Genomic DNA, 72,089 nt, shown 5'->3' with positions numbered 1-72,089 from the left:
TATTTGAGTTCATGTTGAGCTCATAGAACTTATCCAAAGCATTATTCTCACAGACTCATGCTGCTTTTCAAGCATCTTTGTTTATACTGGGACCTGATTCGTGCTATTCTAAGACCAACAGGATAACTAATTCCGCCATTCAGATGAACACAACCATAGTTCCGTCAGGTCTTGAAACCACTTTTCTCATTGAGAACTTTCTTTTGCCATCTTGTGGTTCACAGGGCTTTGTTTCCACGGTGATATCTAAAGCCTGGTTCAAACCGCAGGCAAATCTTATCGTTAAGACCATCTGTCCAGAGTTATTTGTAAGTGATCAGATAGGACTTGTCCCTGTTTAGACTGGCAGCCCAGATCTGACACAATGTTAGCCTATTGGTACTGTAGCTGTGGTAACAATGCCAGAGGTATGGGTACACTGTGACACATGTTTACCTTTGGATGATTTTCAAAAATCAGATTAAATGTGTTTGTTTTTGGTTTTTTTCCCATGACCGACTACATGAAAGCAATCTGATCCAAACAGATCCCAATCTGGATATACCAAAAATTTCTTTTGGGCTGGCAGTTTGAACAAGGCCTAAAAGCTCCTGTTTTTATTCCCTACTTCACTACCACCCAGAGACAGAACGCCCACTCCCACTTTATGGTCTTTGGAGGTCTAATTCTTGCACATGCAGGATAATTTTTTTTTTTTCGTTTTTTTTTCCCCAAAGCTTCTTCCCTTCACCTTCTATTTCGGGTTGTTTTTAACACTTGTGTTTTTAATTGTTTTGTTTTTAGATTTTGGGCCATTTGTCCTGAGAGTTTGATACATTTGATGAGATGTGAAAGTGTTCTCCAGAGTCAGGGAGTGGTCCCGGAGACTTGATCCTTGGTCCCATTAAAAATGTTGCTTTGGCACTTGCTTTGGCCAAACCATTGCCGATTAACACAATAGGTTCGGTTTTACATGTTATGTCACTGTTTCAAGTAGTGTGCTGGTGTGGAAGGGATTGATATCATCGGCTAAGGAGGCGGAAAGCCTTAATGATGTACGGAATAAAACGTAATATCCAACTGTGATAAAAGCATGTCTTGTGCTAGCCAAGATGACTAAAATCTGGCTTTATGAAAGAATTTCTTTTCTGCATGATGACGTGCCCTGGGTTTTAAAAAGTGCTGCTTGCAGAGTTCAATTGTTGATACCAAAGGACAAAGACAAAAATATAGCAAAAAGATGCCAAGAATATTGAAAACCTGCATACACAACAGTGAAACAGTATAACCAATTACACACAGTTTAATCATAAAAGCCGCAAAACAAGCCATAAATCATGACTCGAGCACAGTGTAACCATTGGCTTGCTTGCTGCATTTAAGATGATTTGTAAAAAGTGTTATTAAAACCAACTTCTATGGGGTTCTTTGTGTACTTTAGGTTTTAACCAGGGGTCTTTAAAAATGTCCAGATAAAAGTAGTTACCAATCAACCCGTGTTAAACAAGCTGTCTGAAGCTTTGTTTCTCCTTCCTAATCTTGGCACAGTATAAACATGAAACCGCAGGGCAATTTTGCAGTCTGATGCCCTGTGGGCTCAAGGCCCATGACCTAGAATTGCATTCAACTGCAACACTACAAGACTATGGCTGTGTGTTTTCCTCCTTCACAATCAGAACTTATTTTTTTAACCATATATCATGAAGTCTCTTGTGCACTTAACCGTTTTTACGTCATATACAATGCCCACAAAATTTTTACTTAAGTGTCAGGCAATCATTTTCAGAATCTTCAGCCAAGAGCAAATCTGAGGACTTGAGAGGGGGTGCAGTGGCTCAATTGTAGATTGCGTAAGCCAGAAATCTTAGCTGAGATGTTTAAATTTGCGTGTGATTTTTTTTTTTTAGACAGTATATATTTACTCAGGCTGTCAGACTGAAGGAGATGGATGCTCTGTAATTGCTGTGTTTAACGGAGAGGGGGAGTCGTGCTAATACCCATTCAGCAGCCTAAACGTAAACTTCCCAGGACTGATTTCCATACGAATGAAAGCAGGCCAGAGGTGGAGTTACATGCTCTCTTTCACTCTCAGTCTTGCTCGTTCCTCATCGTTTGCTTCTGTGTGTGTGTCTGTGTAGGAACCAGAGTATGGGTCACGTCAGCTGTCACACATGCACTGGAATCTCACTCAGTGAGATTAATTTGATGGGCAAATACGTCGGTGGCATGAGGGTCAAATGCCTCCAGATCCTGTAACCTCCCAGGCAAGCTTTTTTGACACATTTGATAAAGTGGTGATCTGCATATCAGAACTGCTTGATTTAAATTATGTTAAATTGTTCTTGATGTAAAGTGCCAGAACTTTGTTGTTGACCATCTATGTTCTAAATTACACTAAACTATCTGCTGGTTAACACATAACATTATGCATTCTAAGACTGCAGATCACAACTCCCTTACTCACTCATTTGTCTGTATCCTGGCTACAGGGTCTTGGGGGGCGTCTGGAGCCTATCCCAGGAGACTTGGGGCACGAGGTGTGCCAAACCACTCACTTGCTCATTCACAGAGTATGGGCAATTTGGGAACGCCAATTAGGTTAGTCTGCATGCCTTTGAACTGTAGGAATGAAACCAGAGTACCTGGAGAAAACACACCAAAAACAGAGCGGACATGTAAACTCCACGCCAACTGAACCCGAGATGTCTATCAAACATAGACCCTGGTGGTGCAAGTTGACAGTGCTGATAAAAAGGTAAACTACACCACCCTGCCATGGCCGATCTCAAATTAACACTGTAATTATGTCTGATGGCTATTTAGAACAATAAAGTTAAAAAAAATATATTTAGTGTACAGCTGATACATACAGTAATACATTTTTTTATCACTTCTGACCATTCCTCATTATGCATCTAAGGGCCCAGTAGCAGCAGTGCTGGGGTTTAAAGTGTTACATCCTCACAAAATTGGGTGATTTTATTTTTTTTTACAACTTAGCTGGAGAGCACTTGAAACTGGTAAGGACATGGGATTGTTTCTTTTGGTGTGGAACTGCCTAGCTTTTTGGACATGTTCAAAGTCTGGTGAGGATGTAGTTGAAGTAAGATGTGATGGAAATTAGTGATGTAATAGATGTATTAAGACCCTGACAGGGGTCTGACAAGTGGCTAGGAAGTACTATGAACTTGAGAAATGCATATTTTTCCCTATTTTGACCCTGTTCCAACTGCGTTCTTTGATATTTTTAGGACTGTGGGAACTTCATGGTCTTCTTCTCAGTGCCCTAATAGATCATTTTTAAAAATTTAAATCCTGATTTATATTCTTCATCTGGTGGATTCCCAGCGCATGCCAGAGAATGATGAGAACAAAGCAGAAGAATTATTTGATAATTTGAAATTCCATTGCAGGGTGCCCGGCGGACACACTTTCCCAATTAGGTCAATTTATGTATCGTCACAGATCCACCCAACGTCATGTCTCAGAGCACACAAAGCAAAACCACATGAACATGAAGAGATCATACGAGGCATTTTCACACTAGGTGTGATTGATTTGTACTGTACCCAGGAATTAAATTATTATTTTTCTCCATAGTGGCTGACTGGCTTCCACGTGTGTGTGTGTGTAAGAAAGTCGTCCTACAAGCCCCGCCCCTAATAACCCGCCCCCTCTGTTATTCCTGCTGTTATACCCCTATCTCACCTATGCGATTTGACTATGAGAGGTCAGATGCGCGGAAAGATGGAAATCTAATCACAGTGCCAAAACTCGTGATGAACCGTACTTACGGCCACAGCGCGAAACCGCATAGGTGAGATAGGGCTATTAGCAGTTAACAGATTATGGGCCAAACTTTGCTGAGTAACGATAGTGGTATAATTCATAAAGGTCTTGACTGAAACAACATGCATGAGAAATCACAAAGGAGTTTTCATTTTCTGCAATGGAAAAGTACTCGAACTAGTTACTTTTATCAGAAAGTAACGCTGTAATGTAACTGATTACTTTTTAATGACAGTAATTTTGTAATGTAATTAGTTACTTTAAAAAGTAACGTCCCTCAACACTGAATGGGACCTTGAGGAAAGTGAGCCTAGAACAATTATGTTCTCACTGATCAAAATGAACCAGACTTTGGAAAGTGTGCTGAAACTCAGAGACCGCAAGCCAGATCCAGTCCAGATCAAATCATGGATCTGTAGCACTGAGGTGACAATGCTACCTGCACCTCCCACTATCATTCTTATAGCATGAGAACAATCGGACACAGTGTCTCAGGAGGTTGATTCAAGATCCACTGATTCCATGCAAAAATCTCTCCCTTTTTGTAGTGTGTTTGAGCAATCCTGGACAATACTGATATTTTTTTATTATTACTGATATTTTTGGTCAAAGGAACTTTTATTATGATTTTTTTATTGATGCTTAGCTATTAAATAATATTACTTATTAAAATTAAAATATTAAAATTATATATTAAAATAAATGTTCTTGCTTAAGCAATCATAAACAATACTTACTAGCCAGGCTTTTCCATAAACACAAACACACACACACACACACACACACACACACACACACACACACACACACACACACACTGTTTGGTGCTGTTTGCACATTTTTCTTCTGAGTGCTTAATTGTGTCTGACTGTTAGTGCTGAAACAAAGAAGTGCTAAAAGTGTGTTATCTCAAGCTCAACATGTTTCCACCTCTAAACGCTGTAAAAGTGGTATGTGACCTGCCGGCTGTGGCGCTACAGACTGTGAGAAAACGCTTCTAACACTCACACAGATGGGTTCTCGCCTATATCAAACCGAAGAGGAATGTTGTGTCTCTGGTTCCCATACTGGCTCAATTTTCAGACAACTGAAGACTATGTAATAACACGTGTCATACACGCAAACACAAGAGGATGAAAAGAAACACTGGACTGCAAGCTGGATCGTATGCAGGGATTCATTTTATATCAATGGACTTGTAAGACAAATGGAACTGGGATAAAACTGTATACTTCTTTAGTAACTTGTTTTTGAACAACCTGTTTCCTTAAAGATTATGAAAATGGTTAAATTTTTAATTTTAAATGAATTACTCTAATTCCACTTTTCTTCAGGTGATGCAGACAGCTGTTTTCCGAGGACTTGTGTCTTCAGTTGCTGGATAGTTCAGGACTGGAGTTTCCTACAGGTTACCCGAGCCTCCAATAATGAACTGGACTCAATTTTAACTTAAACACATCTCCTGTTATACCAAACTTCCAGTCTCATACAGTATGATGCAGATCAATCCCTGCTATCCGTTCACCCAAATGAGGATGAGTCCCTGTTGAGTCTGGTTCCTTTCAAGGTTTCTTCCTATTACCATCTCAGGCGTTTTTCCTCGCCACTGTCGCCCTCATCCCCGGCTTAGTTATCAGGGACAATCTTATTATTTTGATTCTTACACATTCACATTTCATACAAACTTCAATAATTCTTGCGACAATGTCAATTGTTAAAAGCGCTATACAAATTGAATGTAATTAATTAAAGAATTAGAAAAGAAAGAAAGTCTAAAAGAATATATAGAAAAATATGAAATGGGAATTATTCACAAGCATGTGATATTTTTAGAATAAATAAATCAAAATTTTGGATTATGCTATAATAATCATTAAACAAAGTCACAACATTTATATATGAGAGGAATTATGAAAAGAAGAAAAAAAATTACACAATCCCTCTAAACTGTCACAGCTCCCCTTTATAGAAATTCTGTTATAAATCAGATCTCATGCATATATACAGTGTGCAAAAAACAACAGTTTTTTTTTCACCCTTTCTAATATACTGTATTTCCATGTAAGTCCATGGAAAGTCATAAACTTCACCACCATATACTATATACAGGTATACAGTATATTTATTCTTTTGACCAGGGTCAAATTGTGAATGCTAGAAGGCTGGGTATTTATCAAAAGGATGCATTAAGTGGATAAGGTGGGCAAACAAAAACATTGTGATACTATGGGAAATGTTCTGCTGGGTTACCTTACTGTAGGTCCTGCAATTGACACACACCACTTTTTTGGTTATTTTGAGACATACCACTTACTTAAACATTGTCACAGACCAAGTTACACCCCTTCATGGTATTTCCTAATGGCAGTGGCCTTTTTTGGCAGGATAATGCATGCTGACATTTTTGCATGGGTTAGGAATGGTTTGAGGAACATAAAAAAATAGTTCAAGGTGAGGTAAAAACAGCTTTAAAATTCTCCATATCTCAATCTGAGGAATGTGCTGGAAACAAGAGGTCGGATCCATGGAGGCCCCACCTAACAACATAGAATCTGCTACTGATGACACCACAGCACACCTTCAGAGGGCTTGAGGAGTCCATGTTTTAATTGGATCTTTATTGGTGGGACAAGTAGGACCTATTCAATATTGAGCAGGTGGATTTAATGGCACATTTCCAGAAAGTTTACTTCATCAGTTTGCAACCTAGACATCCCATCGATGAGCCTCCTTTACTCTTTCTGAGGTAAATAAAATGCTACTTATTTCACCTTTTAGGGGCCATTGTTTGCTTAGGCACTCCAAATCCATTCTTGTCATTTGTTTCCCAGTTCTGGCACGAGCAATCACCCCCCATGTGGGAACAATCTGAACACAGAGAGAGAGAGAGAGAGAGGAGCAGCACTTAGGTCATCAGGCCATGAGGAACCCTTATAAATTCCTACAGGGGGGACACTTCTTTCGAGACTCAACTGCTTAGGTTTAATGACACATGGAGCAGTTAGTTTTGTTTATTTCCAGTTTTGTCCAAGTGTGACGTAGCAAAGGCATCAGCTGTAGACCATGGGATTTAAATACTTGAAATTCATCCACTACTTGTCATTTTGTTTTGAAATGTTACTTCTATACTACAAATACTAATGCAGGTTGAGTGCAGTAAGTAGAGTCCACCCAACAAAGAATGATTGTGTTGTGTGCATTTACGTCTAATGTACGTAGAAAACAACGGGTACACACTTTCTAGTACCATATACATTTAGTATTAAGTATAAAGCAAAATTTTGAGGTTTGGTGTTCCGGAGCACTATGTGTCTACCTCATGCCAAAAGGAAAGGATATTAGTCATGACCTCAGAGGAACAACTGTTGCTGATGATCAATCTGGAAAGAGGTTATAAGGCGTTCTCCAAACAGTGAGAAGATTTGTTTACAAATGGAGATCCTTCAAGATAAAGTAAAACATCAGCCAAAGGAATTGGGAAAATTGTAGTCATTTAGGCCATGATAAACTATATAGCAGAATATTCCTGGGACAACACAACAAAGATCCCAAGCACAGCAACAAATCAACAACTATAAAAGGCACAGAAAGAAAAAAAAAGGTGTTGGATTGGTCAAGTCCAAGTTCAAATCTTAACCCCACTGAAAAGCTGTCGTGAGATCTTAAGAGAGCTCTCAAACATTAATTAACAGAAGTAATGTTATTAAGAAGAGTGGGTCAATATTTCTCCAAAATAATTTGAGCCTTTGAACTTTCTTCAAGTTATTGTAGTTAAGAAATGTTGTTCTGCATGTTAATAAATTACAGAGTGTACTCCAAGTTCAGCAAGTGATGATGTCAAATCAGCATGGCTGCCCAAGGCATCAGCAGTAAATATGGCAGCGCTTCTCGGATTTAAATGATTTATACTGTACATAGGGTTAGCTTTAGATTACTAATGTTTTGTTGAGGAAAATTGCACCATTTATCGCAGTTGCGAAAAGACAATAGAGCAGTCAGCTTTTTTTGTGTCGTTACTGCAAATGCAAAAAAAAAAAAACATTTTTTTATGTGATTCCACGGTCAGGATTTTTAGTAGCTCGTATTTTGAGAGAGTGTTGAGTTTATTCACACACCTGCAAAATGTTTCTCAGCACTGTAAATTGGTTTTAAAAGTAGTTTCATGCAACTATACTAACATTTAACTCCTGAGGTTAAAAAAAAAAAGTAAAAACTCTACTGGCCCCTTTTTGACTTTGAACTTTTAACCTGAGCTGCTTAGTGTAGTTACGGGGGCTGTTGCTTTTAGCTACAGCAACCTACAGTACAAAGGAGGCAGAATGTGAAAGTGCTCAAAGTTGTGCAGTCGGGTGTTGAGGGTTCAATAAGTGGCTCTTTGTCAGGTCTGGCATTAACACTGAGCTGCCACTGATATTAGATTTCATGCTGTAATACAGGTCAGTGATATTATTATTATTATTATTATTATTATTATTATTATTATGCATTAAAATTTGTTTTTCTAGCAATCAGTATTGGTTAAATTATCCAATAAATTGGAATTAGTCTGGTAGAAATTAATAATAAAAAAATAAAATAACATAAAATAACATAAAATTATATAAATAAATAAATGGTTGGGTAATTATGGACATTTATTTTTGCTTTAAATATTTAAAAATATTGATGAGTTGATTTAAATTAATTAATCAGTGGAAAATTAATTTCTTGAAATTGAGGTTTATCACATTAAATTGTATACATAAATTGAAAGGGAACAGCCGAAAAACATAGAAGAAGAGAAAACAAAGAAAATAGAGAATGGGATGCTATATAACAGTTATGTAAAGGATGGTAAATGATTTTATAATTTTCTGTAACTTTTATTATATTTTTTAAATAATTAGTTTAAAGCACATTCCTCAGAGTTGTTGTTGTTGTTGTTGTTTTACAAATATTTATTATATTTAATTTAGCTGATTTAAACTTGATCATGAATCTTAACATTTTATACCCTTTTCTTTTGGGTGTTACTTTCATTTATTTAGAAAAAGAAATAATATTAAATTAAACCCAGATGTATGATGTATAGCCCAAGAGTGCATTTGATTTGAAAGTTGCAGCTGAAAAGCATAATCTAGCACAAGGGCCTTTTCCACCATTAATTCAAACTAGATTGCTCTACTAACTGGAAAGTCACGTGTTATGAGGATGAATGTTATTTTAATTGTGAAATCTTTTTAGTGCCCTTTTGAGAGATGACTGTGTGTAGCAGATGAAAGAGCAGGTGAATTGCCCAATTGCTCTCCTGTCCAATTAAATGATTAATCTGAATCAAAAGAGGTTGGCACTTCATGGCTGGACTCGTATTCATGCCAGTTGCCGCATTAATCACAAAACCAAAAGATTGAGGCAGCTGTAAGAGAATAAGTGTGTTAGAAAAATCCCTCAGCTGCATTCCTCAGAATAACGAGAGCCGAGCTCTGAGTGCTGAGAGCTGTCCTGTTGGGAAACAACGCTCCAAACCAATTATTCAGCCACTAATCTGAAAGCACCACTCTACACCAGGCACACACACACACACGCACACCTGCCATCAGTGTGCACAGTAAGACATGTTCTGGGGAACTGTGCAAGTGGGTATTTATGTGAAGTTGATGTATTTTACTCTAGTGTACTTAATGAGTAAGTGGACTCTCCCTCATTCCTGTACTACTTGCTAGAGCATGCTAAATTTTCCCAAATAGGAATTCTTCACAGTTCTTGGTTGCTCAAATGTGTAAAATCATTTGCCTAAAATCAACTATAAATTACCTACACATAACCTATGAAATGGGGCGATTATACTTACATTTATGATGTTACTACTCTGCTACAAGCCATGCCATAATAAACGTGTATTGTAAATTTTTAGACTTGCTTATGATTTCTTATCAGTTAAAAGTGAATAAGTACCCATCAATGACTGGTAAACAGTTTGTAAAATAGTTAAAAGGTTAAAGCTAAAAATCTAGCCTTATCATCTGCTAGTTCAACTCCCCATGATGCTGTACCCTCTCTGAGCCGAGGGCCTAGAGAGAGCGGATTGGCTGAGCTTTCTGCACGGGGTGGGATGGGAGATACTTGGCGCTCTTGCATCAATCACGGCTCCACAGCCAATCATGGGTGTCTGTGAGCTCACACAAGTGTAAACTCACAGTAAGTACTTCAAGTGTGTTACACCACTCCCAATAGTGCATGGGCTAGCAGTTCAAAAAGATGCAGTCGGCTGGCATCACATGGTTCAGAGGAAAAGAGGAAAAACTTGATAGTCTTTGGCCCTCCCGGACTGGTAATAGTAGTCTAAATGTGGGAGCCCCCTGGTAATGAATCGGATACGACTAATTGGATAAAACTAATTGTCTTCTTGTATGGTAGACCTCTCTGCCTAACTTATTAAAACAAAAAAGTAACATTTTGTAACGTTGAGTATCCTGCACCTTGATTATGCTAAGTAAACCATTCATAACATTGCTTTTATTTAACATTTCGATTTCACTTACTTCAGTACGCTGTCAAAATTTGCAGTTTGTATTCTGGCACATAATTGCTTATACTGTAACATTCCTTCTATTAAATATTTTAATGTATTTTTTGGTGCAGGTTTAGCTTCAGACAAATACATCAAGTAATGCCAAAGTTTTGCCCAGTTCTGCCCCATTTTTTTTTTGTGTGTGATGCTGTGCAGCTCTGGATGGACAGACAAACAGACAGACAGAAATTTTTCTGAGACTTAATTTGAGTCCTATGTATTAAACATAAAGATTTCAATGAAAGGCCGAGTTCTGACCCATGAACAGACAAAACCTTTCTTTTTAACCTTTGCACTCTGGACCCGGTTGACTCATCCTGATGCCCTGCTTCTGGTTGGAGACCTCGCCGCATTGATGCCCCGTGTGGTGACTGGGGAAGATTCCACTTTAATATGAAGATGGGCCTCGCCCTCTGACTTGTGACAGTTGCTCGATAGTTCAGGACTGAAATTTCCTACAGTCTAACTGTGCCTCCAGTAACGAACCAGACTTCATTTTAATTAAACACATCTCCTTTTATATTGAACGTCTAGCCTCCTAACATGGTCTCCCAGCCTCCAAACAATGTATGACTGCCGATCAATCCCTGCTATCCGCTATCACCCAAATGGGTTCCTTGTCTGGTTCCTCTCAAGGTTTCTTCCTATTGCCGTCTCAGGGAGTTTTTCCTTGCCACTGTTAAAATGCTTTGTGCCAAGGGTAATTGTTAAAAGCACTATACAAATAAAATTTAATTTTGTTTATATAAAATAAAGTGCACTATTTAGTAGTTAATTGTGCAGGGTGGGATTAGGCCATGGTATTTATATCTTTTTTTTATCTTTAGATTAAAAAAAAGTTGTGTGGTGTGTGTTTTTTTTTTTTGGGGGGGGGGTCTTCTTGACAAAGGACCTTCTATTTTTGAAGATTCTGTATCACACTTGCTGGGGAAAACATTTATGAGCACAAAAAAGCCTCCTAAGTTGATGGATCTTTCACCTTCAATATATTATAACATCAGTAATTTACTTAGATGGTTGGATGTAAATATTACCTCATCCTTTAAACAAAGTGGGTGTTTCATGCATTTTTTTTTACATCCCTTAACTTTTTTTTTTTTATATTGTGGCTAACTTTTTGCTACTTTTTGTGCGACTCACTGACCATTCATGTTCCCAATGTCCGATCGCTGATTGTCATTGTTTCCAGCTGCTAGTCACTGATTATTACTCTTTCCACTGGCAATCGTTGATCTCTACTGTTCCCAACAACCGACCACTGATCATCTCTGCTCTGAATGGCTATCACTGATCACTACTCTTACAAAAGGAATTTGCTTTAAAATATAAAAATGATTAAAGTATGAATATATTTAAATAGGATTTTAAAAAGCAAGAGAAAAAAAAACATGAATTTCTGTTCTGTCATGGTAAAATATAACAGAATATAATGTAGGAATTTAATGTAATAAAATGGCAGAATGGTGGCTTAGTGGTTAGCACTGAAGCCCTGGATAGCCAGGGTCTGGGTTCGATTTCCACATTGGGTCTTTTTGTGCATGGAGTTTGCATGTTCTCCCTGTGCTTGTTGGGTTTTCTCCAAATAGACCAGACTTGCATCAGAAAAGACTAGACTCTTATTGTGTGCTTCTCTATTCTGCGAAGAAGTGCCCTATTTACTGAAGACATGTCTCCAGAACCTCACAGTTTCAGGCAATCTTAAGCTATGCAAATCACCATGGCATTCCTATTAATATGCAAATAAGTATGTGACGTCATTGTTTCTGGCCACTTTTTAAAGCTTGCATTAATTGAAAGTCAGCAGGAGTGTTTTATTCCTATCAGACACGTTCACTGTAGAAGCTCTGAACAACACGCATACACAAACACACACACCTAAATACAACTATCTCTCTCTCTCTTTCTGTGTGTGTGTGTGTGTGTGTGTGTGTGTGTATAATTTGTATATAAACATCAAGTTGCATATAACTGTGTATATCTATATCACATAATATAATACACCCGTATTCTATCTATCTATCTATCTATCTATCTATCTATCTATCTATCTATCTATCTATCTATCGTGATAGTGTAGTTTATAAATAAGTCTATAAAAGTCGTTGGGTGGTCGCGCGCACAGGAGGCGGGTTGGGAGGGGGGCGCGTGCCTCGGCTCCTATTTCTCTCCGTGAAACGTCGCGCGGTGCATCATTCGCGGGAAAGCAGGAGAGAAGAGCGGACAGGGAGAGACGGAGAGAAAGAAAAAAAAGACACACACCAGGCGAGAACACCGCGGATCAGATAAAAGGAAAAAAAAAACAATATATAAAAACCAAACCCGGCGCGTTTAAACCTGATGCCATGAGAGTCGGACCCGGGGCTTCGTCTTAAAGCCGAGTGCGCAAGGAGAAACCGGGCAACGCTTTAACAACATTTAACGCAACATCATCACCATCACTACTACTACCATCATCATCCGCATCATCATCATCATCACCCAAATATGTCCTCAATGTCTGTGTGAAAAGAGATACTTTTAAAAGGGATTACTTTCATGCGCGTCTTCTCTGGACTCTGAACTCCTGAACATCAAAGAAACCAGAGACGGAGAGAGAAAGAGTGATAGAGAGACGGACAGGGGCTTCAGATCGGATCGCATCGGATCAGATCGGATATTTTTGAGAGGGAGATTGACCTCTTTAAGATGCACTTTCTTGGAATATCAGTGTGGTTTGCATTTTTTTCGGCGCTGCTCTACGCGAACCTCGCTTTCCCATCAAGCCATGAGTACTATGATTACGAGCAGGAGGAGGGAGATGATGGCATGGTAAGCACGGAAATTAAATAAAGCATGATGTCGTACTTATAAGAAAAGCAAAACAAATAAACAAAAACATTACACGTGCAGAAGTAGTAGAATCCGGGCTTTACGATCTTTTCCTCGTATCGCAGTAATGTCATTGTGCTGTCTAGTGGGTGTTTGATAAAAAAAAAAAAAAAAAAAAGGTCTGAGCAAGAATAGTGTTCTTCAGATCCTTAAACTTTCAGCACACCAGGAGGGTGGGATTAGTGTGAGAACATGCAGTGGTGCAAGAAATCATGGATGAGAGATTACAGGGCGAGTGAATGAAGCAGAGGAATGGAGGAGTGGTGGAGTCTGGGGCAGGTGTTACTGGGTCACCAAGTGTGTGTGTGTGTGTGAGAGAGAGAGACAGAAGCAGATTATACAAAATGACAGATAATCTCAAACACGTGGCCATTTGACCATAAAAACCCATCTATTAACTTTTAAATTCAGATGTGGTGCTAATATTATTAAATGCATACAAAAAAAACTAATTCTAACATAAAAAATGAATATATATTATATAAATTAAGTAGAAGTAACGAGTGTGTTCATTTCTGTAAAACGTCTGTAAGCTTGTAATGACCATGATATCTCCTAAAAGATGAAAATTATTATAAACCAACTTATCCTAGCTCCAGGTGTCACAAGAAGGGGCAAGTTCGCACCTTTAAGTCCACATGCTTGCTAAAATTCCCTACAACTTCTTGTGCTTGCACCTTTTGGGCATTTTATTGTATAATCCTTCACCTGGAACTGCATATACTGTACAGCATACCTTTAACAATTATGTCGCATATACTCAGTAAATTAAGCATATTTGGATTAAAGTTATGCTGCTTGCTCATTTCTATTAGGAATGTCTATTAAATAGTGAACTGGAAAAAAAAAAACAAAAAAAGGACATTTAACTTAAACATAAAAAGTCAGAGATATTGCAATTTCTAAAAAATATATTTCATTTATACTAAATGTACACAGAGTTGAGAGATAAATCAGGCTAATGATTTCTGAAGAAAAAATTACATTGTCAAATTGAATTACAAGTACGTGAGTAAAGGAAACAATCATGGATTAAATAAACAATAACACACTTTTGCGACAGTACATATAGTTTCATTTTGCTCTTAATGTTAAAGACAACAGTGCTTTTGGTGTGAAGTGTGTAAATGTTGCCATATGCCTGTTTAAAAAAAAAAAAAAAAAAAAAATTTTTTCATGTTTAAATATATAATCTTGACAACCTCTTGAATCCCTTCCCATATGTCCGTAAGTAATGTGGGCTTCCAGGGTAATCATGATTGCCCAAAATTGGACCCTGTTCTCTTTTGTTTTCTTAACTGTCTTTAAAGTCTCTGGAGTGGCCGAAAATTCAAAGCTTATTAAGAATCATTTAGCTGGAATCCAAGAAGTATGGGGGTCGAAACAGAAACAAAAATAAGAGATTGCTATTTGCTAATGGTTTATTTGAAATCCATACGAGGCATGTTTGTCTTGTGCTTGTGCCACGGAGGTGAGAAATCGGTCTATAATTGCACATGTGGCTGTGAACAGCCGAGGGAATGATCAGCAACCTTGTTAGGTCTCACTAGGCATCACTCGTCAGTGATTTTTCCAGATTTCTCGCTCATGGAATAATCTGAATGTGAATATCGCCCGCTATGCTGATGAAAAGCTGCTTCTCAGTTATCAACACTGTACCTTTTGGGTTTACACAGAATTATGGATGTATCAGGGGCAGCTGGTTGAAAAGGTTAGCAAGGGATTTGGTTTTCAAATTTCTTTGTTATTATAATTATTACGTTATATCCTACAAAATACCCCAAAGGTTATATTGTGGTTCAGTGGGATGCATTGCTCCATCTTCTCACAGCTCCTGGGTTTGATGTTGAGCTCAGATTACAGAATGTATGGAGTTTTACATGTTCTCAGCATCTTTGTAAGCGTTTCCTCCTGGTTCTGCTGTGTTTTTTCTTCTTCATTTTTTCCCCACCATGGGAGGTGAATCGTCTAAATTGCACCTAGATGTAAACTAATGTGTGAACATATGGATATAAAGTTCTGACAAGGATTGGTGTTACATGCATATCCATGCTGTGGTTCTTCATGTCTACTGTTCCTGGAATAGACTCTGGATAAACTACTATCCTGACCAGAAGATAAATGAAAAATAACCCACAATCAGGACTCTGGTGTCTCATCAGGTTCCTCCACACTTTCTCTGCTTAATTTGGATTAAGACAAAGGTTCTAAGTTATGCAGAACAAATCAGCCCCACAAAGGTTTGTTCATAATAAAAGACCACTGTGGAGCCGTTTGTCCAAATTGCAGCTTCTCCAATACTACTATGGTTTCAGCTGGGCAGGGGTGCCAGTAAGAATAATAACCCCATATTATCACACTGTAGCCACAACCTCCTTAGACCATTTATCTTCTTTTTGACAAGAAGAATGGTTCCTTGGGTTGTTTGGGTTCCATTTAAGCTACCTCTGGACCCAAGACATCAACATTTACCCCAGCTTTTTGGTTATTTGTGCAGATGAGAATATATACACCTATTAGTTTTAGAAACAACACAGCCAACTTGCTGTCATGTGTCTCATATTTTATTCTATGACTGTCTTGTCTTGTTTGCGGAGAATCTTCTGTTCCAGGACTTTTTGACAATGATAGGTTCAGCTGTTTTTAATTTAGTAAAACTAAGCTTGAGATGGTTTACCACATTTCTGTGCCTTGTTCCAGGGTAGTCTCTGTCGATCCCTTTGTCCAAACTTTTTTGATGGACCCCCGGTAGCCATTTAAATCAAGATTCAAACAAACCAGAGCTGTTCTCTATTGCTTGGAATTTTAAGGTTAACCTCGAAAGTTTAGACCTAGCATTTCAGGTTTTTGATCTCTTGCTACAACAACATGGGAAATATGAAAACTATGCTGTACTACTTCTTTTCGGTGAATAAATTGCTAATAAAATATAAAGCATCTCCAGTGGAAAATATAATACACTAATAAGGAAAGGACCAGCAACTTGAAAATGCAGATTTGCTTTTGTTAGTGGTTACTTTTGCTTCACACTGATTAAGTGAATATATAAAGATGTGAATTTTAACCTCATGGGCTTGTGAGCCAATGGGAAACAAGGCAAAAACAAGTGACTGAGAACAAGAACGAGAACTCTTGCTTGGCATACATCAGAGAAAAAATAACCACATTCTCCTTAGCCATCTTGTCCTTTTGTTTCTCTCTGGAGTTTCTTATTAGCAGTGTAAGCATCTCTGTGAAAATATTCATTTTTTCTTGTATAGCCACTTCAATTCTATGAGAATTCAAATTGTCCAGACAAGGAGACCTCGTTATCTCAAAATAACTTGCATATTAAAAACAGGTCTTGGGGCTCCCCCTCTTTTCCACTGTGTCTGTGTTTGCAGACTGAGAGATGCCTGTGTCTATGCACCACCCAGGTAGAGCTGCAGATTTCACACAGGTGGAAGGGATTATATTCTTATCTGCGTTCTGATATCCAGCCGTCCAGAGCTGTATCAGAGCCATCGTTCTGCACTTTCACGTCACTGAGCATGAGGCCTTAAGCTCCTCTGGGACTCCAAGCTTCTGCTGTCCTTCAGTGCTTCAGGATTGGGCAACAATGTTGTATTTGCAATGGCATTGCATGTATGAGCAATTTTGTATGTGTAACAGTTGTGAAATGTCTTCTCCTGGAGGCGACAAGAATTGCAGCCAGACTGGCGGACTGGCAGAGAATATATATATATACATACATACATTTCTTTTTTTCTCCTATTTGTTCATGATCCAGATAAGGTCCAAGGATGTAATTAATTATCTATTTCTCTGATGAAATTTAGCTGTTAAAGTTTAACATAGTGTTTTGCCTTGCATAAGCCAAGTAGTGCATGAAGTTTAGATTGGTAAAGATTGGAGCGAGGTTTAGAGTTCGTGCTTGGTGCTTTAATCACAGCTTCATACAGAACAGATTCAGATTACTTATACTCATGACTAATGACTAATCTTTCGTATTACTGTAGTGAATGTGTATATAAATGTTCCAATCTGTCTTTCTTTAAAGTCTTGCTACTTTCACTTATCCTCATGAAATCACAAAATTCTGACTGACTAATTTGCCCAAACTTTTTTCATCATTGCTGACAATGTTGACTTGACCCCCATTTGTTTTTCTTCATCGATTTTTAATAAACGGCATAAATCAGTTAACGCTTAATGTACGAGGTACACTTTTACAAGGTCATTGTTGCCTTCAAGTCAAACCGGGTGTCTTATGATGACATTTGTAGTAATTGTAGACGTGAAAGTGACATTTACAGAAAACCCATTAAAGCCCATTGCAGTTATTCCGGTGAACATTCAGCGAGTGGAACACCTAATTGAAAATTAACGAATAAGTTGTCATTAACTTACGGAAGAGACGCATCTGTCTGTGGGAACTGTACACACAATCATTTAGTAACACCACTTGCACATTGCAGGAATTCGGCTGAAAGTTATTGCCACATTCCCTGTACACTCCTGACCTCTCTCCAAGCCATTTCCATATATTTCGGTTCCTGGGAGGCTAGCGATTCAGATGTAAAGCAGGCGGTCCGGTCATGGCTCCGGCATCCTGAGAAAACTTTTTTCTGTTATACTGCAAAATTAAAAGTCCTGGTTTGACTTGAATGTACTTGCTTGTATATCCGCCATATGAAATACTACAGCCTTGCTAAACATCTTAATATTTCCTCTCCAACCATGTTGCTTGCCTGTAAAATGAGAGCAATAAAAAGAGCAAATTGAATTATATTTGCACTCGTTAACTGTAAAAGACTTGTTTTTCTTGTTTCCTCTCTCGCACCATCTGGAGAGTTTAAATTCCCAGCTCTGAAGTCTGACTTTGTCACAGTCTAGTGTGTAATCCTAGCAGAAGCAAGTTGGCGAGAGTCCAGCTCTATTATCCGGCTCTATTGCTGGGTTTCCTTGGCAGAACCGAAAAGGGAAAGAAAAGCCTCTTGCTTAAGTTAAGGTGTCGTGCAGGACTGAGCTTTTTTTTTTTTTTCCTTTTCTCCCCACAGGAATATCATGTTTTAAAGGTTAAGAAACCTGGAGGTTTTTAGATTGCGGCAGAAACATCCATAATGTACTCTTGGATGACTGCTTGAAGAAAGAAATCAATATGTCAAATTATTATACACGTCCTATTAATGTACCTAATGTTTTTATTTTGGCACTTAGCCATCTTGGCATCTTTTTTTTAATTTTTTTATTTTGCCTTGTGGGTCTTGCTGTATTTCATTGCAGTATTTCTTGGCTATACTCTTTATGGACTTAATCCCTCTGTCAGCTCTGGACAATATCCGTGTTATAAACTTGTGTTTAGTTTTGCAGCAATTCCAGTTCCCACCAGTGATATTATGGGATGTCTATCACATGAATTAAAATACTGTAACTAATGTAGCTGCATACCTACTGTAAATACGCTAATAAAAGAACACATTAGACTAATAGAGAAGCAACACACAGTTTAAGCAATCCAATTTTAAGTCCACCTTACAGCAAACTCTGCGCCAAACTCTGTATGTGTACAACTCCAAAGATGTAATAATCTGGTCTTTCTGTACATTCAGGTCGTCGGCTGACTTTATTTCAATGCCATATAACGTTGCTGATTCTAGACCGGAGCAACTGAAGCAACTCCAGATCATAAGACTGCCTCCAGAGGCCTGTACAGTGGCCACTACACATGATGGTTGCATCACTGATGAGTCTCATTAACTAGTGGTTTTCCTCTGACCACACAGCTGTTTAGTCCCAATCATATGTGTTCTCATCACATGATACTGTATGTGTGAAAACACTGTTACTTTCAATATTATTGAACATGGCACTTAAAGTGATCTCACATTACACTCATTTATTTTGACCAAATTCAAATCTTATTTATCATGTACACAACCATAGAAAGTATAATATGCAGTACTGCTTGTTCGACTGTTTGTGAACTAAAAGAGAAAGATAGAATAGAATATAAAGCTAGAAAAAAACTTTACTGCAATAAAAGAAAAATTGTTCTTAGAAAAATGTCAAATTTAGACATTTGGGATGCAATTTTCAAATTTACAAATTGACAGATTCATAAATTTGCAATAAAATGTGTGTGTGGGGGTATTTATTTTTATTTTTAGGGTGGCTGAAAAGTAACTTGGTAATATTGAATGCCTATAAAACTAAAGAAAAAAACAGGATTTTATACGTCAATAGTACTGCACACGCACCCTAAACAAAGATGGCCGACCACTTGACTGTTTAGGAGCAAGGTATTACCGCAGCATGCTATAAAGTATGGAATTCCATCATTCTTGTGCTGAGATGGTGGCATACAGTGAAAGAAAGAAAGAAATGCAAGACTACAACCAAAAATACTAGAAAAGCTGATGAGCACAGTCTCTGTGAATGATGCAAGAAGTCATCACCAGTGCCTAGGTTGAAATTTAAAGACTTTCATTTATTTTCCTATTTAATAAAGTACATGTACAATTTGTTTCAATAAATTTATTAAAAATATGGACTTTGTTACGAACTTTTAATGCCCTTTCACCCACCCTGTGTGTTTATATATATATATATATATATATATGTATATATATGTATATATATATATATATGTATATATATGTATGATATGACATATATACGTAAATTCACTATCCTTTCCAAGTTTTATTACTGTGTTGGGCAGTTCTTAAGCCCATTCCTGTCTTTTAAGCAACATCCTTAGTCTTTGCTTAATGCAAAATGAAATAAAATTAAATTCTCTGCCAGGCAGTGCATAAAGTGTTATTGCAACCGCACTACTGTATGAGTTATACCGCTATGCATTATATAAAGCCTTCTGGCTAATCCAGACTTCAGCAGTCAATCTTTATGGAAGCTCCTATAGAACTTACTTTCTTATTTTTCAATTAGTCTAAACCAAGATTATAACAATTGCTTTACATCCACAATACTATTAATTGACATTCAAGCCAGTTTCACATTCCGATATGTTCAAAATTTTACGGAAGTCCACGTTTTGTGCTGCACATGTCCTGCTTTTATATCTCTATAATGAAGGCCTGCACCTCATTATGTGCGTGCAGCTCATTAACACGGCGCTTTACTCGTAGCTGTGCAGTGCTGTGAGCTGTTACAACTTTACAGCCGTCAAAAATGAATGCAATATTTAGCAAAAGGAAGTGAAGCCTGTAGAGGAAATACAAGCCACATGCTTAGGTATGGTCCATGACACAGTCTCCATTCACGTCAAGCCCTAGAGCTGTACTGCTTTTTTATATTAAAATCATGTTTAATGTTTTATTTATGCAGTGAAGCAGAATCCAGAGCAAAACTAATTTGGCAAAAATGTAGCTGGTCAGAAAAGTTGGTTTCTGTTTGTTGTCTGTAGTTATACTTTTTTTGTAGCTAATAAAAATGGACTTGTATCTCGCATGATAATCTGTTCCATAGAACCCACCATGAAGTTCCACAGAAAGAGGAACAAAAAAGACTCATTACTTCCTGTATCAGATTAAACGACATTGCAGTGATTCTTCCCAAATCTAACAATTAAAACAAGTCAAACAAGTTTCACGTAAAAAAAAAAAAGGAAAATTAAAACATGCTGCAGATCCAAAATACCCAATGCAAGACATTCCTTTAACGTAAATGTATAAACTTATTTTATCTGGACATTATTTAACAGGTGGATAATGGTTAGGAACAATAAGTGTGCTTGATAAACCATGGGGAAAAGGATCTATAAATATGGATATCTTTATTATTTAGGTTGCTAAGTATTTATAATTAAATTTTAATGTGTAAGAAATTTTGGGGGGCCATTCATTTTTAATTCATTTTTAATTAGTTTACACCACAGTGCTGTTAAATGCACCATCTTGATTGTTCAGAAGGTCTTGATATTTTTATATAGCAGCCGCTTTGACAGTAATGCTGCTACAAATGACAAGGTCATATTAATGTTCGCTTTTTTAATACTTTCCCAGCAGGAACCCTTGGTTGGCAAAATGTAATGATGTTAATTTGGCAACACTATGAATTTTGAAACAACTGGTATTGTCTTGTTTTTGAAAGTTAAAAATAATTTAATGAAATAACATTTGTACATCGTTGAAAAAATGATGAAGGGAAAACGTGGAACAAATGGCCATAAGGCCTTGTTCACACAGGCGTTAAAATCGAGCGTTTTTCTTGCGTTCGTAGCATCCGGTGAGCGCGGATCAAGCGGCGAGTGTTTTCTACACATGGGAGTCAATGGGAGTGTTCACGTGGGCTTTGGTGACGTGCGTTTGTCCAGCTGCGCGTTTATACGGCATTAAAAAAACGTTGCATGCAGCTTTTTCTTGGCGTTCAAAACCCAACGAACGCAGGGAAACCGCTTCTAGTGCGTTTTCTTCGCGTTTATTTTACGCTTCGGAGGACCGGATATATCCCATGATCCTACATGCTATACATAGAAAAATGCGGAAAAAGGCAAAATAAAAAAAATAATTGTTGAAAAACTTACGCGGAAATTTCTTCATATACCACAAAAAAAAAACTTCCTTTGATCTGACGTTGTGCAGTCAGAGAGTGAACCCAGTAGCGGCGGGCTTTTATATCCAGTTCCCGACACACTGCCCCCACAGGTTAACACACAAACTACAATTTGGGCTGCAGGCTGACGTTAGACAGAGACAAACGAACGCCAGTGTAGAAGTCAATCAAGCGCCGCTACAAAACGCAACATCAACGTCTAGTACGTTTAGCGCATGTTAGTTTATCCAAAAACTTAACGCCTGTGTGAACAAGGCCTAACACACTGTTGCATAAAATAGTCTTAATACCAGGACTGATGAACTTCAATCTTCTTTGAGAGCACTGCATGCTTACCACTGGAGCACTAAGGAATATACTACTGTAGTAAACAAACTTACATAACATCGAGAGGCACAAATAATACAGAACAACAGCATTTTATTTAAATATTACTTTCAATGGCAGCCCAAAATAGTAGAAAAAAAGAAACTTTATGTCTGAGATCTATCCTGTAAAAACTGTAAAATGCAACTCCATATAACAGTAAAGTATTAACATTACAACACTAAGAGATGCTTGACATGTGAGATGCAAGCGCTGTGTCCGGGAAGCTGTCAAGTCCGTCCTGATCGCCGATCAGGGCTTCTCAACCCTTTTAGAAACTTATGGGACCGTGGATGTGTAAGCCTGTTAGAAACGTTATGTGACCTTAAAACCATTTAGTTGTTTAGAGGTTGTATTCAAAACTTTGTGTTCGGGTCGTTCATTTAATGTAATCTTAAAGTCATTTCATCTACACTTTCTAACTCCATGATGGTTCCTGATTTTTATTTCTTTCTACATTGTAAAGGGATGCTGAAGGCGCCCAAAAAGTGCATTAATCTCCTTTGAACAGTTGATATTGAGATGTTTCTGCTACTTCTGCTCTGTAAAGACTTCATACCGCCTCTAATCTGAGGTGCTGTTAATTGGTCATTTTTTAGGCTGATAACTCTAAATGAACTCCTTGTCTGCGGCAGAGGTAGGTTTGTGTCTCGCCCTCCTGGGATGGCCTTCATGAGAGCCAGTTTCATTATGGTGCTTGACGGATTTTGCAAATGCACTTGACAATACTGTTCTCGCAAGAACTATTACAGAAAGCCTGACCTCTGTGTCTTAAAATAACAACTAACTGTTGTTTTTCTTGTTGTTACGTAATTACCTAATCCCATATGTGTTATTTTATAGTTTTGAAATCCTCAGTATGGCTGTAGAATGTATAAAATAAATCACTAAACAAAAACAAAGAAATTTGCAAGTGACCCCAAACTTTTGAACAGTAGTCTAAGTCATTCTAACTTTCAAAAACAACATTGCTTCGCTGGTGAACATTATCTCAGAATCGTTACAACTTATCCAATGTTAGGGATAATCGTTCTCCTAGGTTTAAATAGCTAATTTGCAGGGTGTAAAAATTTGTAATTTATATTTGTAAGGTATATTAAAGAAGAATATATAAATAAAAAATTTATTTATGGAAGGAGTCCCCAGTGTCAGTGCTTTGTAACGGTTTTCTTCTTCTAAACAGGAGAGTTAGTGCACTATAACATGACAAGCTGCATTTTTTTTTTTTGTCTTTTTAACTTTAAAGCAAAAAAAAAGGGAAGGTGGTAAGGAGGACGAGACCTTATAACTATGATTACGTAAATGAGAACTGGAACTAACTGATTTTATGGACGTTCTATAAAATCAAATGTGAAATGCTTTTTAGGAAAAATGTACATCATTTAAATTTTAACTAGATTATGTACATTTTTTTATCACCATATCTAGCTAACTAGCTGATTTATGAAGCCTGAGATATTTGAAATTTTTTTTCTGGTCTTTGAGTTTACAAGACCCTCAGTGTTGGTGGCCTTCACAAGATCCATTACACACTTTCTAATCTCTTCCAAGGGAGGCTACACTCAGGGTCAGCACTCGATTTAAAACGTCCGTGTCTCTGAACTCTGACCTTTCGGCAACAGCGTGTTCATGGTCATGTTTTCAGCTGGAGTTCGACGAAGTGCAGAGCTGCTTGTCTTTACAGATTGCTTTAACACGTTGCACACCGAGGAGCCATGACTCCCACAGTAAAACCGCATTGCTTCCTGTGTCTGATAAAACCACATCGCAAGCTTCCTCTCTGATACGGTTTCTTCACAGCATGCTGTCTTTGGCAGTTGCAACATCAAATTTACTGTACACACTCATGACAAAAATATGGATGCTTAATATCAGGATACTTAACAGGTTTACAACAAACTATTTGTGAAATTTAGCTTTTTGCTGAAACTGAATTGTGTTCTGTGTTTAAGTTACATCCAAAGTATATTTTCACATGTTCGGAGTAAGACCCTTTATTAAATTTTACTTTATTTGATTTTTTTCATAGTTTTAAAAAAATGACAGAATTGTAGATGCAAACAATATCAAAGCAACATATGTACATCTAATCAGTGGTGGCCCTATGGTCCTATTTCACTACATACTGTATAGTCAAATATGGTTATTTTTTTGGTTTCATGTCCACCATTTGTTCCCCCTTTTCTGTACCCCTGTTCTTTAAAGGGGGGGCCGATCCACTTTTTACTTCTTTTTTAATGCATTCCATTCTTGTATTTACCAGAACTTAAAGAAAGCATTTTTCTTTTCCCTTTCCCTGTTGCAACCTTATATAATAAGAACATTGGGAGAAGGAGTGAAATAAAGTGAGTTTGAGGTATGAAAAAATGCATTATCTGATGGGTAATTTTTAGCTTGAGCAATAACACCACACACACACACATTTTGAGGGAGCTCTGAGACATATATTTACTTGCTAAAGTAATAGTCAAATATGGATTGCATTATGACTGGGACAAAGGGACATGTTTTTTCGAGTCATATTTCATGTTTACATTGAGTACTCTTTGGATGCCTTCAACTTAATATACAGTAATTTCTGTTATTATTAAACTGCAGATGTACAAATATAAAGAATTATTTTACAGATAAAAGCCGGAACTTTTTGACCACCATGTAGCATCTGGATGATGATGATGATTTATATCAGGGTTCCTGTTAAATGCTCTAAAAATTCTAATTCCTTTTCTTCATTGTGTCCTTTCTAGACTTCCTCATGTGTTTCAAATTGTCGTTTGGCAGAATGACCCAGCCGTGATTCCCTTTTCCTGTTGAATAGAGCTCCTTTCAGTAATTTAGGCTCCCTGGGTTTGTGTACTCGAGATACAGACTTTTCTGTCTGGAAAGAAAAAATGAAAGAAAACAAAAAAAAAGCGATGCCATAATTTTGTTCCTGTGAGGTTTGTAAGAATTTGGAAAACGCTGTGGACAGAACTATTTCCCTGACTCAGCAAATTTGAGTCATGTTTTGAATAACTTTTTATGATTCTCTTGTATCATTTGATGGAATAATAGGCTGAAATTGTTATAATGTAATACACTTTGTAAAAAATTTAGACACTAGACATCAGAGTGCAAAGATCATGAGTAATAACCGCTCACTGTGAAAAATATCAATGGAGCAGAATGTGGCAATAGTGACTGTTACATAAGTCCCGCCCCTTCAGTAAAGAGCCAACCACCTTGCCGGTGCCGTTTTAATTTTTGGTCTAACTTGGCTAGCACTAAAAGTTAGCAAAAAAATTTTTTTATTTTTTTAATCCACTTCTGGGATTTCAAGACTTTAGTAGATTTACATTTAGCCATTTGGCAGACACTCTTACTCAGAGCGACTTACAAAAAAGTGCTTTGAAGTTTCCGACATTGAATAGATACTTACACTGGGTTACTTTGTCATAACTAAACTTTAGCAGATTTAGCAGATTAAATAATGCTGTTGTAAAGTTTTTTTTAACTTTTACTCAATTACTCAATGGTTTGCGGTCAAGCGGTGCATTTTAAAGCATCAGCATTTTTATTTATTTTTTTGCAAAGCTCTTTAGTAATTTTTAAACTGTGGCTTTTTGTTTCTCTGGAAGCTGCAGGCTGCCAACCTCAATGTGTAAGCAAATATGTCAGAGCAAACAGCTTTTTCACCGCAGTGTCAAAGCAGGCCATGGGCTGATGCTAGACGTGCAGATTTATAGTAGATGACTGATGACGAATCCATGTTTTATTTATTGATGTACAGAATCATTGACGTTGACATACTGTATATCTGTCATTTTATATACGAGGGGCATTCAAGTCATGCAGGACTTTTACTTGCATATAATAATAACAGAACACAGGTTATGACAGTAAAAACTCTTTATTTCTCTTTATAATCCCCTGTTACACTAATGAACTTATCCCAGTGTTTCACCAGTGCTTGGATACGATCAAGATAGAAAGTTTTCTTTAGTACATCGGAGCCATGATCAGACTGCCTGCTTCACGTCTGAAAAGCCAGCCTTCCACAAATTACTTTAATGGCTCAAACATGTGGAAATCTTAGAGCAAGGTCAGGACTGTACCTGTCCCACACGGAATGACTGAAATGGGCCACGTCAGGCAGAATATTATTCACAGTCATACAGCCTTCTTTAAAATGTCATTTAAATGTTTAACTGTGTGTGATTTACTGGCCAAGCATCTCATCACTATGCTTGAAGTCCTCTTCAAATGTCAATGTGCCTTTTGTATGCCAGTATGCCTTTAATCACCAGAAATTTCATCACAGGTACTGGTTTGATTTGAACGCCCCTCGTTTTTATTCCTTCTCCTCTTTAAACTATTTTTTTATTTTATTTTTTTTAAATACCACAAAATGATTGCTTTATTTGTTCTGTCAATTAATGCTATTCTATATAAATCATCTCAGGCTCAAGGTGCATACATAAATATAGAATGTCATCCTTGCAGTAACTGTATTTTTTTGTACTAGAACAAATTACAAAAGCCTACCAGATTCTGTTCATCCCTTAACATAAGAGGCATAGAGATCTTTCCAGAATATGAGCTTCAAGCTCCATGTGAAAAGAAATCCTTAAGTAAAGGTGACAAAAACATAATTCCTAGCACTTACATCGAGCAGGATATGGTCCCTGGTGAGCTTTAGCTTAAATCCTCTGTGCAGGTTAGCTGTGTGGTGTTACCCTGGTGTAAAGCTGTCCAGTTAAAAGGATTTGTCTTGGTGGTACAGATGTTTCAGTTTTAAATTAAGGTTTAACCCAAATGAACTTGCAAACCTTGCAGTGCTGCTTTGTGGTCCATGCCTCTGGAGTCCCTCAAGGCTCTATTCTGGGATCTATCTACATTTACTAAAAACAGCCTTCTACAATATAAATTTTAACTCTATGTTGATTTATTAAATCTTGATGGACAGTGTTCATTAAAAAGCGAAATGACTGGAGTGCGGATTTGTCAAAACTTGTGGTTTTTATTATTTTAACAACAAAAAGAAAATGAAACTATCAAGAACTATGAAATTATTTTATTTACCACTTTAATACATATGGGTTCCTTATGTCTAACACTGTGGTTACTTTTCACCCTGCATTTAACACAAAATTATCTTTCAGCTTGGATGTTTAACTGAAATTGCTGACAGAATGTCATTGATGCTTGTATGGATTGTTGAATCATAAGCTTGGGCCCTGTTGGGTACAAAACAAGACAGCATCATATTACTGTGGTTTCAGCTTTTCATAAGCTTTCTCTTGAGTTTAGGATTTGGTCTGAGGATTTATAGTTTGTTTTTAAAGCTCTAAATATCCCAACCCTGTCTGACACTGCGGATATGGTTTGAAACCCTTGAGGGTAACGCACTGCTTCTCATTGATCTCAACTAAAACACAATCTAGTCTTGTGTTTGTGGTCATTGTGTCAAAGTTCTGGATTTATAACTTTGGAGTCTACCAATTAATCAAGGACATGCTTTTGACCATCAATGTACTTTGTATCTCTCTTTAAACTGAAGCTTAGTACAATGCTTTGTTTATTAGCTGTATGATATATGTGTGTCTACATGTCGAGCTAATTGGGAAAAACTAAGAACAACAAAACAGCAACTTACTTGTATGCATTGAAAACAAGACTTATTTTGCTGTAAACTGGGTTACTGTTAATACTTTGTTTTTTGGCATTTGTTCTTTCATGAAGAGTCATTTTGTCTATTTGTAAATGTCACTCACTTACAGTAGTAGCTATCTAGTTTATATAATAAGCAGCACATTGCATCTCTTTAGACTAAAGGATTTTAAATAATCGTGTTATTGGCACAGAGCGCAGGCATTCAGATGTTTGGGTTACAGATCATTTGAATTAATATCCCTGCGGTATCACTAAGTAATAGCTGGTATTCTAGGCTAATAATTTTATTGCACCACAGAAGCCTTAACTAAATAGTGTGGCTGGAATAGCCACTTCTAATCACACACTGCACAAGCAGCTGCAGCTCAGGCTTAAAAGCGTGGACTTTCCAAATCAATCCTACGGGGAAGATCCTACTAATCTAAGCTAATCAATTTCACAGATTTTTACAATCACGTACAGTATTCAGGTCGTCCTGGGACTTGTGATAAAATTCCTAGTGAATGAAGGCGTAAAAAGCAATTGACATTTACAGAAGACTTTAAGCACAGTACAGTGAGACTCTTATTAAAGGAGTTCCTGGAAAGCCAGTGTGTCAGATATAAAGATCATGGTATCCTAGCACTAGGGAAAACTGGAATTAGTGTATTAATGAGAAATAAAGGGAGTTTAGAAAAACAGGGAAATGGGTTTAGAGAAAAGGGGAGTTTTTACTCTTATAACTGTGTTATGGTATTCCGCATGATTGAAAGTCCTGCTTTGACCTAAACATCCCAATTTATAACTTTGGTTATATCAATGACCAAATTAGCATCACGGCAATCAAAGACAACTGATGACTTAAAAATTCTGTCAAAAATTTTAATAAAAACTGAAACGAAACGATGCTGCATCAAATTGCTATCATGCATCATGTTAATTATTTATCAATAATACATGAGAAAGAGAGTGCTGATATTCAGAACAACACCTTAGGCCATTGTTTTTTTTTTTTTTAATCAGTCATTTCGCTCTGCCAACACATATCCTTCCGCATCTAGTGGAACAACCTAACCACGATTCACAATTTAATGCTAATAATACTGATTAGCGTTCTCAAAAAGTGACTGAGACCTGTTTCTCTTGCTAGCATTCAGGATATATACTACTACAAACTAGTTCTTTGGACTCTCGTGAGCTGTATTAAAACATCTTTAAGCTTTGTGTTTTGAAAATCTATTCCTCTCGGTTGGCAAAAAAAAAAGATGGATGAAACTTGTGAGAAAGAGAATAAAGATCAAAATGTTTGAGCGTGCTCTGTTTTGTTTCCCGGCGTTATCTGGCAACCTTCATCTACATGACGTCTAATTCATCCCAGGCCACGATCTTAGATGTTTCTCTTTCAGTGCTCACAATTCTTGTTCTCTACTGAGGTGATTGTGGGAAATGTCGAAGACACATGGGGTGAGAAACCCAGGCTTTTATAAATTTAAGCAGTGTATTGGTGGAAGTGTTTTTCATGCTATTGGCTATGAGAAACAAATACATTTAAACTGAAATAAAATAATCAAAATAAAATATAGAATTTTATATAAATAATAAAAACATATATACATGTTAAATAGATGGGCAATGATAGGTTTCATTTTAGAAAACACTTAATTAAAGGTTATTTAAAAAATACAAAATAAAAAGAACAAAAAGAAGAAAAATAATAGCTAAAAATGTAATATTTAAAGTTATCTAAAATTATCTAAAGAATATAAAAATATAAAAATTACTAAACAAAATCAATACATTATATAAAAATGACAATTAATAAATTGTTGCAAATGTAAGTCAGTTATATAGAAAAGAATGGAAGAAAGAAAGGAGGAACGAAAGTTGAACAATAAAAAATTTATAAATAAATTTGTATAAGTTGTAAAATAATAACATTTAGGCCTACGCTCTTATCCAGAGCGACTTACATTTTTATCTCATTATACATCTGAGCAGTTGAGGGCCTTGCTCAAGGGCCCAACAGTGGCAACTTGGTGGTTGTGGGGTTTGAACCTGGGATCTTCCAACCGTAGTCCAATGCCTTAACCACTGAGCTACACCTGTCCCTAATAAGTTGTACAACATTCTTGCTCTCTTCATGCTTAACACCTGATTTAATATTAATTAATACTTTTATGTATGCATTTTGTTCAAGAAATATTTTCAATCATACTTTTTATGCAAAGTGATATTATCTTTAGTGAGAATGTTGTTATATTTATTTACAGCTTATTATAGGTCTAATTTGGAGATATTTTGTAATATCCAGGTTATACAAATGGTGATCTGTAAATGAATAAATAGAAAGATATAAATATATTAAAGTAAATAGATGGGACATTCTACTTCTTTTTTATTATTATTATTATTATTATTATTTTTATTATTATTATTATGAGACTATAATAAAAAGAGTGTTTGAGATCTGGAGAGATGTTTTTCCCGTCTTCTTGACAGACAAATGTCTCCTAAGCCAGTTTGCTTTTTATTGAGCAAATGGAAAGTGCAGTCGCAGTCAATCTCACAGTCCCGACGAGAAAGGAAGTAATAAGGTGACCTTGTTTTCTCTTTGTTTTCTTTTCAGTCTCAGCCTGTTTCCTTTTATTTGTGTCGTTTCCCTGAGCTCCAGCTGCACTATTTCCTTCATTTGCACGCTCGAGTAAATTTCGAATGGGAACGAGTTTCAGTCTGGCGAAGGATCCCAGTAATATCACGGCAGGATTTATACTTAAGGCATGTCTGTTATGACATTGTTTTTCAAATGTTTTGGTTGACATGATGAGTCATGTGTTCAACCTCATGGTGATTTTAGTAATGGAAAACTTTAGAGCTTCGCAGATCATTGCAGTAACTAGTGTGTTTAAGGTTGAAATTGCAGATTGAGTAAAGTAACGAGGAGTCGGATGAAATGCTGTTGAAATGCCGCAGATGGAGGTTGTAAGGAATCCCCTCGCTGAACCGAGCGATCCTGCGTAGGCTTATGAAATTAAGCATATTCGCAAACCCGCTCCAGAATCTTGGCTTTACTTCCCTATTTGGCCTGTGTCACTGAGCCTCAGCCAGAGAAAAGACTTTGAGCCATGGAACAGGAATTTATTTTTTCTCTTTTTTTTCTTTGTATCAGGAAATCCGAAACATCCTCTCACTGTATTCTTGTGAAACCTCTTCACATGTGAGTCACAGTTACGGTGACCAGTGAATAAACCGCTCGTCTTATTACAGAGTTGCTTCGACTTTATACTGGGGTCTTGACTTTCTTCCCTATTGTGAGTCACCTGATTAGATTAGCTTGAATTGAGCATGATTCCTGGCGTTCATGTGTGGTCACAAATGGTGCTGGACCTGTGCATCATCATTCATATTATCTCTATTAACCAAACTACCAGGCTTCCTGTTTCTTTAATCTCCAAGCCCTATATGTTTATATCCCGTAACTGCATGTAAACTACTGTATGGAGCACAACATATGTTAGGGGAAAGTGTGATGAGACAAAGTTACTACTTCCTCTCTAAAGATTATTGTTTTAATCAAGAAAATCACAGAATAATGTTTAATAACTTTCACAAAGCAAGTCTGTTCCTAATAGCACTTATGTTAGACCGGCTGTTAACAGTTGTTTGGCCAACAGCCTCTTTGGGAAACCTAGTAGTAATTATTGTAATAAATAAATCATTGTTTTGCATCTTATGAAGAAACACAAAGTGTAAAGTAATCTATACCGAATGCTAAAACTAGAGACTCCTTCCCCAAAATTGTCAAATAGAAATCTTCACATTAATGATTACACACGTTCTTCGTTAAATAACACATTTTTTTTTAATTGCTTAGTTTTGATATTAAACTGCATTAAAAAGGCCCTGTAAATGATCCATTACTATAGAAATTATAACCTGTTAGTCCAAGGTATTAATACTATAGACACATGATTGGAAGCAGCACGACTTTTAGAGCTGATGTTATATAAAATAATCAACTAATTAGAATCCAGAATTGAATAGCTATGTAAAAAAGTAGATTCCTATTTGAAAACAAACAAAATGTGCAACAGACACCAACTCACAGCGATGGGTGAAAAGGTCTTTTTGGAAAGATCTGACTGAGCCATGTGTCAGCTAATTTGAAACATTCCGGGGCGGAGCTTTAGTGATTCATATTGACAGAGCAAGATGAAGGGTGTAATTAGGGTGAAAGTGCAGACAGACCTCATGGTTAATGGACAGAAACTTTTTTTTAATAGTATTTTATGATAAATTGCACAATTGGATAAAGATTTTTTTTTTCCCGATGATGTTGCATAATTGCAGCACTAATTCAGAAATTTGAACAACATTAAAAGAGATGACATATTATCTTTGGAAAATACAGTACTGTATCTAACTTTTTTTGTTTCATTCAAGTTGAATACAGCTTTTGTGCTTTCTGGTTGATTATAGCTGCACTCTGGGCACACATAGCCACGCCTAGCTATGAGGACACTGAAGTCTTTCCAAAGAACCTCATGCACATGCATCGAATTCATTTATTGAATTTAATATAAACAAATAGCAGTGTTTGGATATTATAGTTGCAGAATATGGTCTACTTGCAGCAGTGACAATTGATGTTCTTTTTTTACTGACCTGAGATCAGCTGATGAGGATGCTTAAACCAACAAGTTTAGACTTCACGCCAAAAGTCCGAGGCACATGCTAGAAAATGTTATGAATTAAAGATGCCTTTAAAGATAATACAAAACATTGCATATAAAACATTTATATGTTATGAGGTTAATAGCTGGTTTAGTGCTTTTTGGAGAATACAGTATGCTTTAATTCTTCTAGCAGCCCGGACTCTCATACTGTAGATGTGTCTGTTTTTGCAGATAAACTTGGAGCGCCATTATTATGATACACTATTATGCATAAAAGATAAACTGATCAAGCATAAATATCAACTCGGATCTTATGGAAAATTAAGGATAAAGTACCTAGCACATGGGTAAAAAGGCACAAGATGTTGTGGACTGTTGTTGATAGTCTCCTCCCATCGAGGGGTCGCCACAGCGGACCATTCAATCGGCGCAACAACTTGGCACGGGTTTTACACCAGATTCTCTTCTTGACACAACCCTCTCATTTTATTCAGGTTTAGGATCAAACCCTAATCAAGTGGCTGGGAATTAATCCCAGGCCTTTTGCATAGCAGGCAATAAACCTACCACTGAGCTACCAATTCCCGAGGTGATGTTGTAGACACATAAGCATGTTTAATGCATGGTTTTGATTACTGCATGTCAAAACGTTACATGGAAAGAAAAGATTTTCTAAAGATATTCAGAATAAGACAAAATAGACCGTTTACACACTTATATTTTACCGTGTGCAGTGTCATTTACAGTGTCATAGATTATCTCATGACTAAGTATGACAGCTTAATGACTCTCCTTATGAAAGCACATTAGTTCCTTTGCTAAAGACCAAATGTGCACAGGTTCCTTGATAATTGAAGTGAAATTAGTAAACGGTGGACGTGCAGCGAGTCAGTGCATGGAGAGCGAGGTGGGTGGCTGCTGTGATCGTTTCCTGACGAAGCTCTTTGTGTGTTTTCGACAGCGTCTGAATCTTTACCTCTTAAACCATTATTAAAGCCAACACACTGAGTCATCAAAGATCCCTTTCCCAGAATAAAACCCGGCTGATATGGAATCAAGGAGAGCGTGAAAACAGTAATTAAAAAGCAGAGTGTTGTGCAAGTAGGACTTACAAATAACAAACTATCTAAAAAAAAAATAATAATAATTTAATGTGATAGCATGGACTCTTTAACGTCTGTGTGACTTAAGTGAACCGGAACCTTTTTTTCAGTGTAGGAAATATTTATGTCCTTTTGGTACTAATAAAGCAACAATGAGCACCGTTTATGGTTCCGTCTCCATGCCTTCGAACCCGTCGTCCCATCGCTGCTCTATTTCTGACATAATGGATGAGTAAAAATAGTGCATTGTACTGAGACGTTTCTGGTGTTGCACGACCTCGGAATTCTGAGACAGGGTAATGTGCGAAGGTGTTCACATAGCTGGCACACACACACACACGCACACACACAACAACATTTCACACGGTCCCCATTGTTTAACATAGGAAACTGACTGGCACGTTATCTCCACCATCGGAGCAAAGAAAAGGCACGGACGACTTGAAGGACAATGGGCTTCGTCTGACTGCTCGGAGTTCCTTGAGCTCAGACGAGCGAGGTTAATATGGGACCGCTTCCTACGACGACTGGTTTCTTCCTTCGGAGATGATCCTTCAGAGAGTAATGAAAGAACTCGCTGATTCTGGGGCTCCATTGAGACTTGCTAGACAGAATGGAATCCACAAAGAATGAAGTTTGCTCATGTCTCAAGTAGGGCTGTAAAATTAATGGAATTTCAGTTACAATTTTGGCTTCTGACGATTAAGCACTCTTTTTTCCATCACATTCTTTTACTTTACAGCATTGTGCTTTTGTTCCTTTTCATAAAAAACACCAGGTTCTTTTATTTAAAGTTAAATAAATGCATGATTTTTTTCAAAGTTTGTGTTAAATGAAAATAAACAAAATAATATAATAATATATATTAATAAACGTGATTATGATTTTTGCCATAATCGAGCGACCTAGAGGCAAGTACATCACAGGATAGGTGATTTCTGTGGCTTGTTTCTGTAATAATGTGTTGGTCTTAGTTGTATTGTGTATTATACTGTAGGTTTCAGCTTCTGAAGTATTGGCACCCTTTACTAAATATAGTACAATGGAGTACAGCATTTCTTAGAATTTCTCAGTATTTCATACGTCCACCTCCGCACTACATCTAAAAAAGAGATAAGACTCTGACCTAATATCGAAAGTGGTCATCCTGGAAAGAAAAACAAAATAATAAGCAAAGACTTTGGTGCAAGTTTGGAAATTTGCACTTGTGTGTATTGCTGCAATACTGAAACCCGGACCTCCTCCAAGGAATGTTAAGTATTTATTCTTTTTGCCCTAATAATCTTATGGTTTAACTCAGGCTCATGTACTGTAACTGTAGTGGTTTTGACTCTTTAGTCTGGGGTTCTGATGACAGATACTGTATCAATTCGCTTATATTTTTTTGTACACTCTGCATGCTGTAATTGTTGTAATACTTTCTCACTTCATAAAACAGAATACTTTCGTTATTACTGGTGTCGATTGGTCACGGCTCAGGTCCTGGAGTCTCCCAGACAGCCGTACGATTTTCCATCGTGAGCTTCGCACCACAAGGGCTTGCAATCGGGCTTCTTTTCACACCCTGCCAAAAATCCTGTGCCCCTGAGACTCTGGGCATTTCAACACAGAGGCGCTTGTTTTTATCTCCGTACATAGACCTGCGTTTTTCGGGTTCACGATGAGGCCCAGCGGCAGCCAAGTGACGACACTTCGGTCTATTACAGAGTGATTTACACGGTGTGGTTTTATGGATGAGTGGAAACGCTTTCCACATCATACGGTTCTTATTTGTACACATGTGTAACGTATAGAGAGCGGGTTAGATGACTGGCCGATGATAATATGGACCAAGTTTTGGGTTTGTTATATTCTTTCAAAGAGCTGTGTTTCTTTTTTCAAGGTTTGTATGATATAATAGTTTAATTATTTATACATGTTTGAAATTAATTACTTTTTGGAAACTCCGCCCCCCATGTTTCATCTTGTTTCCTTTGATAGAATGGAATTGGACCAATGTTATCTACTTTTGAATAACATTGAGTGCATAACTACGGCACAACATTGCAAATACAGCTGCAAAACCCCCTTATTTGTAATGTTTAACTTTCTTAGCTGAAATAATCTTGGAAGGCTTATACTGTTGATTTAAATTTTGATTTAGTTATTGTTTGGGAATTAAGCTGATATCCTTCGCAGGACTCAAACCCGGGCCACAGCAGTGAGAGCACCGAATGCTAGCCACTCGGAAACCTGTTGCTGATGCTAGTTAATGTACATATACCGCTTTGTCAAAAGAGTCAAGTCAAAAATTACATTAATGCATTTTCCTAAACTACTAAATCAGGATGCAGCTGAAAGGAAAAAAACAGCATCAGCAGTATGAGTTGGTCAAGGTTGTACAGGTCTGTGCTGTTTACTGTACCATCAGAGATCCGTTCTGTAAAACTGTAGATTGCGCAGGTGGGACGTCATGCGAACAGATGTTGTTGCCATAAATGCTATAAATAAATGTTCATGTTTTATTGTTTTGAGGTTGTACTTGCAATGTTGTTTCGGGTTCATTTTTGTTCAGTTCATGTAATCCCGATGTCATCTCCTCAAACAGGTTCTAATTCTCTAAGTCAACACTGTACAGATTTTGTGTTTTGGGTGGATGAAAATAGTGGAACAGTGTTTGGTGTTAGAACAGTGGGGGGTTTCTTAGTCTGTCTTGTGGAAGACTGGGATTCGATTTCTTGATGAGAAATGCGATTCCAAACCTAGATAAAATGGGTCGGGTTGCGTCAGGAAGGGGAGCCATCGTAAGAACCTCTGCCAAATTAAATATGCGAATTGGATAACCTGCTGTCACGGCCCCTATCGGGGGTCAATGACTGAAAATAGAGAAAAGCTGCACTTTTGTTTCTTGTCAAAAGTCTATAAACTTTCAGCAAAGAAGATTAAGCAGGCGTACAAAGAAATTTAACACTGTAAAAATGATAGTGATTTAAACATGGTGTGTTGTGTTTTATTTTAGATGAGTTTGAGCTGCAGGAGAAAAAGACAGCCATGTAGACATTAGACATTCAGTTTGTTAAAAGGATTATAAGTAACTAGAGATGGCTTGATACAGTACATGTTACAAACCTATCCCTTATCTCCTAGACAAAGGTTGTAGCACAGGATTTAGGCCTCATCATTTTAGTCCTTGAGTTTCCATGAGAAAACACCTTTCCTGTTAAATAACTGAACTCGATTGATTTATGCTTTAATGATTTATGCTTTATAACTTGATTATGATTTATTGATTTATAAAAAAAAAATTAATGTATAATATGTTTTATGTTTATTTTCTGTAAAGCTGATTTGCAACAATATTTTGTTAAAAGCACTTGCATTGAATTGAATAATAGCACAGAAACTGGTTAAAGTGGTAAATAACTTCCTTGGTCAGGGTTTTGTCTCCTTGCTTTTAAAATTCTTTTAATTTTATTAGAATTTTTTTCTGAGAGTTAAATGCTCTTAGCTTAGGTCCTATTTTACTGATTTTGAGTTTAGATGCGAATTTTGACAGTTCTACGCATGTGAAATTAAAGTTTAGTGTTCTGCAAGGGTCTGTTTTAGGCCCACTATTGTTGTCTATATTAAGGACAGTAAAACTATAAGCATCGTCCAACCTTGATATCTATTAAATAGGGTTTTTTTTTCTTAAAAAATTCTAAATATATTTTTTATTTAGCATTTTAAGAAATAGTAGTAGTGGTGGGGGTATAGGTTAAAAGACAAAATACACGACTTTCACACAAAACATAATAAATATTTTTTTTAAGTGTGTTGCAATGAGTTTAAAGTCCAATCCAATTTACAATCCAGTAAAAACAATCAAGTTTCTTTATTTATAAGCAAATTAAAATATATTAATAATTTCCCAAATCCAGTAATTGATCTTTATTAGTTAGGGGTAGATATTTTTTCTCTGGTATTTAATCAACTTTTGTCCAACTGGTATCAGTTATAAAGATGGCAATATGCTATAATTGTAAAGAAAATGTACTTTTATGGTTAAAATCAGTATCTCACAAGCCTGTCTGAATGTCCTTTTATTGTTGCCTTAGTTTCGCTTCAGTCCTGATCTTAATCCCTCTGTCAGGTCTGGACAATATCTACTGTATGTGTATGGATCATTTCACAAAGAAGCCATTGTACACTCCGGCTCTGAATTACTACAGACTCTGCATGTGCATGTAGTTAGAAAAAGTGTTCTTTGTAATGTGCAAAGATGCTGGGGCAACTAAGCTAGTGTCCTGATAACTTTTTTAAAACATTCACTAGACATGGCTTGGAGTTTCACTGTTAAGATATCGCCAATCAAATGCTCTTATACTCTTCCCGTAATGTTTTACCGACGCCTGTGATAGAGGTTTGCAAAACAAAATAGATTCACATTCAACGCAAAAATCCATATTTTGCAATAATTTAACCTTTTAAACATTACATGGTATTGATGTGTGATCCTGACTGATCTCAGATACTCCAGAAGATGTTCCAGAGTCGGAGTGTGTTTGGAAGAAACAGGAAACTCGAGATCCAGCCAACACAAATAAAATTTATTACCCAATATCATGTGCCAGAATTTTACACAGGATTGGAATGAAGATATAAAGCATGACTGTCTTTACTATGAATATCAGGAGGTGTTTATTGATTTTCCAAAATTAATTCAACACCATGGTTGTCATAATTACATTCATGGCACCATTTAGAAGTCTATTTTCTGAACAGTTTAACTTGATGTGTCTCGTAAATGTGTCCGGTATAGAAGAGATTTGATTTCAACCAGGGTTTTGAGTGTGTGTGTGTGTGTTCATATGGAGGATTCATTGGCTCGCTTTCATACACAGTGATTACTTAATTATGGAAGTTCCGTTATCAGAAATAAAACTCCTGTGCTGTGATGGTTCTTATTCTCTGTGAGCAGTATGACGCTGTTCATGAACAAACCAGTCTAAAATGAGAGAATCTAAAAAAAAAAAAAAAAAAAAAAGAGCAAGTACGCAGAGAAGGATAATGTCTATGCCTCTGGAGGAGTGTTGGATCTGCTGCTTTGTTGATTCTGGCTTTCTACTCACTCTGAGGAATTTGTTTTTAGATCTTTAGTCTGAGCTTGGCTCAAATTTGGGACAGTTTGCATTGAACACGAGTTCAAATGTTTCAAATACTTTATATGTTTGTTTGGTTGTGTGTGTTAGGAGCTGTCAGAGCCTGATCTGGAGGAACAGTTGCGTTCTGCGGGCAGCGTGGATGAGCTGATGAGGCTACTCTACCCCAGTTACTGGAATATCCTAAAGTGCCACTCGAAACATACCATCAGTCCTCGCTTCTCTCAGCGAGACCCAGACACGCGATCGGAGGAGTTCTCCTTCGCCGCCGCCGCCACGCACTTCAACCTCGAAATGTTTAAAAGTAAGCTTCTCCTTAAATAACAGCTTTTTCTTTTTGACTTCTGAAAAGTTAACCCTCTCTCATACCACACCACAGAGAGTTTTAGTCAGTTTTATTATGAAAGGTATTCAAATTAAACTGGGACTTTTGAATGTCCACAAGTCTACAAGTAAAGAGAGTAAAAACTCCCTTTATGTCTCTATATAATCGCCTGCTACACTAATGCACTTATCCCAGCATTTTACTAGTGCTTGGATACCATCAAGACTGAAAGTTTTCCCAGTACACTGAAGCCATGATCCGCCTGCCTGCTTCACTTCACATCTGAAACGCCGGCCTCCCAGGAACTCCTTTAATGGCACCAATGTGGAAATGGCTTGGCACTTGACACTGAAGTGTCCTTCTCTCAGGATTTTTACATAATCTTACATGACCATATCAGTATTTATCCAAATACATGGTATCTCATATTTATTAACAGTGTGTGTTAAGAGAGTGATGTATGTTGTGCAATATAGAAATGATAAAATAGAATACAATTTGATTTCCAAATGGACTCATGCACTATAAATTACATTCATGATTTGAGAATTTGAAAAATATGTTGTTAATTTCTTTAATTTTCTAAAATCTAATGCTTTTCCTCTTCCTGTCTGGCCTTCTTCTCTTCGTGCAACAGGTATTGAGGCGGAGTGGAGAAAGACCCTGTGCATGCCGCGCGAGGTGTGTTTAGAGGTGGGGAAAGAGTTTGGGGCACCCACCAACACCTTCTTTAAACCTCCATGCGTGTCTGTCTACAGATGTGGAGGCTGCTGCAACAGCGAGGAGCTCCAGTGCATGAACATCACCACCTCCTTCGTCAGCAAAACCGTGAGTCTCGGTGTGATAATTATCCATTCTACAGGAAGAGCATCCATGGTTTTTGCTGTCATGTTAACCTTCTTCTCCACTTTGAGTCACCAGACATTAATTAATAAATAAACTATAATATTTTATTTTTTATTTTTTGCTTTTTTGATTATCTCCAAGATGTTTGAAGTCCAGTCTTTAATTTCATACTCAAAGAATAAAACATTTTAGGAAAATTGTGCTGTTTTAGAGAAATTACTGAAAAATTTGGTAATGAAGTGCACTAACTATTGATTATTTTTGAATATGCAATAATTTATATGATATAAAAAATATATATTTTTGGAAATCAAAGAAGAAATTAAAACCTAAATCTAAACATGCTAAGAAAAGGCGGACGGCTAAATTTTTTATTTTATTATAATTTTTTTTATATACTAGCTAAATTAAATGATTGTGTATTAATGTAATAAGATAAATATCAACAAAAACTTTGAGTTAACTGACCTTGGAAAGAGATTAGCAAAACAAACCCAATGAATTTCTAATATAAACACATTTCCTGTAATAAAAACAATACATTTTTACGGATTGTTCTGGTTATGTTACAAAAGCAACATGCTCCTGCAAATTTAATAGGGACTTATTTAACTGCGAATCACGTTGTACATATTTTTAAGGAAATCACGGAAGTCGAAAATTTTGCCACTACGTGACTTTCCTTAATGCAAAATAATTTTGATTTGAGGAATAAAACGAGCTGCTAGATTTCAGTCTGTTAAAAGGTTAAGGCTGAGGTTGGACTTATGTCTATGAAATAGCTGTTCTTGGCAGTGCACATGTTAGTGGGAGGTCTGTGTAGTATAACTGTGCGTGCGTGCATGTGTGTTGTAGAGCTTCAAACTTCAGGATAGCTGATTGATTTTTGTCATGGACGTGTTTTGCATTATCTTAAGCCCAGACGTACAGTACATGTAGAGGGTTCAGTGTTAGTGAGGGTTGATTTATGGCTCACAACTCTGAATTATTATTAGCTAGTTGCCTCCTTTAATAATTGCATACAAGTTTGAGTGAGCTGACCCTCAAAGGGGCAACGTAGGTTCTCGTTTGTCATCTGAAGAAAGACATCACTGCACTAAGAGGAAATCAGACACTCAGGCTTTTTTTTCTTGCTCACACATCTGGAGTTCATACATTTTTCTTTAATATGAAGCACATGTCAGAATTAAATCAGTAAAAATCTATAACTGTGACAGATGTTTCCTTGCTGCATTGCTCGTGATACAGACACAATATGAAATGTATTCTTACAAATACCAAGCGCCAATACAGTGGACTTATACAGCAAATACATCAAACAAAGTTCGATACAATTAATTTCTAGAGGTGAGCTACACTATGGCGAAAATTAACTAGGCAATATTTAATGTCTATAGAACTTGTCGTATTACTGGAGCACTACCCAATGTGGCACAACCCCATTTTGCTCTTACAGCGTGGCTAGATGACGCAGACATCTTTAATGGCCTCCAAGAAGGCCAGATCTCATTCCATGAGATTTTTTTTCTGTAGAAACAAAAGGACAAAGCCTCACATACTGGAGGACTTGTTGGCACAGATTCAGAAGGTTCTCAGCAATATCCCAACCGACTTCTTTCAGAAGAACATTCCCGTCCGTTTTGAGGAAACTGGTTGACACCACCGGTGCCTAGGCTGAAATTTAAAGATTTGCTTTTAAAGTACATTTACATTTGTTTCAATACATTTAGAATTAGAAATATGAAGTTTACCAATTTTTAATGCTTAGTTACCACCCTATTGAATGAACAAGGGTCTGGAAACATTCCTCAGAGACTTTAGTCCAAATTGACCTGATAGCGTCATCAAGCACATGCACAATGTAAGTCTCCATTCCACCACAACCCAACTTTCAGTACAGTGACCTCATTGTCATGTTCAAGAATCCTTTTTAGCTTGGTGACATGGCAGCAATATTCTGTGGTCATAAAGGGATGGACATAGTCCATAGTCAGGTAGGCAGTGGCATTTGAACCATGCTCAACTGGTACTAAGGGGCCCAAAGTGTGCTAAGAAAATCTTCTCTACACCATAAGACCATCATCGCCAGCCTGATCAATGGCTACAATGCAGGATAAATTCATGCTTTTATGTTGTTTACACCAAATTCTGACCCAACCGTCTAAATGTTGCAGAAGAAATTGAGACTCTCATCATCTATTGTCCAATTTTGGTAAACCCATGTAAATTGTATCCTCAGTTTCTTGAACCTAGTGGAACGCAATGGCACCAGATGTGGTCTTTGGCTGCTGTAGTCCATCTGCTTTAAGGTTCGACGTGTTGTGTGCTCAGAGATGCTCTTCGCCATGCTTCAGGTGTAACAAGTTGTTATTACCAGGGGTAGCTCAGTGGTTAAGGCATTGGGCTACGGTTCGGAAGATCCCAGGTTCAAACCCCACAACCACCAAGTTGCCACTGTTGGGCCCTTGAGCAAGGCCCTTAACCCTCAACTGCTTAGATGTATAATGAGATAAAAATGTAAGTCGCTCTGGATAAGAGAGTCGCCCAAATGTAAATTTAAGTTACTGTTGCTTTCTATCAGCTTGAAACAGTCTGCCTATTCTCCTCTGACTCCTGGCATCAACAAGGCATTTTCAACCAGAGAACTGCCGCTCCCTCCTTTTGAGATAATACTCTGTAAACCTTAAATCCCAGTAGATCAGCAGTTTCTGAAATATTCCGACCAGCCCGTCTTACACCAACAACCATGCACTGTTCAAAGTCACATTTTTCCACGCCCATAAAACTCACAGAGAGCTAAGAATAAGGCATGGCAGTTATTCAATATCATACCGTAGACACACACACAAACACTTCTTATAACACTTCTTACACACACTAACACTTCTCACCCTTTATGTGGGGTGCCATTACTTTTACTTTTCTCCTGACTGAACCCTGACTTATCGTATTTACATTAAGTTATGGGTTCAAAGATTTATTGCTCAACTCCATCAGTGTGTTTTGAAGATCAGTTTTCTTTTCATTTGGCTCTGAATTGTTTTTGGCTTAGAATTCCCTTTTATTTCCTTCCATTATAAACCCAGCCTCCTTTGTGTCCGCAGCTCCAAGTAACAGATAATGTGATTTTTTTCTTCTTCTTCTTCTTCTTCCCGACACTCGCCAGTCACCTGTGTCAGTTTAACTGCTTCATTGTGTTGCCTCTCCTGGCCGCTTTAAATAGATCTCGGGTTTCGTCTGACCCTCGTGTCACCTGCTTCAGACGATACACAGGCTCAGCCGACTGTAAATATCCCACTAAAGTGCTTTTATTTTGGGGAGAGGACCAGGAACTAGACGGTAAATCTGTTCCAGGGCAATGAAGTCTAGTAAACGTATATAAATGTGTGTTTAAGTGCTTTCCAAGTGTACAGTCTACTACCGAATTACTACTTCATCTGTGTTGCCTCATTTTGTTCTTGATTAACAGTGCAAGCTTTTTCTTATTATTTTCTTTCTTTTATCTCTATCCTCCTTATTAATGTCCAATTCTCTCCTGAGCCGCTTCTGTTTTATTAAGAGACACCAAAGAACCTCGGTAATGAACCGACCCCCTGTAGTGAGGCATGGAAAACCAATAGGAGGTGAATTTTCCGAGCAATAAAACAGGGGTTTGGGGAATTGTAGAGTTTTTATTAGTGAGCTTGTAGTATTTGTTGTTCAGCCACATACATGACGAGATGCTTGATGTCTGAGGACTCGGGATGTCCTAATCCCTGCTCAAAAAATGAGCTAGGATGCACGCTAACCAGACGCGAGTTGCTGATAATTATTTCCTGTTTTAAAACACGATCCTTTATAGATCAATTATTATGAATTAATATATTATTCTGATCTAGGAAAACTGTTAATTATTTGGCAACTTCAGTTTTCTAACCATGATCCAGAGATTCTTCTGAAGATGCATCAAATATCCTAATGCAATTCATATGCAATATTTTTTATTTAATTTTTTGCATTTTATTTCTTTGGTTAAATCTTATGTTGTTACACTTAGGAATTAGACATATCTCATCTGTCTTTTCCTAATTTTTTTGTCAGCTGTTTGAGATCACCGTCCCCGTGAAGCAGCCACCCAAACCGGTCACCATCAGCTTCGCCAACCACACCTCATGTAACTGTTTGTCCAAGCTGGACGTGTACAGACAGAAACACTCCATCATCCGGCGAGCTCTGCCAGAGTAAGTCCCCTCTCTCTATTATTCCGCTCTAATTCTTGTGCACTCTGTATTTCGGTAACTCAAGACCTGACTGTAATAAATCAGATGACGCTCCATAATACCGTAAGTGTACATGTGTAAACCTTGGAACATCGTCAACATGTCCGATTTTTAAGATCATGCTAAAATTGTTTACTGACATTACAATTAATTACTGAACATGCCTCAGTAATTATAAGCATTTCTCAGAAGCATGATGAATGTGGCTGCTGCTGGGGGGGACGTTTACAGAGGATCGGATCTCCAGCCGAGCACATTTGCTCCACACTCTGAAGTGTGCTTTGCCTCCCTTGGGATCTCGGTGGATTCGAGCTGAAATGGATGTGTGTGTTTTGGATAGCCAAAAGCTCCATGCGCACGGTAGCAGAACACAATAGAATTTTAGATTGCCTACTCGTTTCTCTAGGCTCACACGATGCTTCCTGAGAGGAACTTCAAGTCAGGGTTGTAATGAAGTTTTATAGAGATACGGATGCTTAAAGAAATAGCTTTGGCAGCGATGAAGTGTTTTGTTCTCTGAAAGACTTTCAAGAGTTCCTATTAGTCCGTTTGTTGAATCTGAAATGGAGTGAAAATGATACGTTTGGCTTGTTTGGGGTTTGGTTTGGATTCACGATCCAAATCACTTGACTGAATCAAAAGGGAAAAAAAAAAAAAGCTGAAGGACTGAACTCATACTCAAAACATTGTTTCATTTATTCGTCCGAAATGTGACAAGAACAACAGAAGGATGGATAGAATTCTAAAAATAAAAATCGCCCGGACCCCAAAGAACTGAACTAATTGGCCCTTGTGCCCTAAGTCTCCTGCGATGGGCTCCAGTTCACCCGCAACCCTGTACTGTACACAGCATTTTTTTCATACCTTAAACTTCCTTTATTTCACCAAAACATGCTGTTTCGGTGTCTATGTAAAGGAGCGTCTGCTAAGACACGTCCCCCAGAGAAAGCAGAGCTGAGGACAACAAGTCTGGGGGAGGGGCTCCTCCTTTATGAGCTCACAATAGTGTAAAATTCTAACCAGCTTGCAATGCCAAAACGGGATACCAACAAGAGGCAGGGAATGTTTTTCTCCTCTGTTGCTGATTTGAACTGGAAATTCTAAACATGACCAAAAAGTGTTTTTTTTTTTCATACTAGATCTCTTTTAATACATTTTGTTTGGCACATCCAGAGCTGATGTTTTTGCATGCTCCGTCCTTTGACTCAGAATGCCTTCTGGTTGAGTTTAACAGCTCTTAACTACATTGAGCCACACTGATCAGGAAAACACACATGGAAACCAAGAATTAAGACTTGCTATTATGGTTCTTGGTGCATTCTTATAAAATGGGTTCTTCAAGGGTTCTATGTACAATCTAAATGATAAATCTTATGGTGTTAGTTGGTCCAGCCAAGTTGTGACAACGTACTAAAGAAAATAAGGTGCAGTTCAGGGTAGCTTCAGTGATTTTGTCTATAGGTACTGTAGGGATAGTTCTGTTTTTGCCGATTTTGGTAGTTTGGTATTTAAAAAAAAATACTTGTCTCGTATTTTTAACATTAGGTGACTAAATACAATTTTCAATTTAGTCTTTTATGTATAAATGAATGTTGTGCCATTGGTGCAAGAGTAAAAGTTATAACCTTTGAGGCTTTCCTTGTTTCACAACATTTGCAGTAAACTTTGTATAAATGCGATTTAGTTTTTCTGAAATTATCCTTTAACATTTAGAGTTGTTCTCAGTTCTATTGGATTTTGAATACCATTCTGATCAAATCAGTTGGGATCTATGTAAAATCTTAATTCTAAAACTTCACAGCTAAGACTTATGGTGTATATTATGTATCCAGGCTCTATAGTTCACAAGAATGCTGCACACTGATGTCTTAAAAGCATAAGATCTAAAACACAGGATCATTGTTACACACTCAACCGCGGGTCATTTCCTGAACACTTTACCGTGACCCTATTTGTCGAGACAGATGTATTGAATGCGATGATCTGTGTCGTTATTCATATTTTCATGGAAGACTATAAAAAAGCTTTCTCATCACTTACATAGGGAGGACATTAAAGGTGACACCTGGCATCTTGGTATTTTTTACTATGGCCATGAGCTCGAGGTCCCGCCAGAAAAAACTTGGATGTCTAAAGAATGTAGTATTTACGTCTTATCAGAACAACCTAGCACAAGGTATTATTGTGCATCGCGTTTGCTACAGTATGGTTTAATAGATGATACATAAACTATAATCTCCAGATACTGCTTGCCATGGTTACAAGGTAGATCCTGTAAATGGATCTAATGATAAAATCCCTAGCGTAAACTGCAGTACTTGTCTCATACACTGTCTGAGCCACCCTGAATGGCATGCATATTCATTTTGGCGTTATTATGCTTATCTTGATTAGCCTTCAATACTTCCATTCCTGGTCAAAAAGGTGTAGTGGGATTAATCTATTCCTTTATCCTTCTGTACAGAAAGAGTGATGCAGTCTGTTTTGTTTTGTTCCCCGTTAATCTGTACACAAAGAACCGCTTCCAAACAACTCGGAAATGTTATGCTAATCCCACCATCAGCATCACCACGCTAGTCACCTTGCATCTTGTAGACGACCTGACCCGAGTCACGGCAGAGCAACTACTGCCTCTGATCGGAGTTTCTCAAAAGTATGATATGTACAGTAATTATTCCTGTGAATTTATGAGTAAGAAAACATAAATGAGATGTCATGTCACCTTGATATCTTTTTTCTCTTCAAACTGAAACATATGCATTTGAAATTCCATTTGATGAGTATCTGTGCAAGCGTCCTTCCTAGATAATGGAAATCCTGCTTCCTAGTTTTCCCGGGAAGACAAACAACAATCTTGTTCTCTTGGCAAGCCTAATCACAAAAAACAAAAGCACAAAGACACTACACAAGTTCCATCTGGGAAACAGCGACGTAGCCTGAGGAACAACAATTATGTGTTTCGGATCTTTAGCCCTCTGAAGCACTGATCATCACCATACTGTTCGATAGCAAGCAATTTGAAAGTGTTTACCGTTTGGTATCTGCATTGATTGTAACGGATTAGCCCCATTATGCGTGACACACGTCAGCATGTGGAGAGATACCTCTCTGTGCTATCGTGTGGACAAGAAAGCCTCCGCACCTCCTTAGCTAGCCAAGCAGAGGCTGATTGATTCCACATGGACGACGGTGGAGCCAGTTTACGCCTTGCAGAGTACAATGCTGAAATGCCTGCGATGTAAGACAGCAACTCCTCTCAGGGAAATGATCACTTGTGTTTACAGTGGTAGTGTCATCTCATAAGCACTTCTTTGTGCAACAGGAAGCTACCAGAGAGTCTTCTGGGTCGCTGATTGTGTATGTCATCACTGATAAAGCATGTACGAGATGAAAAATAACAAACTTGAAATTTATGCTTTGTGGTAACAAGTTAACAGAGTCTTACGTTTGTTTAAGAATGAACTAATCAGTCTGTGCTTTGAAAAAAGAAAGGACTTATCTGATACAGTTATATGATATTTATTTAAATGCTTCCCAACACAATGCTAAATGGAGTTTTATATGGCACATAATGGAAAAATGACAAAGGGTTCTGCGTTTCCCTGGTCTATTATTGCACATAATGGAAACCTGAAAAAGATCTTCCCCAGCTCTCTATTTACTCACTAACTCACTCACTCATCATCTATACCGCTTTATCCTGTATACAGGGGTGCGAGGGGCCTGGAGCCTATCCCAGGAGACTTGGGGCGCAAGGCGGGATACACCCTGGATGGGGTGCCAATTCATCACAGGGCACACACATACATTCCCAAATTTGGGAATGTCAACTAGCTGAATCTGTGTGTCTGCAATTAGCCCAATCTACAAGTTACCCGGAGGAAACCCACCACCATGCATACTCCATGAACACAGACCCAAGGTGGGAATCGAACCACACCCTGAAGGTTTAAGGCAATAGTGCTAACCACTAAACCACCATGCTCTGTATTTGTATGATCAAATTCTTTCTTCAGAACCCCAAAACCACATACAATTAGTTGTGTTGAAGCCAGTTTCAATAATATAAACATGATAAAATTCAGGAATATTTTATCTTGAAATTGATCACATTTGTCTCAAACAGAAAAAGAGGGTCAATGTGTGTTAACAGAAAAATATCTAAGGAAACAGAGGACCCCAGGAACATAGGTACGCTTTCCACCAAATAGTAACCTTCAAAAAACTAAGCTGAATTATATAGCTAGCTAGACTTGTCTACTGATATAACAAATATAAAAAGACAGCATAAAGAAAATAAAGTTGACATGAGTGTAAACATTTGCCTTAGATGTGTTTATACAGCCAGGTCCAAAGATTTTGGAACAAAGATAAGTTTTTGGAATTTGGCCTCTGTACACCACCACACTCAACACTCAATTTCAGTTTTAATTCAAGCGGTTTGACAAAAGTGCGGCATTAACCCTTTACAAATTGAAATTTTTTTTATACACACATTTTGTGGGATCATTAATCACTTGTTACTGATTGAATAATCAAGAAGAAATGTTGGTGTACAGATGTCAAGTTGCAGAAAATGTATGGACCTGAATGTAAATTGGTATCTTTTGCTAAAATTAAACCATAAACAATGTTGCTTACTTAATACCTTTGTGGGCATTTAATACAGCACTTCAGCTCTCCAACTGATGTTTTTAATGAGATTCAGGTCAAATCCCCACCAGTGTGAAGCCAACATTTTCAAAACCTTCTCTGATCACCACTGTTACTAATAATCAATCATCACTATAGTTGTTTCCCTTAACCCAATCACTAATCTCCATAGTTTCAAAAAATACGTCACTGATTTCCATAGTTTTAAACGAACACTGTTTTCTATTGTTTCAAATGACCAATCACTAATCTCCTTTTTTCCATAACTAATAACTGCTCTCTGTTGGTTCAAATGACCAATCACTGTTCAAAATAATTTGAAATAACCATTCACTGTTCAACATATTTTTTTTATTTGGCCATTCATTGACCCAGAAGGGCAAGGTGGATTAGTGGTTAGCACTGTCGCCATTCAACTCCATGGTCCAGGTTCGATTCTCGACCAGGTTAGTTTCCTGTCTCTCGGTACATGGAGTTTGCATTTTCTCCCCCTGCCTGATGGGTTTCCACCAGGTACTCCAGTTTCCTCCCACAATCCAAAAACATGCAGTGTTTGTGTTTGTGTGTGCCCTCTGACGGATTGCCATCCTGTCCAGAGTGTACCCAACCTCATGCCTGTATACAGGATTAAGCGGTATAGATGATGAGTATGATGATGATGATGATTCATTGACCGTGATCACTGACACTGATGATTCAGTACTTTTGCTCCCTATGACCATGATGATCAGTAATCAGGAAGAATTCTCTTATCCCCATTGGATGAGTGACCAATCACTGATTTCCGTTGTTTCAAATGACCAATCACTAATCACAGTTTTGATGTTATGACATCATTTGCTAACTACTCACTTTTTTTCCACACGTGCATTAACTACTGTCTCCTGAAAAAAGTTTGCAGCATGGATTTTTATTAATGGTGAACACTCAACGCAAACCAAACTTCCTCAACATTCTGTCAGAGTTCAGAGCTAGTAAAGTACATTTTGGCTACTACAGCCATTTATGTGAAACCTTCTCGTAAACATGGTTAGCATGACCTCATATGAATGTCTTTGAGACAACTGTGGTTTTCCATTCTAGCCTATTATCACATTTTACAAATCCAGGAAACAATAGCTTGCATCTTGAAAATAAATGTACATGTTGATCCACAGTTATGTTTAACACCTTATATTTTAATATTCCTGGAGGATCTTGTTATGTCAAAAGGAAAGACAAAAAGAGAGAGAAAAAGAGAAAGGGGAAAAGATGTGGTGTCTCTGTGAGTCTCCTCTCTCTCAGCTCTACGCTTAAGAAGAAGCAGATGTGACTGGGATGTTAGCGGTGAAAGTGTGTCACATGTTGTTTTGCTTTGCTGTTTTTTTTTTCTTCTGCCATTCCTCTCATACTTTTACACCATTAGGGAGAGCGTCGGTGTATATATGTGTGTGTAAGAACATGTGGAAATGCACAGAAATTTGGCCTACTGTGGTCCTTATGGATAACGTTATAGCTAAGTGGCATTAACACCTAGTCAATTGTCCACCTTAGCTAAGCAAGCAGAACTATGCTAACATATTACTTGTAAATAACCGCAACATTATGTATAACCCGTGTACTATGTGGTTAAGTTTTCTGTAAAAATTAAAGATTTAGGGAAGGAGTCTCCAATGTCAGCGTTAACCCAATCATCCTGACTCTGATAGTTGTCCCATAACAGCATGTGAGCAGGTGTAAGTCACCTCTTTTTATACTTTCTGGCTACCAAAGTTTATGCGGTATCTCATATGGGATGTTAGTCCATACTACCAGTATGGCGACCCATAGTGCGGTACATGTACTATGTACTATGTCTGCCTGTACGCTCGCTCAACTTTGTCCAGTGTTACTAAACTGCCACAAAATCAGCCAATCACAGACATCCACACACTACTTCTGATTGGCTGTTTCTCCTCCAATCAAGTGGCACTACTATCGACCACTTAACGAAAGCATTGTAAATAAAGGTTTATAAGTGAAGCGACCGAGTTGTCCAATTTGAATTTTAGTCGATGTAGTCTAACAATGAGCTATATGGATAATTAGATAAGTAAATAAAAAAACACACAATGGACAAACGAAACTGGTATATACTAATACTTCATTAAATAAAAATAAATACTATTATAATTGTTTATAATATTTATAAATAAATGTAAATATATATATATATTTATATACCGTTTGGTATATAATAATATAATTTTAATTTCTTATTATTTTCTTTCGATTTTGTAAAGCTGCTTTGAGACAATGACCATTTTAAAAGCACATATTGCCAGCTGATAGAGAAGGAACAGCCAATCAGAAGTAGTGTGTGGAAGTCTGTGATTGGCTGGTTTTGTGGCAGTTTTGTAACACTGGACAAAGTTGAGCGAGCGTACAGGCAGAGTCGAGCGCGCACAGAAAATAAACGTTGCACGCGCGTGCAGACAGAGTCGAGCGCGCACAGAATCGAGAAGTCGCGCGTGCGCGGAGAACATGTTGAGCGAGCAGGGGAGGAACTGCACGCGCAGAATCGAGCTGTTGAGCGCGCAGTGGGGACATTGCACGCGCATAGAGTGCTTTGTCTGCTCTTAAAATGTCAAACCACGCGCTCAGAATTGTGGCAGGAATATAACGCCATACTATATCAGCAAAGAAGTTCCATACTGTAAAACATACCATGATCCTATATACTATGGTACAGGTACCATCTAATTACCATGGTAAAGCCTCTTATTAGTAGAGTATCTCATTGGTAGTGCAATAGATCTGATATTAAAAAAATGCTAGAAATTCTTCCCATAGGGGAGGACAGGAGAAAAATGTTTGTGTACAAAAAAAAAATAATAATAATCCAACAGACCAGATGTGGTACTTATAAAAATGCAACTTATAAACGGTAGCTAAGGGTTAATTCTTAAAAGCCTGTCATTAATAGTTTTACGAGTAAAGGCTAACTGTTGTTTCCCAATTACTCAGTTAAATGATAGTAACAGCCACTTACTATTGTCTGTGTTTTAATTTTACTGAATAACAGAACACAGCTCTGAACGTAAGATCTCCCTTTAATCCCCTGCTACACTAATGCACTCATCCCACCGTTTCACTAGTGCCAAGGTCAGACTGCCTGTTTCATGTCTGAAACGCTGGCCTTCCGGGAACTCCTTTAATATACCAAACATATTGAAAAGGCCTGGAGCGAGGACAGGACTGTATGGGGGATGTGGCAATAACTCTCAGACGAGGTTCCTCTAATGTGCAAGTCGTGTTGGTGAATGATTTTGTGTACAGTTCCCACAGACAGATGCGTATCTTCTGCAAGTTATCAGAATGTTGATTTTTAAAGGTCAGGCCTTCCACACTGAATGTTCACGGTAACGACTGCAGTGACACCTGCCTTGAGACACCTCGGCCAGGATCGTCACTCACAGCCTTCTATAAAACGTTTACACCTTTCAAATGTTTTATTGCGGATAAGAGTCTCTTTACCGTAGCTTTCTTACAAGAACCCTTTTACAAGCCCTTTTTTCAAGGCTGAGTTTGACAGCCGGTCATTCAGTCCTCGCTGGGTATTCGTCCTCGCTTGCGACTTTTTCTTTTCTCTTATTGCTTCTCTTTCTGCTTTTCTTCTGTATCTTACTGTCTAAGGATTTTGCCTTAAATGACATTTGACTCCATGAACACATTCTCATATTTGCTTTTACCAACTCCACTGGTAAACTGATGCTGTTTATGGTTTCCAACAAACCACACTGTTGCAAAAGAGCAACTCAGATCCCTAATACTGCACGTTCTAAAAATGGCATTATAATAATATTGAGTCATTGAGATCATTTCTGGGGAATTACAATTCTACAAACTTGGTGAAATCACAGGAATTTTTATCCTAAAACCTGGAGTAGCCTTTTTTTTTTCTATTCTTCCTAGCATACCGGCACGGGCATGTGCACAATCTTGTAGATGTAAATTGGAAAACTGGGCTGTTCCTGTAAAGGAAAAAAAAAACTTTTGGCAGCCTGTAGCGAGGAATAAGATGGAGCCATAATATCTACCATATGAGCTGTTTCTACAAAGCCATCCAGAGACACTAGATCTTATCTCTGCTCGCCGGGATTCAGCAGTAAAATGACATTAAAGACATACGCTCCAAATTATAGATCTTCTTTTGAACACCTTGCCGCACTAAACAGAATCATGTGTTTCGTGTTACGCAAGGTGTCACTACACATGTTAGTCATCAGATAAGGCGTTCTCTGCCTCGCCTAGCCTGTGTCATAAGTCTTACCCTCTTAATTTTTTTTTTTTGCTCAGGGCTATATAGAAATGCATCATGTTATTAAGCCACTGGGCATGTGGAAATTAGAAACATGTTGTGAGTTTCAGCCCGTGTGGCCCACCCCTGAACCAGGCTCTATGTGACGGCGGTAATTTGTTTTATTTCACGGTGCACAGGGTCGGACCTGGTCTGGTCCTGCTTTTCTTACATCAGAGATTTGCAATGTTAATTATTTCTTTATCAGTTGACTGCTTTTGGAATAAATATACTCCAAAAATCAAAAGACACTCTAGGTTGAAATTGTCTCTGGAGGTTCTAGCATGTTATATAATACAAGTGAAACGAAATGCAGGCATGTTGGGATTTCAGGGTTCAATAAGACCCGGTCTTAGTGTCTGATTAGTCTAAAGTCTATTTATTAAATAAATAATGAAATGCTGCGTATCATTGTTTGTTTAAAGCCATACATATTTTTTTCTCTAGTTCAGTAGGTCGACTTGTAGGCACCATGCACCATATATGTATGTGCCACAAAGCACATCAAGCAATGGATACAGTACGTATCTGCCATTTTTGAGGCCGTTATTTAAAGGGTTGGGTTGCCAGCTTGACAAGCAGTTGTATCTGAGCATGATTTTGCTCAAGGGCCCAATAGTGGCAACCCGGAGGCATCTGTGCTGAAACTGGAGACCTTTCGGTCATCAATCCAACACCTTAACCGCCAAGGTACACCTGTCCCCTTTATACTCCTGCAAAACAAAAGTATTTAAATTCATAAAATATGCAAGCTGTGTTATATATTTTCAAGGAATTTGTCAATCTTAGATGTGTACATTTACCTAAAAAATATTAAAATTGTAAATCAATTACGACTCAAAAGTTTAATTTACTCTTTACGTAAATTGATCCCGCTGGTTTCCCCACAGCACCCAAACCTGTTGTATTTATATATAAGCTCCATTTCAAAGCTGTGACAGTGTATGTTAGACCGCAGGCACTTCTCGAAAAGCTTTGATAACATGACCTCACACGACTGCCTGATCCAGGCAGATCGTACATCACTCATGCCGTTGGAGGTGCTGATTGGACGCTCAGGCTTGGATGGACAGATAGGACTGGAGAACAGAAGGGAAAGCTACACATGAAGACAGACGTGCTTTAGAAGTCTAGTCCTCGCCCTGCCCTGGGGTCATGCCAACCGGCTCTGACCTCCGACCTTGTAGTGAAGGGAGATTAATGAGGGTGAACCGGTAACTCGAGATGTAACATCCGACCCCAGGCTCTGCAGGGTGGGGGGTTTACCACAAACACACTTTTACACATGTGCTACAAAGCTGGAGGGAGGCATGAACCTTTATGTCAGGGACAATACAAAGAATGTGAGGTTAAAAGCAGACAAGTGGCAGCCCACATGTGCATGTTTGTTAAAGCAAAACCCAGTACTATAAATACATCTGATTTATGAGTTGACGTAAAAATATCTAATAATTATTGGGTTAAAAATACCATAATGTGTATTTTTATATAATAAAACACTAGGTATTGATTATTAAGATTAACACATCTCCGCTAGGATGGATTTAATTGAGCAATACATAAGCAATGAATGACTCCATCCTACTCATTCACTCGTTAACATTGTGAGAAGACTCCGTTTACAGCCAACTTTTTTTTTCTCTCTATTTTTTTTTTTACTGCATACCCGAGAGTGAGAGGACATTACCACATGCAGACGTTCATTAAAGCTTTAAAGTAAACTGTTGTTAAAATCAGCCAGACTGCACATTTAAGAGCTCTTAGTGTGGAGGACCTGTACCTACAATGCACTATTTTTACTCATCCGCGACAAATCCGCGTAAATAGGACCGCAGAGAACGAGGTTTAGGTCTGAGCCACAAATACCACCTTATTGTTGCTTTATTATTACCTCAAGGGCACAAACTTGTCTATGGCATTACAGTCTTACGGACAATGAAAAATATAGTAAATTTTCAGGACTTACATTGTGTTGTAGAGAAAACTCTCTAATATATAATTTGATCTTTGTTTCATTTAGTTATCTTTAGTAGGAGATTTATCCTGGCCAGGGTGGTGGTGGGTGTGTAGTCTATTCTAGGAGCACAGTGTTTGAGCCATGGATGTCATTTATAATTATTATTTATTTGGCAGGCGCTCTTATCCAGAGCGACTTACATTTTTATCTCATTATACATCTGAGCAGTTGAGGGTTAAGGGCCTTGCTCAAGGGCCCAACAGTGGCAACTTGGTTGTTGTGGGGTTTGAACCTGGGATATTCCGAACCGTATACGGGATCTAGGGTGTCCCCACCTTGTACCCTAAGGATCCAGGCCTCCTGTGACCCTCCACAGAATAAATGGACTTTAAAATCTTACAGTTATAAAGCTGTGGATGGACCTGCTTCCCATCTTGGATGTATTCCCACTTCCCACTTAATATTCTTCAAACAATAAACGCTTCGAAATTTAGGATTTCTTCTTGTTCTGTTTAAAGTAGAGTACAATTACAATAATGTTTAAATGAGGCAGCTATCTGGTTGTGTCTGAGAGAAAGAAAGACGGAAAGAAAGAGTGTTTTGATCGTATGTTTGAACCCACCACTGAAAAAAGCTTTGGGTATTTTCTGCATGTGGTGAATACTATTCATGCACGTTTTAGATCTTTTTGTATTTGTATGCAAGCTGGTTTCTATTTTTCACACTTTCCCTTTGTCAGGCCCTATAGAGGATCTCATAGCTCAACCTTTCGCCCCCAAGACCCCCTTGAGTGTAGCGCCTTCAGCAGCAAATGCTGTGATTGATCGTACATGCTCACATATTCATTACCATAAAGTTATCACCTCGCTGCTTTTCTCTGAATTCCACCCAGAGTCTCCCCATGGAAGTGCATTAAATCACGAGGCTGCTGTCGTAGCTGAGGTCTAGAGACGTCTTGCTACTCGTTCTCCGTTGTTATTGGCCATGGTGTATAAAGCTGTGGAGTTATATAGCAGTCTTTGGAATACATATGCATGTTTGGTGCATATTTCAGTGGTTGAGTAAGGTGGTGTCGAGCTGCTTAAGGGAAACCAAACATCTGGACTTACCTCTTATGAACTGAACAGTAATGGTAATCAGTCTTACTTAGTGAAGAAATGGAGATCTTAAATCTTAATTCTTCCAGTTACCTAAATGTTGTTCGTGAAATTGAGGCAACCGAGACTAACAACAGAGCAATGATGTGAGGCAATGTTATGTATAGCAAATCGACATTATGTTATTCATGAGATTTTTGCATTAAACCTGCTACTTCAGCAGCTTTGGCAATGACACTACATATGGTAAAATGACAACCAATTAGGTGGCACTAACAAAACATTTGTGGGCACATTAACATTTATATTAACGACCCGTTTCCATTTCTATAGTTCAGCTGCCAATCATTTGGGATTAATACTGTATGTCCATAGTTACAAAGGGGGGAAAAGAAGGCTGCCTTTTTGGTGTGCTCCTAAGTGAATGTTGGTGGTTCTTCAGCTTAGTCTTTACCAGATGTTCAGAACTGTCAGTTTTGAGCCAACAAAACAGAGAAGAGAAAGTTTTTGCAAATTACTGGCTGACTTGAATGTGACACTGTCCCACAGTTCTTCTTAGGCCATGTGAATCCTACGCTCCATTTCATCTTTACTGCATGAACACAACAACAAAAACTTCAGCTGTGCAGCAGTGAAAATCTGTGTACGCATGTGATGGTCCACTTGCTCCTATGTTTCTATCCAGTTGAAATTTCCGTCAAGAGGATGACAGAAGGAAGTTTGTTTTGGTGGAAGTCACTGCTCTTACCACCCAGTAGGTGCAGGCACGCTTCACACTGCTGGAAATGGAGATCAAGATGGATGGATGGATGGATGGATGGATGGAGCCAGCTGGAACATCTATGCGTTTTAAGTAGTGAAGGCTTGATTGATATAAGGTCTATTGATAGAAGTGTGTATAAGTTGTTCAAGCTAAATTGACAAGCCAAACAGGCAATGTTTCAGGATCGACATTTCTTTAAACCTCTATTTTGCCTTAACCTCCTGTGACTTAAACTCTGCTGTTATGTACATTGCAGTTTCCCCTTATTGTTTCTGTTTATTAGCACCTGACAGTTAACTTAATGTAAACTTAATGAGTATCTTCAAACATAAAAAAAAAAGTTTGGCACAGCAAAGATCAGGAAATAAATGGATCAGCCATAATACTAAAACCATTAATATTAAAACCACCTGAATTTAGAAATCACCTTGTGGCACTGGGGTAGCTCTGGCCCCTCAAGTGTGGCTCTGCAGGGCCTCTGGGGAAGCAACAGATTCTTTGGGTGCTGTAGGTTGTGGGGCGGGACCTCTGTGGCACATCCCACTGGGTGTTTTTTTTTTTTTTTTTGCCTTTATCTATTGTCCCCATGGGCACGAGTAAGCCTTGGTTGCCCATGATCCTGTCACCAGTTAATGTTAGGGCTAGATAATATAGATGATAAAAAACAATCATGTCCTCATATCTCATCAGATTAATACAAGATGATGAGATTCATTGATCCTTACTTAAAGAGATTTTTTCCCAGCATTTCGTTTAACCAGTCTGATGTGTGTTTCTTTGACCTTCCTAGGAGCTTATATGCATGGCTAGCAACCATTAGCTCCAATTCCCACCGCACTATACTATACTGGCCAAAGTGATTTGCATAACAAAATCTATATTTCTACAGTAGTAAAGTCAGTCTACTTGGCAACCATTTTGATGATACTGCTAGTTTTAATGTCTACTTGGTACAGGTGACTCCAATATTCCAGGTAAGATCTTAACCAACAAGGCGATTGAAATTTTAGGCAATAGTCTCAACTCAAACCACCATGAAAAAATTGAACTCAAAAGAACCCTTGAAATCCACAGTGTACCTGTGAAGCATTTCAAATGAACACATGTTTTAAATAAATACAGAATTTTTTTTTTTTATTAGTATACTTTTTTTATGTGTTTTTTTTTTTTTTTTTTTACTAGACCTGTTTTCAAGGGACATGAAGCTAGTTTTAACTATTAAGGGTGATGATTTGGGCTTAAGTTCCAGCTTGTTTCAGCAAATGTTCCTTCTTGAAATTGCAGGAAGTGAATATGTGGATGTGCAACATTGATGATGTCATTGGGCACTTAAAAGAAAAACTGTCGGTCCATGATTAGATCCCATATAAAGAAATAACATTCATATACCAATCATAAAGCAAAATGTAGATTAGGATTTAAGTAAAAAAGTGGATCTATCCTTTTTGTGAGCATGACTATGAATATTTACGAATGTGACATGCAGAATCATTGACGGGCATGTCAACGTAATTGGGATGGACGTAAGTTGCAGAAATGCACTTATCTTTCAGTGTGACTTGGCATTAAATTCATTGATGTAACTTTTTAAGCCTCGATTACCCACATGTGTCCGGCTCTCCTCTGATCAGTTTGGTGATTTACACCTGGTTTTACTCATGCTACACTTTCCAAACAGGTTTGCTGTTGCACTGTGACCCGGAAAACCTGGAACATGACCCATGTGCACTAGCATCTGGTGTGCCAAAGATCTAATACTAGCTCTCCAATTTGCGTTGCCATTGTACTGGACATGCACATGCAAATAAATAAAAGTTAAATAAAGGTGTAGTAAGAATGTCAAGTGAAGCTTCAGATTTTTTACTTAAGTTAAGTGAAACCCTATTCGGACGGGACTAGTTTTCCAAACAACGTTTGAGTTAGAAATGTTTTTCAGACAACGTCTGTCATTTCATGTATGCAAATTTCTACAGAGGTTGTATGAGAGAAAGACAGACATGGCAGATTCGGACGGGATTAAAATCAGAAGGTACGTCTGCGAAACAGATATTTCTCTAACGACCTCCTGTAAAACTAGTCCCGTCCGAATAGGGCTTTAAAGTAGTATTTATTTTAATTAATTTAAATAGAGTGAAGTAGCAAAAAAAGAAAAAGACAAATAAAAACAATGTTGCAAACATGTTCATCGTCGGGACGACATGAAATCCATAAAATTGCTTGGATAAAATGACGTTAAGATAACAGTAAATAACAAAAGCAATTCAATTTGTTGAACCTTTGTTGGACCAGAGGACAGCGCTATCCACTCTTTCCACTCGCTTGAACTCACAGATGCCCATGACTGGCTTTAGAGCCGTGATTAATGTGAGAGTGCAAAGTACCTCTCATCCCTCCCCTCTGAGAGAGCTTGGCCAATCAGCTCTTTCCAGGCTTCCGGATCCATCTCTGGATGATAGGGCTGTCTCTATCATCTCTTAAGTTTATAACAGGGTTTAGGTACTTCATAGGAGACCGTGATAGACACAACAGCCTCCCACACTCAATTAAGGAGTGCATCTCATGTTATGCATCTCTTAGTGTTGTAATATCCCCTTTGTTTAATTTTCTTTCAGAAATATTATAGTGAGGTGCATTTTGTAATATGGCATTTGCCCAGTGTCCACACAGCATCACGTCCACACATTCTCAAGTTTAATATTCTGATAAATTGCTGCTGTCAGGGATTTTTGTGGTGCTCATTGTTATGTTCAAGCATTTACTATCATCAACAGCGTGACTCCTAGTGATCCAATGGTTCGAGTCCCGCTCGGTGTTAATACTGTTTTTAAGTCGCTTTTGCAACATCATGTTTGGGGCATTTATTCAACATTGTTTTAACTTCATTTCATCAAGGTCATTCCATCTTTTAAAAACAATCTAACATTAAATTTGCCATGTACAGTAATTGTTGTTATGGTGAAGTTTTCTGTAAGAAGATGTTTATGGAGGGAGTCTGCTTTCAGAGGTAAAGCTGTAAGTTTTATGATCACTTAGGGACAAAGAAGTTTACATTTCTTTGCAGTGTCCTTGGTAACATGAAAACAACTCGTTCAGCAGACTTTTTACAGATAAATAAAAATGAGCTACTTTTGGTATATAGCTGTGAGAGAAGACAAATTACACACTCATGACATGTGAAAGTAATCAACTTTTGTGTAATACGAGTAACTCAGTAACAGTTAAACCCTGTCATTAACTGATTTCCTGTTTTATTTCTTCATATACCATCTTGCCATTCTGTAGCATTGTTTCATGCCTCACAATGAACCCACTCAAGTGCACCGAGCTGTTGTTTTAGTCTTTCTCCAAAGGGTATATTTTGTGTTATGAGCTCCTTTGGGAATTTTATTCCTGCAGTGTCAGTCTGGGATTTTATTTTTTTTTTCCAAGGGCTATCGAGGGACGCTGAGACGCCTTTTATACTTTTCCTTACTAAATTTGCTCCTCGGAGCCCCTTTCTGACAGACCCTGGTACAGCCAGCCAAACCAACACGGGCTGATTCAGCAAAAATTATTATTCTCGTTATACATTTCACAACATTTAAAATGCAAAGCTGTGACCAAGAAACGTTATTTTTGAAGTTTTTGAAAATTTTGAAATCATCATTGGTTGATTTGCCGGCACAGTGGATTAGTGGTTAGCACTGTTGCCTTGCACCTCCAGGGTCTGTGTGCAAGGAGCTTGGTGGGTTTTCTTCAGGTCCTCCTACAGTCCAAAGACATGCAGATTAGGCTAATTGGCGTTCTAACCACAGTCTTAAAATGGGAATAAATACAATGGTAATCACCATTTGCCTCCACGGTCCCTAGTTGGACTACAAAGGGGTCCTGGATGGATGGATGGATGGAGGGATGGAACGGTTCAGTGGTGGCAGTGGTGACTCAGACGGCTAAGGCACTGAGTTACTGATCGGAAGATCAGCGGTTTGATCCCCAGCTCCACCAGGTTGCCACTGTTGGGCCCTTGAGCAAGGCCCTTAACCCTAACTGCTCCAGGGGCTCTGTATGATGGCTGACCCTGTGCTCTGACTCCAGTTATACTGGGATATGCGAAGAAGGAATTTCACTGTGCTCTAATGTATATGTGACAAATAAAGCATAACTTAAAAAAAAAAACTTTTATTGGGTGAAATTAATGTGTCACAAGCCGTGTTTATTAAATATTTCAAAATTAAAATATATCATTAATTTTGGAAATCATTCATTAACTATTTTCATATGTGCCAAGAACAGTTTAACCCAAATCTGTTTAAGTCAAGGCAAATTACACACCACACAAGATTTGTTTTTTACTTGCCTGTTTTAAGGCTAATTGTTCACTTTTCCCCTTTTTGCAGATGTCATGTGGCAAATAAAACATGCCCGAAGAACCAGAGCTGGAGCAATGGCTTATGCAGATGTGTGTCTCTGCCCGAGACACTCTTTCCCCAGCAGCACTCAGGTAGGAGCCACCACACGTGTTTACGATCTGTGTGTGTTAAAAGCATGTGTTACATACTTCCCACGCTTAAACTCAAACACACATCCCACAATCGCCTGTAAAATCCACCCGGGCTGTGTACTACTGCATCTCTCGAAGCTGTTAACCACAAAAGCCAAACATGTCAGCGGATCCTCAGGGGACCTGACTGTGCAGAGCGTGTGTCAACAATCTGGACCTATAATAATAATGCTCGAGTCTTGCTAGTGCAGACGGACGCTTTAGGAACCATAATATTTAGCAAACCCTCGAACCCAGTAGTAAACTCACAGCCGGGCTCCCGTGTGGTAATGTGAGGGCAGGATGCATGAACTCATGAATACTCTTAGATAGACAGACGGAGGCAAACACACATTCTGTCTATGTATATTCCACGATAACAAGAAGAGAAAAGCCAAGAACAAAATCAAAGTATGGGGTTTAAAGTCTTTCTCCCTTTTCCTCTTACAATTATATCTTCTATACATGGCACTGGACTACGGTTCGGAAGATCCCAGGTTCAAACCCCACAACCACCAAGTTGCCACTGTTGGGCCCTTGAGCAAGGCCCTTAACCCTCAACTGCTCAGATGTGTAATGAGATAAAAATGTAAGTCGCTCTGGATAAGAGCGTCTGCCAAATGCCTAAATGTAAATGTAAAAAACGTCAATACAGGCCATGATAGAAAGGAACCAGAACATCCAGGGCAGCACAAACCTCCTCACATGCGGCCCAGCAGGCGAGGAACCCAAGGAACCCATGCCTTCTTTACAAGACTCTTGGACTAACAGCAATACTTCTTTTACTATAATCTAGGACTTACAGAGATAAAAACCACACCTCCTTTAGTAGGATATTGGACTAACAGACATAGAGGCCACACCCCTTTTACTCTGACACAAGACTGACAGTCTCAAACGCCTATGAAGTCATGCCCCCTTTGGCCCAACCTAAGATTGAACAGAGGCTGTTCTTCCTTCCCACATTTTATCCACTAAGATAAATCCACACTACTTCCCTTAGACATGGAATTAACCAACATAGAGGCAATGTCTCCATCCCCTGTTCTGAGTCCACACCTCCTTCACTGCTAGCAAGAGACACAAGCGTCTCACCTCTTCCTTCACCACCTGGAACATTTCATCTTAAGTGAAATCTACATCTTGCTATAGTCATAATGGAAGTTCAAGTGGAAGGAATTTGCTAAACATATTTGATTTCAACACTGAGTGGCTCAATTACAGCTTTTATACATGTTTAAAAATGCAAAACAAATCTGATAACATCATACTCGAGGCTGACTTCTTAGCCGTGCCTTAGGGGCCTGACCCTCTACTGTACTTGCAATTATACATGTTTGCTATGTGCTCACCTTACCTTAAATGCTTATAGCTCATGATAGCAATCATCCATCATTTTAGTGGAGCTGTGCACTTTCAATAAGCATGTAATGGTAAATGGCAATGGCGGATACTCCGTCAGTGTAACTCAACCTCTGCGGTTGTAATCAGGATCAGATAAAGAGTGCAGAAATGAGTTTGGAGCCATATTCAACTGTCTCTCTCTGGCTTCAGCTCTCTTTAAAATGAGACCCATGGCTTGTGGAATTAAATATATAGAGTGCTTGCGTACATTAGTCGCATAAGTACAACAGTGTTAGTACAGCGTTATTGTGTTCTCTTCCTTTTACTCCTCTTTTACTATTTTCCAGTCTTCCATCTTTTCTTTTTGCGTGCATAATCTGTGATGTGCTTTCTCTTAAAATGTTTTTCCTATGTCTATTATAGAACATTTATATCATTGTTGAATCCTTAGTTCCTATTAGACAAAAGGTAGTGATGCAAAATCTTAAGGATGTACCCAAACCATTTTTTTGGCAGACCAAATATGAGAGCAAGTTTGGGTAGATTTGAGTACTTCCTGATACTTAGCACCGATATGAATACCTGTCATTGTCATACTGTATAGTAACAGAACAATCAAATCATTAATAATTTGAAGCTTTCTTTAAGGTATTAATTTATGAAATAATTTATAGTTATATAAAGTTTATGGTTCCGGTTATCCATACGGCAGGTTTTGGTTAGCCATACAACTATTTCCAGTTAGTCTTCTAATCCTGGTTGGCCATATGGCTAGTTATCTCCATGAAACTGCAGAAGCTCTATAAGAATCTCAGCTGAAATTTTAAATACATTTCTGCATGAAGCGAGGGTTGTGCAATTTGTCCCCGATTACTAACATTGTACTTGGGCTTGGGGCGACAAGCTGCATGGTCTATGGGCAGAGGAAGATTTAAACCTTCTAAGACCTGTTTTAATGTAACTTATATGAACCTCACATTTATTTTATAAGCAGACTTATAAAGGGCATGATCTCCTTCTAGTCCTGACCAGACATCACTGTCACATGATTACACTTTCCTGGGATCTAATGTACTCCTGAGCTCACATACATAACCTGTCATTATTTTATTAAAATGCCTTTAGAGGAGAAACTGAATGCAGATAGAGTAATCACACATCATTATAGTGTAGGCTAACTTCTATATTGTATTAGCTAGTTTATCTGAGTACGGCTGTATGAGGTAGCTATCCCAGTGCTATAGCATATCAGTTAGAATATTAGACAATTTAATGTACCTATTAATGCTAAAAAGCACTGTAACATACTGTACAAGCATTTAAAGACTTTTGGCATGTGAAGTCTTAACATGCACAGTAAATGGTTCTAGCTTGACATATTCGCTCTTCTGTCCATAATGTTTTTGATTTCATTTCATTTTTGTATTCATTTTCTTTTTGATTTAACCTAGAATGAACTTTAACAGTAGTTTGTGTGCTTCTGCATCTAAGCTACTACACTGTATTGTGTGTAACAAACCAAAACAGACATCATGGTTGGTCTGTGTCCAGGTTTAAAGAGCGAACATCTGTTCCAAGGACAATTTGGAGGGAAAGCGTCTTGCGGTTCTCTACAGGAATGCACAAGTGTTTATCATGTCTGAGTGTTTAAACGTGCTTTGTAAATGTGTTCAAGAGCTCAACAGGCAGAAAAATCTAAAAATATTTATACCTCTGAATAATCAAATCTCGTTTATCCACTTGATTCGGAATGATAACGATAACCCCGTGGCATTGCATGCAGTTAGGGAGATTTATTTGAGACAAAGTTATTTATTTAATAACCTAATTATTTATCTAGTCTATTGGTAAAGGGGCATGGATCAGAATCAGCGAACTCGCCTTTCCATTACATGGGTTTCCCTCCTTTTTGCATTTTTTTCCTCTAGTTGGGTTCCTTATTTGTTTTGATGTCAAGTCTATATTTTCTTTTTACTGTCTTATTTTGTTTTGTTTTGATTTTATATAATAATAATAATAATAATAATAATAATAAAAATAAATAGTAATAATAATAATAATAAATAGTAATAATAATAATAATAATAATAATAATAATAAATAGTAGTAATAATAATAATCATCATCATCATCATCAACATTTTGAAATATGATAATTGTATCTTTACTTTGCTTTGGTTTGGGTTTTATTGTCTGAGGTTTTTTTGTTATAATATTCTTTTTTTTTTCCTGACATTTTTTTTCTCGTCCCCTCTCTCGGAATGTTTTATTAGTCCATAAAATGAAACTTTATACATTCATAAAAAGTTCTTATTGTATTACAGTAAAAGGGTCTGTGTGGTGGTGATGAAAAAAACATGAATATGTAAATAAATGAGAATAATATTTAATATGTAACAATAACTGGGCCAAATAAAGGCTACTGTTGGCCTTTTCATTTATGCATATTTTCTTTTTGGTCTTAATTTTTTTTTTTTCAGATATTTCATATGTTTGTATGCCTTTTTATTTCCTCATCTTAAAGTTGCTTCTTTTTAAAAAATGCATTGAAACAACATTATTTAGTGTTAACAAAAAGTCCAAGTTGTCCTACTTAGGGGCGTGGTCATAGTTTGTTTATTTAAAAAAATACAATAAAAACATATCAAGTAAAAACATAACCACGCTACACTTTTACATGGTTATGCTACTGTCCTAACTTTTTTGCTTTTTTCCCCCCAAAGACCCATTCCAGCAGGACTTCTGTGGCCCCAACAAAGAGCTGGACGAGGAGACGTGTCGGTGTGTGTGTCGAAAGGACCTGAGGATGGCAGGCTGCGGGCCGAAACGTCACCTGGACAAGAACACGTGTCAATGTGTGTGTAAAAATCAACCAAGGGCCTGCGGCCCTCATCACACCTTCAACAAGGACACATGTCAGTGCGGCTGCAACAAAGTGTGTCCCAGCACACACCCGCTCAACCGCACCAAGTGTGCGTGCGAGTGTAATGAGTCTCCCAGCAAGTGCTTTCTCCGGGGGAGGCGGTTCCAGCAGGCCACCTGCAGGTGAGTTGTGAGATGGAGCGAATATGCTAGAAGCTGTAGTGGAGCTGGGAGTCATGATAACCGAGGTTGTCATGGGACGAGATTGTTGGGGTTGTCATGGTAACAGTAATATTTAAAATTGTTACTCACGAGAAGCTATATTTCTTATGAGGATAATATTTCCAGTACATTTTAGGTGTCTTTTAATTTAAAATATGTTTTCAATGGTTGCTATAATGATCAATTAAAATTATTAATTTAAATAATGTCCAATCAGATCATGAGGGAAAAAAATAACCAAACTAACAAAATTCAACCATAAAAATACAAGACATTATGGACATTTCAGTTCAGTCTTAGTGAAGGAGGTATTGCGTCTCTATGTGTCAGTCTTAGTGAAGGGGGCGTGGCCTCTGTATTGGTCAGTCTTAGTAAAGCAAGCATGGCTTCTGTACCGGTCATTCTTGATGAAGAAGGTGTGGCCTCTACATGTGTCAGCCTTAGTGAAGGAGGCGTGGCCTCTGTATTCATCAGTCAAAGTGAAGGGGCGTGGCCTCTGTATTCGTCAGTCATAGTGAAGGGGCGTTGCCTCTGTATACTTTAGTCTTAGTGAAGGAGGCGTGGCCTCTGTATTTGTCAGTCATAGTGAAGGGGCGTTGCCTCTGTATCCTTTAGTCTTAGTGAAGGAGGCGTGGCCTCTGTATTTGTCAGTCTTAGTGAAGGAGGCGTTGCCTCTGTATACTTTAGTCTTAGTGAAGGAGGCGAGGCCTCTGTATGTGTCAGACTTAGTGAAGGAGCCGTGGCCTCTGTATTCGTCAGTCTTAGTGAAGGGGCGTGGCCTCTGTATTCGTCAGTCTTAGTAAAGGGGGCGTGGCCTCTGTGTGTGTCAGACTCAGTGAAGGACCGTGGCTTCTGTATTTGTCAGTTTTAGTGAAGGAGGTGTGGCCTCTGTATGTGTCAGCTCTAGTAAAGGCGGCATGTTCTATGTGTGTGTCTGTCCTAGGTATGGGTATGGCTACTGTACGTCAGTCCCAATGGAGGAGGTGTGGTTTCTGTATGTGTCAGTCTTAGTGAAGGAGGCATGGCCTATGTATGAAGGTCGCAGTCACAATGAAAGAGATAAGAATCTGGTCAGATGAATAGCTTCCAGACTACCACAAGATTATTTTGTTCTACCCATACACACACACCTGCTCTCAGCCAGTAGCTAAATTCCTGCATAAATTAAGTGGGGTGAGTCACGAAGGCTGGATTTGAGGAACACCTGTTTAAACTCTATCTCCATTTGGGTTTAAGCTACTAAAGCTTTATAGACGAAAGTGTGTCTGCAGCTAGCCATGTGTTGTTAAAGAGGGACACGAGGGGAATCGAATTTTGTGAAAATGAAGAAACACAGTAACAGCCTGCTAAAAACATTTACTGTAGTGTCTTTACTGCCAGGCCGTGGCATCAGACGGAGTATTTCCCTCCGCTCTAGCAAACCGAAATTCTTTCATAAAACAAATGGCTTGGATCTGCAGTGTTGGAAGTGGCGACCATCTGGTTCAACTTTTTACATTTGTTTTTGATCTGCTAGAGCTTTGTAAGAGAGCAGTTTTTTTTTTTTTTCCTGCTTTCTTCATGTGGTTCTGGATCGAAAGCTGGGAATGTTTTTGCTAATAATAAATATCCAAAAATGCATATCATATCTGTACATAGATACATTAGACTCTAGTGTGGTGTGTGTGGTTTATTGATTAGAATTAGGTTGTTTTTCAGAGCTTAAGGGGAGCCGGATTGCATGGCATGAGATCCTGCTTACAGAACATATTATAAAGTATATAAAGTATACTTAAAATAGTTTTTACAGTACATTTAGTAAGAAAAATGCAATACAATACAAATTCAGTGTTTAAATTCAGCACAGTTAGTGCACTAGCATAATAATCTGATAATGATGATGTTGATGATTGAAGCTATGAAACAGGTAAAGTTTAATGATTTGTTTCAAGCATCTATATTTCTTACAGGTTTTATGTTATGTATAATCTTCTGCTTCACAGACTTCACAGACTGGTCATGTTGGCAGGAGTGTTATCAATTAAATTACACAGCTCTAATAATGATGATGATACAGTGAGTTGATACTTAGACATATGTAATGTGTTTAGATCTTGCTAATTTGTTAGTTGGTGTACTATTTTCTTCACTAAAAGTTCCAGAATGCACCGAAAAACTAGTATCAACAACTAAGGTTCAGCAAGTTAGTGATTTACTGTACGAGATGACAAGTGCAATAGCTTCTAATGAAGATATTAGCATGAAAGTTGACACTTTGGAAGCGGATGTGTTTGAGGTGAGAGAGCTGGACATTCTGAAAAACTAAAGCTCTGCTGCTTTGTGCTTTTTGGACAGAAAAAAAAATGTAATCATAAAAAAAAATTATAATAATGAAAAAAAAAAAGTTTGACATTTACAGAAGCACAGTATGGTGATGAGACGCTTAGCCGCAAGAAAACATTCGATGCCCACTGCAGTCGTTCCTGTGAACATTTAGCAGGTTAAACACCTGATCCATGAAAATCGACAGATAACTTGTCACCAACTTGTGGAAGAGATGCATCTGTCTGTGTGAACTGTACACACAATTATTCTCCAACACCACTTAGACCTTAGAATTTTTGCTACATCCATCGTACAGTCCTGACCTCGCTCCAAGCCATTTCCACTTTTGTGCCGTTAAAGGAGTTCCTGAGAGGCCCGCGTTACAGGCATGAAATGAAGCAGGCAGTCTGATCATGGCCCTGGTGTACTGAGAAAACTTTCTATCTTGATGGTATCCAAGCACTAGTGAAACGCTGGGATAAGTGCATTAGTGTAGTAGGGGATTATATAGAGAAATACAGAGAGTTTTTAATCTTATAAATGTGATTTTGTTATACTGCCCAATCAAAAATCCCAGTTTGACTTGAACACACCCTTTCATAGGAAATCATATTGAAACTGTAAAAAAAAAAAAAAAAAAGTTTTAAAAATATATAAAATTCCATTAAGGTAACTTTAAAAATTCTTGTCATAAATGTAAGAAAAAAATGCAGCCTATAATTATTGTGAGAAATTGTTTTCAGTTATAAATATTTAAATTTAAACTAAACGACACAATGTGAGTTTACCCACTTTTTTCGATTGTTATCTAATTTTGTTACTAAGCAACTTAGCGCCTCCCAACTGAACTGAGTTACAACTGAACTGAGATTTTAACAATGACTTTAATATCCTTGGTTCTTTTTTGTAGGTTCATGATATATACATTCTGTCTCAGTTTCAGGAAAAGTCCACAACGCTCCAGTCGCTGTTTAAATCTCATTCCTCTTTTTTTTCCCTCTTTCTCTCTGTGTAGCTGCTACAGGCTGCCGTGCCCTGGAGATCCGAGGAAGCGGGAATGCGAGGAGGGTTTTTATTTCAGCGAGGAAGTGTGTCACTGCATCCCCAATTACTGGCGGAGACTAGATTAGCAGATGCTAGCAGCTAAAGGTGCTAAAAGAAGAAGCGCAGAGATGCTAGCATTAGCAGGTTTCGTGGTGCCTGCTGCTAATCGGACTCCATTTTCGCTAGCACGGACTAGCAAATCAGCAATGTGGACTCGCTGGTTAAAAGAAGAAGAAGAAATTTTTAAAACAGACGTTCGATTGTAACCCCAAATATCAGATACAGGGGAGAGAGCTTACTCTGAACTTTAAAGAAGCTGGAGCTGTTGTATTTTCTACATCTTTTTTTTTTTTTTTTTACTCATTATTTGTCAGATATTGATTATATAATTTATTGCCACTAAAAAAAGTTTTTGTGCATAGCGATTTTTAAAGTTTTCACAAAGGAAATACACTGTGATCAATATTTTTGTATCATGTGAAGTCCAGTAAGAAATAAATAAAATATAAAGTTGTATTATATATTGTTAACTTATTTATGAGCTAGTCTATTATACAGAAATAGTACCAATAAAGCAGAAGCAGTTCAATGTATTCAGTTATGATCTAGCACTAGAACTTCTGTATACTGTATGAGTTTTATCTCCAGCAAGATCTCCATTGAGGAAAAAAAAGAACAATATTTCTTACAAGAACATGAAAATATAAGATGGAAAACGATACAGATCCAAGACCCAGCCAAGGCATCGAACATCCAGCGAAAATCTTCACTGTGTCACAAATAAACATTTTATATTTTGTGCTTACAAAACTTGTACCAGTGCATCATTCCTTTAAAAAGGCAAAGAGACGGCCGTGTGTGTCAAACAATGTGTCAATTGTCTACTTGTGCAGTGAGCGTGTGCTGAAATAAAACGTTCATTTTATGATAAAGGATTTAAAACAGCTTATGTATATGATTCTAAGTACTCTTTTACAAAGTTGCAGGTGATTTCTACACACATTTACAATATAACCAGTGGGATGATTTACAGTGGAAACGGAAATTTTAAATGCTATTTTTATGATAGATTATGATGAAATAAAGATTGTCATAATGCGAAGTACGCAAAGAAAAAAGTTTACAAAGAATAAGAATTACACATTACAAATTCTTTGTAATTCTTACAAAGAATTGGAGTTACAGAACTGTTATGAAGCAATAAGGAGTTTCACTACATAACACGTATAAAGAAATAGAGTTACAGTATGCTTTAGAAGGATTGTAGAACTCCTATAAACTAGCAAAAGGTTATGCAGTGCTCTTAATAAAATTTTACAGAAATCTTGTATTATTTAGAAATACTTTACAGAATACTTCTGGAACTTGTATTAAGGATGCTTCGAAAGTTATCAAATGGTTTGAGAAAAAATACAGAATTTAGGATTTTTTTTTAAAATGAAGATCCACTTACAAAACATTAAAGAAAAATTAAGATATCCAAGATAATAACATAGTTATTAACATAACAATAAAAAAAAAAAAGTTTCAGAACTCCTATAAAACAATAAAGAATTAGTAACACAGTCAAAGAAATACAGTTGCTGTATGCTTTTGAAAAAATTATAGAGTTCCTATAAGGAACCAAAAGACTATAGAATACATTAAAAAGAAATTAAGAGTTTTGCAACTGTTGTCAAGCAAAATAAGAGTTTCCAAATGTTTTCAGAGAAATTAAAAGTCACAGTAAGTCCTAAAAAGAATCAGGAAATATGGAATGTGTACATAAAAATCTAAAGCCTTATGTGACTCTAGTGGGGAAAAAATGCTTAGAAAGAAATAGAGTTTCAGACTGTTTCTGGAACAATAAGGAGGACTGAACTCTTTTGAGAAAAAAATATTTTGTAACTTTTGTGAAGCAAAAACTTGTGAAATGCTTACAAACATAAAGAAATGAAGAGTTATGGAGCTACTATTAAGAGATTCAAAAGTTACCAAATCCTTTAGAGTAAAAGAAAAAGTTATGGAACCTTTTTGAAACCAAAGATCAAAAGAGTTACAGATCACCTATGAAGAAATAGAGTTACGGAACTTACTCATTCTCTATAGCGCTTATCTTGTACAAAGTCGCAGGAGGCCTAGAGCCTATCCTAGGGAACTCGGGGTACTAGGTGCCAATCTAATGCAGGACACCACACACACACACACACACACACACACACACACACACTACGGGCAATTTAGGAACGCCAATTAGCCTAGTCTGCATGTCTTTGCACTGTGGGAGGAAACCGGAGTACCCGGAGGAAACCCACCAGCACGGGGAGAACATGCACAATCCACATACAATAAGGCAGGAAACAAACCCTCGCCCCTGGTGTTACAATATCAACCACTACACCAGCATATGTTAGAAAGAAATCAAAGAAGTTAACAACTGCTTTAGAAGAAAATAAAGATTTGCTTTACTCTTATAAAGATTTCAGAGTTACCAAATGATACAGAGATAAATAAAGAGTCGTGGAACTTTAATGAAGAACCAAAAAGTCATGCTTATTAAAAAAATTGAGTTTTGGAACTCTTTAAAGAAAAAGGTATTAATGATTGCCTAAAAGCTAAATAAATATTCACATAACTCTTATGAAAAACTAAAACTAACTGAACATCAAAGAAATACAAAATACTTACAAAGAAAAAAAGGCATCAAAGAATATTGTAAAAGTAATTTGTGGTGAATGCTATCACTGCAGTGTCAGGAGTGTGTGTGTGTGTGTGTGCGTGTGTGTTTCTTATTTCAGATAATATCCGCTGTTAAAATTTATAAGCACTAAGATGTAATTAGAAATGTAGATGGAGGTTAAATTCAGGGCTTCTTACATGTAATTACTGTATATGTGTTAGTATTTTAGCAGGTGGGTTTCTACTGAAACACACACACACACACACACACACAGACACAGAG

The 72,089-nt window shown here is 37.7% G+C and overlaps 1 protein-coding gene across 1 annotated transcript; it reads left to right on the top strand.

Moving 5' to 3' along the window:
• The first annotated feature begins 12,510 nt into the window (after window positions 1-12,510).
• vegfc (vascular endothelial growth factor c) lies at window positions 12,511-70,077 on the top strand. The gene is made up of 7 exons (XM_053502111.1): window positions 12,511-13,126; window positions 38,726-38,939; window positions 39,598-39,788; window positions 43,887-44,026; window positions 61,230-61,333; window positions 65,440-65,761; window positions 69,120-70,077. The coding sequence occupies exons 1-7, from the start codon at window positions 13,004-13,006 to the stop codon at window positions 69,232-69,234; spliced, it is 1,209 nt and encodes a 402-aa protein (XP_053358086.1). The 5' UTR covers window positions 12,511-13,003; the 3' UTR covers window positions 69,235-70,077.
• The last annotated feature ends 2,012 nt before the right edge of the window (window positions 70,078-72,089 follow it).

The sequence above is a fragment of the Clarias gariepinus genome, chromosome 8 (genome assembly GCF_024256425.1).
Source record: "Clarias gariepinus isolate MV-2021 ecotype Netherlands chromosome 8, CGAR_prim_01v2, whole genome shotgun sequence".
Classification (NCBI taxonomy): Eukaryota; Metazoa; Chordata; class Actinopteri; order Siluriformes; family Clariidae; genus Clarias; species Clarias gariepinus.
Note: the sequence above shows the minus strand (reverse complement) of the source record. Positions and strands in the feature narration are given on the sequence as shown.

Coding starts and splice junctions, on each gene's coding strand:
- vegfc (XM_053502111.1), top strand. CDS start 13,004: ATGCACTTTCTTGGAATATCAGTGTGGTTTGCATTTTTTTCGGCGCTG. Junction 44,027..61,229: donor ATCCGGCGAGCTCTGCCAGA/GTAAGTCCCCTC, acceptor CCCTTTTTGCAG/ATGTCATGTGGCAAATAAAA. Junction 61,334..65,439: donor CTTTCCCCAGCAGCACTCAG/GTAGGAGCCACC, acceptor TTCCCCCCAAAG/ACCCATTCCAGCAGGACTTC.